Here is a 72,089-nt window from a genome sequence, read left to right as displayed (position 1 = left end):
TAATCTTCTCAGGACTCCTATCACTCAGTCATGAATATCATATTGCCTTTGTGCCGATATACAGCAATTACATTATACACGTGTTTCAAGACAAGGATAGTTATGGAATTACTATGAAGTTCAGGACACAAGACAATTTACCATCAAGTCTCAGGATTTTCAAGTCCAAATATATTACCTTGCTCAAATTATATTTATCTCCTCCGTTGATTATGATTATTTATGGGGACAGTACAAATGCTCTACTTCAAGTAGTAATAAAAATATAATCCTCATTGAAGCTTACACAAGATATGCAAGATACAAGCCCTTGAGCTATGAAGTACTCTTCTGGTTGCCAAATCTTCTTTTCCAAACACCACAAATGCAAGATGCATTCCCAGTGCAGTGATGCGTGCGTGCTTTTTCTTAAATATTATAAGTTATGGAGTAAACAGACAAAAGCACACAAAACCCCCAACCCAACCATACAATGTAATTTTATAAACTACTTGCAGACTTTATGATCCAGCATATGTCTCTGTATTTATAAAGCAATAGAAGTACTGCACAAAACACACTTTATAAAGCTTTTCTTCTACTGAAATTTTTATTTTAGTATACTTTGTATACAAAAATACTTTTGTATTTTTTGCCAAAACTATTTTTCATGCCACTGCTTCATACAAAAGCACTGGGGTTTGGCACTATGAAAATAGTTGTAGAAGGATCAGTAAGCAGTAATGCAAACACAGGATTTATGCACATTCAATGTTGCAATAACAGATTAGTCTGTTGGCCCACTCAGAGTTTTATAATGCCGAAGGGGATGATCACAGGGTATGATGATCTTCTCCAAAGATAGATACTGGATTCCTTCAATTTAAACATAAGTTCATTGAAAAATGTGAAAGATTATTAATATCAGTTGAATAATAAGTCTGCAAGGTCTTATCCACTGTGGAGTCAAGTGTTACATACTCAGCATACACGGTACAGTAAATTCAGCACTGACAGTAAATTCAGCACTGACTCATGTCTAATGTGCTAACACCCCGGAAGGATAGTGATGTTTAACTACACAGCAAATATAAACAACTTATGTTGATGCTCTTGTAACACAGTTATTTGGGGTTGTAGATGAACATTTAGAGACTTTTAAATGCAGTGCTTGAGCATGTATGAAAACCAGCAGTGGCAAGTGAAATCTAACTAAGAATAATACCAGAAAACTACTGGGTAAAATTTGCAAGAGGCAGCACAGAAAGCTCTCTGATAAACTACCTGTTTTTCCTGTTTGCATTATCACAAGGATGCTCCTCATCACTTTGGTTTTACAGAAGGATGAATGAGATGAGAATTTTGTTTTGATTAAAAACTACAAAAGGAGTTACTGAAATGCATTAGCGCTTCAAAGTTCAGAGGCAGAAGTAAATTTACAGTTGTGAGATGCATTAGGTCTTCTGTTAGCTTAACACAAATATATCAGTCAAAGCCTCCAAGGAAAAACAAAACTCTAAAACATTTAGAACTTAATTCCTCAACATCCCTTTAACATCATCAAAAATGACAAATTGGAGGGGTGAGGAACCAAGCACAAAAAAAGATTAATTTTGAAATGCGGATTTTCAAAATAGGAACTGAATGACAAAATGTTTTTGACCCAAAAGTGATGAAAAGAATGATGAGTGTCTGAATCTTTCATTCACTAATACACAGTAGCAAAATCATCAGTTTGGAAGCTACATAATGTCCATGTCCAAATGACTGCTACACCTGAGTCTTTTCACTTCCACAGTTGTGTTACCTTCCATGCTAACACATGGCCCCAAGATTCCCTAATGGTTTCAGCAATAAAGTTTCTCCCTCATGGTAAAAAATTGAGGGATCACTGAAATGGAGATTGGACAGAGTAGAAAAAAAACTGACCTAATTATCAAAGCATTTTAGGGTACTCTGTGAGTATTTCTACTGGGCTCATCTGTTCCTGGTAAACCACTAAATATTAAACTGTGGAGAAAATATGATTATGAAGTTCCTATTTACAGCCCAGCTAGTCAATTTAACTACTAAGTACTTTTTTTTTTTTTTAATGTTAACTCAAACCATTTAAAAACAAGGTGTTACAATGATATTCTAAGAATAGGAGGACATAAAATCAGGTCAGAGAGAAGACTTGCTGGCTCAACAGAAAAAGTGAAAGACATGGGTTATGAATTCACTTCTTTCAGCAATATTCTAAGAACATTTAGAAAGCAATAAAACAATTTTTCTTATTGGTCATAACTGGGAGAAGCAATCAAGGAGATAATATCTATAAGCAGATAAAAAAAGAAAATAGAAGAACACTATAGTCAAGCATGTAAACTAAGCACAACATATGCAAGAGCTAGAAGAAGACACTTTTTAGATATAGCAGAAATAGATAAGAGGAATAGGAAAATATGATGGAAACAAACCAAACAGTCAAGATTTCATGATTATGCTGAAACAGAAAGTGAAACCAGGGATGCGCTGGTTTGACCCTGTCTGGAGGCCAGGTACCCACCACAGCTGCTCTGTCACTCCCCTCTCAGCTGGATAGGTTACAGAAGACAGAAGAAAAGGGTTATGAGTTAATCAGAATCACAGAATGGAAGAGATCTTCAAGATCATCAAGTCCAACCCATGCCCAAACACCTCAAGTAAACCACAGCACTGAGTGCCACATCCAGTCTTTTCTTAAACACATCCAGGCATGGTGACTCCACCATCTCCCTGGGCACACCATTCCAGTACTTTATCACTCCTTCCATAAAAAACTTCTTCCTAATATCCAACTTCTATCTCCCTTGGTGCAGCTTGAGAATGTGTCCTCTGGTTCTGTCAGTGGTTGCCTGGAGAAAGAGACCAGCACCTTTCAGGGAGCTGCAGAGAGCAATAAGGACAGGGAGAGGTCACAAACTGATTACTGTCACAGACAAAACAGATGTGACTTGGGGAAATTACTTGAATTTATTACCAATCAAAATCTGAGTTGTATAATGAGAAGTAGAGCAAACCCAAAAAGCACTTTTTCCCAAACCCACCCTCCTTCCCAGGTTTAACTTCCCTCCTGATTCTCTACCTGTCATTGCCCTGCCAGTGGCAATGGGAGATGGGAAATAGGGATTACGGTCAGTTCACCACATGCTGTTTCTGATTCTGCTTCTTCCTTAGGAGAAGGAATCTTTCCCCTGCTCCAGTGTCAGGTTGCTCCCACAGGAGAGAGTCCCCCATGAAATTCTCCAGCCTGAGTCCTTCTCACAGAGTGCAGCTCTTCACAAACTGATCCAGTGTTCGATCCTTCCTGCTCCAGCACAGGCTTCCCATAGGGTCACAGCCTTCTTACAGCATCCACCTGCTCAGGTGTGAGGCTCCCCCACAGGCTGCAGATGGATCTCTGCAGCCCTATGGACCTCCACAGGCATCAGGGGCACAGGTACCTCACCAGGGTCTTTCCCATGGGCTGCAGGGGATCTCTGCTCCAGCACCTGGAGCACCACCCCCCTTGCCTTCCTTCCCTGACTTCCATGTCTGCAGAGTGGTTTGTATCACATATTCTCACTCTTCTCTGCCTGCAATTACTTCTGTGCTATTTTTTCCCCCTCTTCTTAAATATATTATTGTAGAATCATAGAATGGCCTGGTTGGGAAAGGATATTAAAGATCAGCCACTTCAAACAACTTTATCACAAACAGGGACATCTTCCACTAGACTGGGTTGTTCAGAGCCCCATCCAACCTGGCTTTAAACATTCCCAGGGATGGGGCTTCCACAGCTTCTCTGGACAACCTGTTCCAGCATCTCACGATCCTCAGAATAAAGAATTTTTCCTAACATTTCTAACCTAAACCTCCACTCTTTCAGTTTGAAGCCATTCCCTCTCATCTTCTCACTACATGCCTTTGTAAAAAGTTTCTTTCCATTTTTCTTGTAGGCTCCTTTCAGATACTGGAAGGACACAATTAGGTCACCCCAAAGCCTTCTCTTTTCCAGGTTGAACAATTCCAATTCTCCTAGCCTTTCCTCATAGGAGAGGTGCTCCATCCCTCTGAACAACTTGGTGGCCCTGCTCTAGATTTCCTCCGTTAGGTCATTGTCCTTTTTGTGCTGGGACCCCAGAGGTGGAAGAGTGGAGGAGAGACACAAGAGTGGAATAGAGGGACAGACTCACCTGCCTCAATCTGCTGGCCATGCTGCTTTTGATGGTGTGATTGCTGTCACAGAGATTTTATTACATCACTGACTGGCTCAGCCTTGGCCAGCAGTGGGCCCATCTTGGAATGGGCTGGCATCGGCTCTGTTGGACATGGGGGAAGCTTCTAGCACAGCCCTCCCAGTACCAAAACCTTCCCATGCAATCACAATACAAGGGAAGAATCCCATGGTACAAGCAGACACAATGCCACAGAGAGAGTGAACACTCCAGGACAGGAGTTAAGGATCAGACCACTGAAATTATTCAAGTACCTAAAGAAAGAAGTTGAGTTGCAGGCACGCAAGCAAAACAAAACCAAGAGCTATTGATGCCCACAGGCATCACTATCTTGCATCAAATGCAAGCCAAAGTGAGGTAGCTTATTCTCCCTCATCTTCCATGCGAGAAAGGTAATCTAGTTCATGCTTATCTAGAGATCCAAGCACACACAAAATGAGTTAATACAAACCACATTGCACTCCATTTATCTCCAGGCTTGCCTTGCAGCTACTTATTGCTTTGCCTACTAGTGGGGTGCAGTACTCAAAACCCCAACAGGGCTAACACCTAAGTATTGCCAAGCCTGAATTTCAGAGCTGCCTTCATTTGCATCCTTAAAATTCCACAAGACTTTGAAGTTCATACACTCAGAAGCACTTGAGTTTGACAACACTGAGCTTAGTTGTACCCACTTGTCACCACACAAGATCCAGGAACTGTATTCAGCATCTACATCCTCCTAAGTGAGGTGTCAGTCAGACAGACCCACTCAAAGTGTTCCTTATGAAGCACAGTGGTAGCTCCAACTTGGTTTCCAAATACAGCTTGAGAAAGCGAAGCCTTGTCATATATTTACTAGTCAGAGAAGTCCTACCTTATGGATCAGATCTGTCCTTAAAATCACACTGTCAAACTTCTGTGCTCCAGGAACACTCCACTCATATGAACCCTCTTTAAAAGCCAAAGCTGTCATTCTTTTAATGGTCAATTCTTTTTAGGTAAATGAACTCTCATTTAGCTCCAGTTTTTCAGGCCATTCCAGCATTCATTCAACCCCACTTGCCTTACCTCAAAAAACTCTTCAGTACACACAACAGCCTCTTCTCCCCACCTTAGCCCTGCATCCCAGCAAATTCTTCCTCACAAAGTCCTCTCCATATCTGTTTGGAGTCTTTTCATTCATTCACCTTTTATCTAAATGCTCTCCTAATCAATCAAGTAACTCCAAAAACCTGTCTGGACCAGCAGAGGAAAAACTGAAGTCTTGCCTCACCCACTCCTCATGACTCCTGATCTGCAAGACCTTAAAAGGAACTACATCCTATGTTCCCTAAGCTTCTTCTACTACCTGTCCTTGTTCAGCCTTTGACACTCTTCCCTGGCTGCACAGGACAGCAGCACAGCTGCCTTGAATACAACCTCCTCTGGTGGTTCACATCTACAAGCACAGCCCTGCCACAGCCCTCCTCACCCTGAGCACAGCATGAGTTCAGGGTGGCAGCTACAAACACTCCTGTCAAGGCACTCCAACTAGAGACAGCTACCCATGAGCAGGAGTTCAGCCACTATCCCCGATCAATCTGTGTAACCTTGGAGTCTCCAGGATGACTGCATCTGCTTCATAGCAAGGTATTTCAACTTCCCAAGAATTCTTCACCAATGGTTGCAGTATGGGGCTCCAGGGCTACACGCTGATTTACACCTCATGCTGAGAAACATAATTGCTTAGAACTCTGCAACAGCAATTTGCCATGTGCTGAATTCTAAACATCTAGCCATTTGACCTTCTGCAGTAGGTACTCATGCAATCAGCTTGGTTAAATTCTGTGTACAGCCATTTCCACATCTTTTCCCATGGATTCTCCTTTAAGAGTATTCATAACAACTTATTTCCTTCAAAGATTTCAAGACATGCTACCTACACAGCTTTAGAATGAATTTTCAAATATTCAGTTATGTTCTTGTCATTTTGTCTACACATTTCCTTTTCCTTCTGGAACATGCTGATGAGTGTTCAAACAGAAGTTTGTATTACATTCTTGCTGGTGCTCTTTGAAGGTTTTTTTCTGTTTCATTTCTTTACTGGAGCTGAGATTTGCATATCTTCCCTACAACTTCTCCTCTTTCATTTTAGGAAAGAGAAGTCTTCCACTCATAACTCAGCTTCTCATCCATAGAGTTTATTTTGCTTGATCCCACTCCCTCATGACAAAGGTCTTGAAGTTTGCTGACCCAAAGTGTCTAAGCAGACACTTCCCCTTCACTAATGTACTTTTTCTGAATGATGTTTCCTTTTCCAAAAATGCTTGGTATCTGTTTAGTTCTGACTATGTCTTTTGAGTTGTACATCTGATAAAATCTCCTGATGATGAAATAGGGGTAGAATTTCCCTCAATCAACAAATTGCTTTCAATACCAAGCATTATATTTTTTCTTCACTAATAAATTCCCTCCCTTCACTAACTGGCAATTAAATGTCAAATGAATCAAATAAACTGGATGCTCCTATTGCTCAGTTTAGTTGACAGCAGTCTCATATGACCTAGGCATTAACATTCTTTGCTTCCACAATCAATTTCTCCAAGTGCTGCTTCTGCCACAGGTTTTTTCTTTGTGTTTCTGCCACAAGACAGCCAGCCCAGTTAGACAGCTTTTCCATTTCCAGTATGTTTCTCCCTGTCTAATCCTTGTGTTTTACTCAGCCATGGCCACAGACTGAAAAAACTGTTCCCTTGAGAAGAATATTGTATTTGCAGGACAAGTATTGTGCCAAATCACCAAATCTGATGCTCAAACAGCCCTCTGAAAGTTCAGGAACACATTCTGCTTTGTTTCTGTGAAACAGACTTCATGAACCTTAATCTCACCCTTCATTCTCTTTCCCCATCATCACTCTCTGAAGCACTTTCACTGGGATTCTACTTGCCTCCAGCTTTGGCACAAATCCTCAGCTACAAGGGACTACTTGCACTGAGAGTGTTCTGCTAAGCACCCCAGTGAACTTCTCAAGCATAAACACTTAGGATCCTTTGGTCATACTTGGGTTGTCCATGGGGGAAAGTACAAGGGAAGAAGAAACATGTTTTGTTCTGTTTCTGTTCCCTGGACTGAAAAAGAGTACGAACCTGAACTTCTTGGGCAATTTTTAAATTAGATCCCTTAGCAAAAGTGGTCATGGCAATCAGTGTTCTCAAGGAAGCTGCTCCACTGGTTCACCTTTTAGGCAAGCAGCTGTAACTTTCCAATCTTCTTCATCCTCACTGCCTTACACTTCTGACCCAACTGATAAAACCTACAATTGATGTTGCTCCTGAACAAGATTCTAGGTAGAACACTACCCTACCACTAAAGTGAAAGTTTGCATCTCTCTCCTTTCCTACTGATGGAAAAAGTCAGTAATCTTATTAACTGCAACAGCTGTAAATAGTTGCTGTTCCAAAGAAGTCCCACGTGGCCTGGGATGGCCCTGTCTCCTTTAAACTTTTGAGCTCCAAGAACAATCATTCTCACCCAAAGTCAGTAAAGCCTTCTGTTCCTTAGCTCAGTACATTAAAATTAAATAGCTCCTCTAAATAAATATTTTTGTCCAGTGTTTCATGAGTCTTCTTTTCAAATCACAGTCCCCTACTCCCCCTCCCCGACTGACAATGGTCTCTTCGCCCACATTTTGAGATTTCCACGCTCTTCTTTTCTGATTGTGTCCTGAGTTATTCATCTTAATAGTTCCCCTGGACTCAGCCTGGAACCTCCCTTTAAGTCACTTGCTCAGTCATCTAATCATACCCTTAATCCTTCCTGGCAAATCCAACCCCAACCAGCTACTCGACCTGAGAGAAAGAAGGAAGCTCTGCCCTAGCAATTACATGGAACTGGTCCCATGCCCTTACAGAAATAAGGGCATGGAATTCCTAGATTGTATTTCCTGATAGTAACTGTTCCTCTGACCACCTATTTTTGCTGTTGATGACCACTAAGAACATGTTTTTGACCCTTCTATCTCTTCTTGAAGATTACGGCTTCCTAAATTATGTCCTTCAGCCTCTTAGGTGAATATATAGTTACAACGGACTTTGGGCTTTCATGGAAGGGGTCTGAAAAGTAGTCACAGGTGGAGAGAAACAAAGTAGCTTCTCAACAAATGAACAAGCAAAAGCATCAAGCTAATGCTGAAAATGTATTTGATAATATACTTGGGGAAAAAGTCACAGAACACTGCTATTATTCCCAAATGCAAGACTTAAAAAACCAAAACCACAAACAAATCAGATTTAGACAGCATGCTTAATGCTAAAAGAGATTATAACATCAACTCAAAACCATTTAGGCTCATCATATACTTGGTCTTTTGGGGCTTTTTTGGTCTCAGAAAAGGTCAGTTGCTTTTTAAATAGCACAAAGCAGGGGAATGAAAACGATCAAATCTTTAATGTGCAAAAATAAAGCAGCACAAGACTTGGTGGGATGTTCTGGCACAGTTCTACAGAAGTGTCATCACAGGAGTCCGAGGCAGCAGGAGAAAACACCTGCTGGCAAGACAATCTTGCTGAATACAGAGAACAGGGCTGAAGACACACAGGTGTTCAATAGAAAAATGGAAGTGGGAAATTGAGAGAATAAGTGTAGGAGTAGTAGTGGGAATAAAATTTCTTCACATTTTGTTGTGTAATTTTGCTGTGTAGTAGTGTTTCAGTATGATTTATTGTGTAATGCTATTGCATAGCATCATTTGTTGAGCAACTTTGCTGCGTGGTATAGTTTTTTATTTAATGATATTGAACATTAGGCAATGGTGTTGCATGCCATAATTTGTGTTTTCTGTTGAGCAACATTACTGTCATGGCTCTTAACACAAAGGTGAATTGCATGAATTCATAACAGTGCTGAATTCACAATTTTAACATATAGAATGGCTTGGGTTGGAAGGGACCTTAAAGATCATCTACTTCCAACCACTCTTCCATGGGCAGACACACCTTTCACTAGGATTTCAGAGCCTCATCCAACCTGGCCTTGAACAATTCCAGGGATGGGGCACTCACAAGTTCTCTGGGCAACCTGTTCCTGTGCCTCATCACCCTTGCAGGAGAGAATTATTTTCCTATTATCTAAACCTACTCTCTTTCAGTCTGAAGCCATTACTTTGTCCTATCCCTACATGCCCTTTTAAAAAGTCCTTCTCCTGCATCCCTTTTAGGTACTGGAAGGATGCTGTATGTTCACTCAGAGATGGCAAATGGAGACAGTTATTTTTGTCTGAACAAAGAAACATGCAGAAAAGCAGCAAACTGAGCAGGTATTTTTGCAGAACTTAGGGCATTAAAGATTATTTCACTGAACAGCCACACAGCATTGCCTCCTGAGTAACACTTTCTTATCCTGAGCCACCTTGTAGCTACAATGTGACACCTATCCCTACCTGACTGTAAAAACTATAGGAGAACCTTGTTCCACATACTACTGGGTATAAATAAGAACTGTAATGTGTTTTTCATGTGACTTAGGCTCTACTCAAAACTAGCCTTGCAGGAACCTGCTGTAATCCAAAATCGGAACAAGAAACTTTCCACGAGATAGGACTGATTACTTCATTACAATGGAATCCTGCTTTAACAGCAGTGCTACTGAACTTAAAGCAAAAATTAAAATTTTTACTTTAGTAAATCAATAAGACTTACACATATTTTAGAGGCAATAACAATGTCATCCTACTACACTGCTTAACATCCTCCAAAGAAGCAAAAGAAAAAAGTTTGCTCTAGGTATAGTATCATAGTCAGTTACTTATTGTTACATTCTTGACGTTTACTTGCTTGTTCTTTTTTTTCCCCTCTGACCATTTTTGCTTACAATAGACATGGTCTATTGACAGACTTAAATAACATTTTTGAATTTCAGGAAATATATCAGAATTTGAAGTATTTTTTCAAATAAATCAAGTAACCTATAAGGTTATCAACTTTGTAACCACATCTATTTTTATATCCATCTGAAAATGCTATTGATTGACCAGAATAGCATCTCTTTCATTCTTTACCTGGCAGTCTATGAACAATTGTATGTTGCAAGAGTCAGAGAGCAAACACTGGTAGATTACAATGCAGTGCTGCTGCAAGCATTTTTATTTGCTCTCATATTCTGGCAGTTTTTAAAAACAGAAGAGAAAAATATGCATGCAGGCTCAATTTTTAAAATACAGCAAAATACAGAAGGTATGGAAAGGCAAATTGTGAAAAAAGTGAGCTCTTTCCATCTATAAGATAAGATTAATTTGTTATGTGGCAGATGGCAGAAGGGAAGGGGGGTGGAAAAGCAAAGACTGCTGATGCAGTGAGCTTCCCGTCTGTAATGAAGGCCCCACATTCCCACCTATCATACTGCCACCAAACACATCCATACTTACATGCACACCAGTTTTGCTCTGGGTTTCAAAATAGCTAAACCTCATCGCTGCGTGGACAACGAAAAAGTGAAGAAAACATCCAGAGGAGTAAATGATCCTTCTGCCAGCTGCCCGTGGCTACTCACAATAGCAGCTGTGAAAGCGACTCCTTTCATTTGACACACGAGACAGAACCATTCACGCTGACCAATAACACTGCCAGAACTACCGGCCGCTGCAGCAAGGCACCACCTCATTTGCTGTCCCAGCACCGCAAGCTGCTTTTGCACATTTCTCCGTATTCCGAGACATTTACTCTTCCTTCAGCATCTGCCACATTGCAGTCGTGGAGTGCCAATACAGGAGTGGAGCACATTGAAAACGGAAAACAGCAGGACTGACCCAAACACACTTAATATAAAATGACAAGCTGCTGCAGCGGCGGTAACAACCATTTCCTCATTGCTTTTGCTGAACTCCACGCGATGCCGACGCGGGGCTCCCACCTGCCGCAGGAGCCAAAGCCCGCCTGAGCTCCGGCACCACTTACCGGAGGGCCTCGCTTACCTCCGACATCAGATCCCCGTATGACAAGCCCGAGGCACGCCGCGGCGGCAGAGAACCGGAGGAACACGGCCCTGGGAAGCGGATTTCGCTCCGTCCCCCCGCGGGCGCCCGGGGGACGCGCTCACCTTGCCGCGGGTCGATGCCCCGCGCACCCCGGGCCGCTACACGGGATTACGGCAGATAAACAAACACCGCACCGAGCGCACCCGGAGGGGCGAGGAGGGCAGGCGGGGGTGGGGTGGGGGGATCTGTCCCCGCCGCGGCCCCATCCCGGGAGCCGGAGCGCGCTCCGCGTCTCCCGGGAGATGGAGCCATTTTGAGCCGCTGCGCATCAGTGCCGGCGGGCGGGGTCGCGGCCGCCCTGGCGCGTTACCTCGGATGCTCCAGGTCCAGCGGTAGAACTCGAGGGTGTCGTTCACCACGCTGGACACCAGGCCCATGGCGCTGGGGGGCTCGGCGGCGGCGGCACCCATGGTGAGCAGCAGCAGCAGCGGCGGCGGAGCCGGCAGACCTGTCTCGGCGCGTGCGTCCGTGCCTCTGCGCCGGGGCTGCTGCTGCCCCTTCTACAGCCGGGGATGTGATTTAAATCTCTATCTCTCCGTATCTTCCCTCCAGACTCCGCCTCGCTCCCGTCACCGGCTCCCGTGCCCCGCGGGCAGGGCGGAGGGCGCGGAGACGGGGGGCGGCGCGGCGGCGGCCGCGGCTCCGCAGCTCGGTGCTCCCGGCCCGGCGCTCCCGGCTCGGTGCGCAGCGCCCGGCGCGGTGCGGGCGGGCGGGGGCGTCACGTGGCCGCCGTCCCGCTGCCCCCGGCGGCGCCCGCGGAGCGCGGCCCCACGGCCCGGCCCGGCCCGGCCGCGCAGGCGCCCGCGGCCCCCCCGGAGCAGGTGCGGGCGGCGGGGACCGCTCCTCCTCCCGCCGAGGGCATGCGGGGAGCGAGGAGGCGCGGGTAATCGCAGCCCGGCTTTTTATGTTCAAATAGGGGTTTTTAATTTTTATTTTACCAGAAAGGGGGGAAATGAGTGTTTCAGCCAACTCCTATTTCCTTTCTTTCTTTTCTCTTTGTATAAGTTTGGATTTTTCTTCTCTCTTCCCCTCTTGCTACCCCTTGACAGACACGCCGAGGGTCCGCCGTGAGCGATGCTGGTTTTACCTCCGTCTGTGCGTATCAAGGCTCTTCTGCTGCTTCCAGGAGCCTTCGCTAAGATCCCTTCTCCTCCCAGTACGGATAACACCAGCGACCGCAACGGGACCTCGCTTCCTCCCTGCCCCACCACCTGGTGGCACTTCCCTGACCAGCCTTCTCCAGGTGCCACCCAGCTGCCCTTCGCACACCCCCCCCTTATCTCCTGGACCAAGGCCCCTGTGGTCGCTTCATGGAGCAGAGAGATGCAGCTGCCTGGAGTGTTGCTGGGTGCTGCAGAAGCATCCATATTGCATCCTGTGTTTCAGTCCCAGCAAACCCTCTGTCTGGTGTAAAGGCATCACCTGCTCCTCACACCCTTTGCTTCTTATCTCCTTCTTGGCAGCTCGTCTGTGCCATGATCTTGCATAGTGCAGATGGATGCATGACACCCTCGGGAGCGAGGGGCAGGAGGGGACCTGCTCCACCCAAGCTGCAAGCTTTCCTCCTAGCAGGCAGCACATCAGATGGTGTCTGCCTCTCCCTCCTCCAGTGCAGCAGCACCTCTGTCACTTGTTGTCACCTGGTCTTGGTGAGCACAGCTCACACTCCTCCTCCTGGGTGAGTCACCCCGGCTTAGCTCCTGTACTGCTCTGGCTGCTGGGATCCCAGCCTATGGACAGGAGAGGCACACGGCCATCACTAGTTACTCCACTGGAAGCAGAGTCACTGCACCAAAACCAGGGAGTTGGCAGTAGGGATCACCTACACTGGGAAAAGGAAGAGGAGCTATGTCAACACCTGGAGGCCTCGATGGACAGGGAAGTCCAACTTATCCCAATGCTGGCTGAAAGCTGGAGTGAAGCAAGGATGGCACATGCGGATGGATGGACAGCTGCTACTTCTCTCACATGAAAACAGCCAATCAAAATTCTTCATGAATTACAGAGACTTGAATTATGCCTCATTTTGATGGTGCTGATAGTGGCAGAAGGTCTGGTGAGAGCTCTGAAATGGATCTGTCACTGGGTAGGGCAAGGTGAGCACCAACCTGCTTCTCAAGTTGCAGGCAGACAGTGTAGTGTTAGCTGTGCTTCCTGCGCCTCCAACAGGAGAAACCACTGGAGTGCATTCCTGGACATTTAGTATCTTGATATGTGGTTAGCATTGTCTAAAGCACAGCAGCTTCAGAACTTTTTGTAACATTGTCATTTGAATCAAAAGGAAATCAGGAGATTGGGCCATAATCCTCCAATTGGCCATTTGTGTTGGCCACATGCTTGAACAGAACGGCTACTGAGTGAATCAACGTGACAGAGGTTTGCACTTCCCTGCCCTGTTGAGCAAGATGTGGACTTAGGAGAGTGCCACCAGCACAAGGAGTGAAGATCCACAGTCTACCAAAGAACAAAAAAGGAACAAGACATATTAGGAATGTGAATACATATTTCTGTTAATAATTATTTATATTATAGCTTACATATATTTCTTTATTAGAATGCCTGTGGAAGTTTTTTTGCACAACTGACACCAATAATTATTGTTTATAAAATGTTTATATCATCCAATTTACTGTTTCATCTATTTCCAATTAGGTAACTTTTCTTGATGGCAATTTAATCCTTTTTATTAGCAATATGATTGTACATAGATAATTTCACAGAGCCATTAAGGCTTGAGAGGAGCCACAACTGAGTTGCAGAGTTTGGACAACAGGGAGAAGATGAACTATCTAACCAGAGTAACTTCCTCTGTGCTTTAAGATTGCCTTAAAAAACATGCTGAAATTTATGGCTAACTATTTTTATTAGTTTAACTTTCAGCCTGAAAATATGTGGACATGCTTTTAAGATTAGGTCTGTGTCTGGGCTGCCAAACACATCCCAGCTAGTTTTCTACATTTGTGCATCCAGCAGGGTATGCTACCTTAAGAATGCTGAGACCATGTCTTCTACTCAAAGAGAGCAGAAGGAGGAAGGCATCCAAAGGCATAGTATCAAAATATCCTCCAAAGAAATCTCCAGCATGGTCATCAGAAAATGCTGAGTTTTCAATATCATTAGTTGGTCAGTGTTGTAATTTTCTACTTGATAATCTACTCATTCCTAGAACCTGGACCTCTCAGATGGGCAAATTTCTGCTAGGAAAAGGCAGGTCTGTGGCAGCTGACTCCAGAGGAACACACACATGAATTGTCAGCTGTGCTCGGGCCATTTGCCCAGTGCTGCAGGGTGCTTGTGCTGGCAGCAGGCAACTGTGTGCTTTGGGAAGGGTGCAGAAGGTAACGGGAAGTCGTGGGATAGGTGGCTCTAGGAAGCTCTCCTCCCAGTTCCCATTCCAGATACAAGCTGTGTGTATTTCTTCCAGATATTTTTGTAAAAAAACCCCAATATCTCATTTCAGAGCTGTTTCAAGCCATTTTCTGCTTCTTTATGAAACAAACAAATAGCAATAGAAATGTTACAGCTCACGATGATCGGTGCCTTTAGTTGTGCTTGTAAAAATGTATTTATTCATTAATTTCAGTGAAGCAAATGCTACCATAATGACTGATGAATCAGCAGATGCTTCTGCACTAGTTGAAAGTATTCCCACTCAGGTTTTGCTTCAGGTTAGCAATGAAATTGCTGTGAGGGGAAAATGCAATGCAGGTATATTTGGTAATATTTATGAAGTGTAGTAGGAAGAAAGCAGTCAGAGCTTTGTATGTTGCCGCCAGTGATCCCTCCAGGCAGCTCAATAAAAGACAAAAACAGCAGAAAAGGAACTCTGCCTTCCTACAAAGAGAATCACCACAACCAGGAACTTACCTGGTGGGAAAGCATAAAATTGATTGAATCAACACATTTGACAGATCTAAATGTTACATGATGTGGTAAGGGACAGCCTATTCACTTATCAGTAAAGAAGGTGCATAAAGTATTGTATACATTGAAGCATGACCAAATTTAAATGATGAAAACACATTTAACTTTAGAAATGGGGTTTAATTACTTGAATTATTGAATTCTCATGTCTTTTCATTTGATTCCATCAGTGTCTTGGGAGGGAAAATGATTAAATAAATTAGCACATTAATTTGCAGTGAATGGGATTTTCTTGCACAGCTTATCCAATTGATATGCTCCTTGCATTAAAACTTTCAAGTTGATATGCCTTATAAAGACTGCTAGCTGAGCCAAAAAAGCTCATTTGATCTTTGAATCAACAAGTACAGGCTCAAGTGTACTCATATGCATACTATAAAAGCTTAAAAGAAGCTGCTTTCATACAACCATAATATTTTAAAATAATAGCATTAAAACCAACTATGTGTCTTTCAGCACTAATTAATTTGTTTATTGCGTAACATTCTGTTAATTCCATAATTTGAGGTGGGGTAACTCTGCACACAGGTATTCTACAGCACAGAGAGTCTTCCATGGGATCTGAAACAGATCTGGCTTTTTGTTTTCTAAACCATCTGCTAGATGCCATCTGTCCTTTCATACATTTAACTGCATCAAAAGAATTTTTTCCAACCCAAATATAGTGGAGTGATGCATCAGAGATGCTAATGCTCAGTGCAGGCTTTGGCCAAAACTTACCCTTGGTGTAAGTTCCCACAAGGTTCCACCTTGCTGTTTTCACCAGCACTGGATTGGATCTCTCATATGTGTCAACTTCATGTTTTGAACATCAGCCATTTTTACTGTGGCTCTAACAGCAATATGAGAATTAAAGTATGTTTAATATCCTGGTTTAAATAGTCAAGGGCCAGACTGAACACTTCCAGTGAAGTCAATGCAAGTTTTGTTTCCAAAGGGCTCTCTATACATACTGACATTTCCTCTTCATCTTTCTGCATAAAAAATTGGTGCCAAGAAGAAGATGAGGGAAGTGGTGGGCAGCTTTCTCCCAAGCCATATCAGGCTTGACTCTCAAGTAAAAATATCTGTGATTTGACTCAGGATCATTATATTTAGGGTTTTTTTCTAAACTGTAGAACAAACCCTGTTTACTGCAGTCTGGGCAGAGACTGGAAGTGTTGGCCTGCAGTGCTGGGCTGCATTGAGCTTAAACTGCTGCTCTTTGGTACTTGTTCAGAAGAGGAGCCACTAGTCCAGTGTTTTCCAGCACCATTCTGAGCGATTAATTTATAATTGATTCCTGTGTGGGAAATGTCACTAACCATGAAGCTAATGTGGATATTCAGCATAGGAGATGTGTTGTGTACCCAGCAGGTACACAAACATTCATAGCTTTACCTGCATTTCAGCTTCTTTTCAAAACTGAGTGTTCAACAGACATGAGGATGACAGAAACCTGTATATATACTGTCTCGCTCTGCCTTGACGATACTTTTCTTACATGGTTTCTCATACTTTTACACAGCTAAGATTTTTATCTGCGGTGATATCTGTCACAGCATCTATCATTTGTGAGGTGTGGCAAGCACGCTTTTGCAATGAGGGCTTCATATGTGTACATGCTGGAGAAGGACGATGCTAAACTATGGGCTGATGTTTTGAGGGCACTGTGTTAAAATGACAGCAACATGTATAGTCAGATCTGCAGCAAGTCACTAACTCCCAAATCCAGCCTTTTCCATAGGTGTGTGTCACCGCTACTGCACCCACTTCACTGGGTGTGTCAGCCTCCTGAAGGCGTGGAGCTGTTTGTAGGGATGATCTTGCACTTTTGCTTCTGCGCTAGTAATGGCCTGAAATGTAGGGCACAGTCCCCTGCAGAAGCTGCTCATAGCAATGCAGGCAGATGGAAGGGCGGTGGTTGTGCAAGCTGGCTGCCATCGTGCTGCCTCCAGCTGTAGCTGTGTGAGCATGGGTGGTAACCATGGTGCTATCCTTTATCTGTGTGCTGTGTGGAGGACAAAACTGTGGTAAAGGAGTTTATATATAAAGGCTGTGTCAGCCTCTGGGCCCCTGAACTGGTGTGACCTGGCTCCTGCTCCACCTTTCGCTCTGCCAGGGGGATACGCTGTGGATCTGCACGCACTGGATGGACAAGCATGAGTGCCAGTCCTCATTATAGGCGTGTTGTCTTATCCTCAGAAAATCATGTGAAAGTATTTGCCACAGGCTTACACATTTTATAAACAATAGGTCAGCCATATAGCCCTACTGAGGTAATCTGGGATGATTAATTTCATTTTAAGTACGGGGAAACCGAGCCTAGAGAAAAGTGATGCCAGTTCCAACCACTTGGAATGGAATAGAGCAGAAATTTTTGGCATGTCCCTTAAACTAGCTGTGTCTTGGTCATTCCCTGGTATAAACCCATGGTTCACGGGTCTTTTCAGTGCCATATGCAGGCATGAGCCTCAGGACACTACTTGGAAAGAACCTCAATATCCACCAGGTATTTGAAAGCAAGAAAGACACATATAAAACATAACACTTCCTACGCTTGTGTAGTGAAATTCTAAATTTCTTACTAAATGTATGAAAGCTTTTGCTCTGAGTTTTTGTGCAGTGACTACTGTAAATCTTTCAGTTGTCAGGATTTGCAGTAGAAAATTTTGTAGTAGTTGTGTGTATGTGTGTGTATGACACAATAGTGTTTCAAGAGAAAACGCAAGAGCAGAAAAAGAGAATAGAACATATGAATATTTAGTTGTTGAAATCAGAAACACTGTCATTACCTTGTAAAGGGCCTTGAAATCATCTACCACATCCTGCTCACACTCAGCCCAAGCTGCCATGCATCCATCTCTCCTGACTGGGGATATCCTGGCTGGGAAATCCCCAGGGAGGGCTGCTCTGCAGGCGGACTGTGTTTCCTGCTGGGATTTGCACTGCCCATTACAGGGTGTTGTGGCACTGGGCTTGGTGTTAGCCTCTGAGCCATCCATTCTTAGCGCAAGCAGCAATTAATGCTCAGGAAGATTTTACCAGGATTACAAAGCTCTGGCGGCAATGAAGTCACCTGTCCCCAAGGTAAGAGTCACAGCTCTACGTGGAAGATAAGTGGACTCCCAAAGGGAAAGCTGACACCTTAAACTTTCATGTTTTTTAAAAGACAATTATTGCATATGAGTAGATGCACTAAATAAGCACATTTTATCTACATGCACATTTTTTGAACTCTGCATCTACCCACAAATCTTTATTTTGCCTCAGGCCTTTTCTCAAAATATTAGGTCTTATCTATGTAATGGAGCAGGATGCTTAAAACCAAAACCTGGGAAGCCTGACATTGGAAGAGAATCTATCTGTTAGAGGCAATATTAAAGTATGTCCAAAGGACAAAGGCCAATCAGATACTGTAATATCTGCCAAAAAAATCACAAGTAATGAGAGGCTCGTGGACACAAAAGGATAGCTCTGTATCTGAATTATTTCAAGAGTTCATGAATCAATACTTGGAACAGATCTTGTGTAAATGAGCAGGACTCTGCTGAATTCAGTAGAGTCTTTATGGACTCTAGCTTTATGGACACCTATTTTATATTGTTTACAGCAGAAACATCAAGCAGAAACATCAAACTTGTCTTTTCATTGGGAAAGCAGTCAATGTGAGGAAGGCCAAGGATGCTGCATTATACAATAAAATATTTACATTAGTATATTCTGAGGATCAATTTATTGATACATGAAGAAAAAAACCCTTCTTTTTAAATAAGCTTGTTGAATAATAAAGTTTGGTTTTATTTCTGCCTAGCTGATTCTAATAACAAAAGAACCAGGATTATTTGGTCTAGACTTAGTAAGCCATAAGATTTGAAGAAGGAAAATAAAAGAGGCAAGAAGTGATATCTACTCTGAACTTAAAAGAAGGAGACCTCAGGGAGATTATTGTTGTGCAAGTTCCCAGGAGCTGCTCCTTTGAAAGAAAAAGGATCCCAGAAGAATGAGTCTCAAACCATGAGAAGCATCAGCTTCTGTCTGCAGGACATGATGCAGATGTGAGGCAGCCAGACTATCCAAATGGGGAACTCCTGACAGGGCTTAGAGGGGAAAAAGAGATCCTATGGGGCACAGAAGAAGGCATGGGCTGCTCAGGATAAATACAGAAGGAATTCCCAAGTCTGAAATGACTGAATTAAAAAACCGAAAGACTAGCCAGAGTAAAAAATGGTGAAGTACAAGAAGGAAACAGAAAGAGGAAGAATAAGGCCAAGTGAACAGGTAGTCTAGTAATGAAGGAGTCAGAAAGGTGGAGGATTTTTCATTCCAGTTTTTACGGGCAAAATTTGTTCTCAGGCTTTCCATGTGTTTGGTGGAATATAACCAGTGTGAGAGGAAGACTGAGTTAGGGATGACTCAAGCAACTTGAACACAGAGCCAGGTAGGAAGAGTGACTGATATCACTGCAAGGCTGTTCCCTACCTCTTCAAGAGGTTACAGTGATCAGAAGTTCCCAACGACTGCAGAAGCAAATGCCACAGTCATCTTCCAGGATGACAAGGAGGAAGAGCTGGGGAAATAGAAACCACCTGGCTTTACTTTCATATTTGCAGAGGTTAGGGAGCAAATCCTTGTGTAAGCCATGTACAGGCGCATTAGAAAGAAGAAAGTGATTGGGAAAAAGAAGTATGGATTTACCAATTGCAAACTGTGCTTGACCAACCTCATTACATTCTTCATTGTAATGACTGGATTTGAAGATAAGGGCAGAGAAGTGGTTGCCCTTAACTTTGACAAACTTTTGTCTCTGCTCTTGCAGAATTTTTGGAGCTAAACTAGACAGACAGGGTAGGTGGGTTTATCCATTAGTTTAATTCACTAGCTGGGTGAATTAAAGTGAGTAAAAAAAAAAGGCTGGAACAACAGGCTGAAAATGATGTGCTGTCTGTTTACAAGTGATATTCCTTGGGCATTCACTTTGGGAGCAGTATTGTTTAACATCTCCTTTCATGGCTTTGACAACAGAACAGCATGTATCTGCCACAAATTCACAGATGGTATCCAAATGTAGGGAGCAGTCATTGTGCTGGATGATATGTCTGCTGCTGGAGTCACCTTGATAAGCTGAAGAAATGGACTGACAAACATTTTCTGAAATCCAACAAATGCAGTCCTGCATCTTGGACAGAATTAAACCATGCAACAGTACCAGTATCCATACAGTAGATATGATATTTAATAGCATTCATTATACCAGCAGGCTCTAGGAAGGGTATCTGTAGGTACAGGGGTAGCTCCAGGGCTGTATTCAAATTCCACAGAGGCTATTTAGCTACAGAAGGGAAATGATACTTTCATTTTTTTTAAATTTAATTTTACACAGCACAATATTGGTAGCTAAAGAAAAATGCAGTGCAGGTTCTCTGATAAGAGAACCTATAAGAGTACCTATAAGAGAACCTATCTCCTGTATTGTGCTGACACAGGGCTAAGGGAGTGCGCCAGAAACTTCTGCCAAACTGCAGGCCCATAACCCAGTGCCAGCCCAGAGCTGCCCAGTGCTGTGGTGCTCAGAGCTGCTGGTTATTGTGTCAAGAAGCAGATGAAATATCCTTCTTGGTTGCTGTCAGCATCTCTGCTCTGTTTTCAGCCCAGAGTGGCTGCTAGCAAATAGCCTCCACGTAACTTTCTGCAGCAAAGGAAATGAAGTTATATCTTCTATCTCTGTGGCATACGAGAGTTTCCATTTCTCTCTTTTTTTCTGAATTAATCACTTACAAGTTGTTACTTATCATAACTTTTTCTTGCCAGAATTTCCAGTTGCAGCTCTTATTTTTAGTCAGCCCTACTGTATAGATCAAACTATTGTCAGTAATATCTTCTCTATGTTGGAATTCAATTAATATTTCTTCATTTAGCAAATTGATTTTTTATTGGACGGCAAACCAGATTAGTCTTATTTTAATGGTTAGTGTTAGGCACATTGCAGATGTTATATCATTCACCAAAGTTCTTGCAAGTTTTTAGTATATTTGTAGAAATGTGAATGCCAGATCTGTCAATGTTTTCTCAGAAATTATTGGGCTCCTTACAGCTGATGGTCCATTTGCAGTTACGCTTACTGTCACTTAGCTACTTGTTAATTCATAGAAATTAAATTAGCTAGATTTTGCACCTCTAACTCTTTAAACTCATGTAATTCAGATGCTTACAGAAGGTTTATCTAATAGGCTAGTACCATTACCTGTTTTGATCAGACTTCTGATCTTCAAATAGTAAGCCTATCTAGCAAAATCTGTATTTCATAATACCTGGTTGGTGGCCATTAATTGCTTACGTACTTTATTTTTGTTTTAATGAAAGCAAATTTCTGCCTCTTTATGGAGTCCTGAACCTGAGCCATGTTAATGAGTTACACATTTGTGATATCAACAAATTTAATATTTGAACATGTTCTCTCTAATGCACATTAAATTAATTAGTGTTTTAATATTAGAGAAAAATCAACTTAATATTTAAGGGAGTAATTTGGCCAAGAATTTTAATGTTTTAATACTCTTGGACTCTGAGTTTTCCATTTCTGTGCTTTTTAGGGTTTTTAATTTTACCAATATAATTAAAGATATGCATCCATTAAATTATAATATTACTTCAAGTGTTTCAAATGGGATTGCTTTACTTGGTGACTTGTGAAGTGGCTAGGTGGGATGAAAATTGTACTCTGTTCAATGTGTACTGCATTTAATGTGTCAGAATTGACAGAAAAGTTTTTGTATGACAAGTAAAAATGAAATCTATTCCTAGATGTATTTAGTTGTTTTTTTTTCTGATACGTGCAAAATGACACAGGTTTCAATGTTACATGACCTGAGCTATACTTTCAGTCTATGCTATCTCACAGTACATCATACAGGATTTATGATCAGGTAATGTTTATAATCCCAAACTTACTCAAATTCATTGATGATACAGATTAAGTCATACTGTAAAGGAATATTTGTGAATGTACAGGTGTAATGACAGCCACAGATATGTTACCCTATAGGAATGGCAATACTGTGATTAATAATAATAACAACAGCAGTTACAATACAGCCAGATTATCCAACATGGTCATCATGGGAGTTTTGGAAGACCATTTTACCAAGAAAATCAAACACTAAACCAAATATAGCACTTACAGCAACTTTTACTGCCACTTGGGCTCAAATTCCACATGAATGTACAGAGATTTTTCTTGCATGACAATGTCAAACATGTTAAAATATCTTGCACTATATCCTAAAATGTGAATATTCTGTATGTCTAACACATGTATAAATGGAATTTCACCTATGAGTGGAATACTGTTAATTGCAAATAGAAATAGTTTATCTGTAATGCCACAGTGACTGGAACTGGAACCTTTATGCTAGAAATCACACCTACAGCAGGAACAGAGCCCTTACCATAGAGGCCTTGCAAAATAAGCTTAGATAAAAATATACTGCGGGCAAGTTGGACACTGGCAGTTTTAAAACACTCTGACATGTTTGCATGAGAAATGCTCTGGCCAGAGAAGGGAAGGTGAGGGAAAATGGCATCTGGTCCATGTTAAGGCTAAAGACTGCCAAGACAATATTCCTATATAGGTATACTGACCTATAACAATGACTCACTGATCTTACTGATGTTCAAATGGGTACCTGAGGTGAGTCCACCTCTTTCACCTCTTCCTACACCTCCTTTCCTTCTCCCAAATGTGAGCTCAGCTCTGCTGTTAAATTTAAATGGATTCTTGCTGCATATTCAATTTCTGGGGCTAGGGCTTGCCATGCATTCAGTGAAGAGACCTGAGCTCATGCCTGCAGAATTTGGAGTTTCTGGAGTTTCCAGGTGATTCTGCAGTGTTGTGTCTGTATGCTTAGAAAGACAGTGCAATAAGAACCACATGTGCAATAATAAAGATGGGTATGCACTTGTATAATTTTTGTTATGTGGCTATCCAACTTGACTTTAAAGAATATGGTGGGTACAATATGGGTGATATTTTAGCCTTATCATTCTAATGAATAAGTAATAAATAGTAGCAGTTGCTTGATCAAAATGGTAAGTTTGTGCTTAGTCTCAATTTCCATTTTTGGAAATTTTCTGCAAATTTTCTATGAGCTGCTCCAGGTTCCATAGCCAGTGGGGAGAAATAGATACTTGTAGAGGAAGATGTTTTCTATCACCCTTAGATAAAAAAGTCATTGACTGAGGTTTTCCATCTGTATCAATAATGCAAAAAAGCCTAGAGCAGTGACTAGTAGGTGTTAGGTGACTAAAGAAAATGAATCCCACCCTTATATATAGTTTACTAGTCAGGTAAACTTCACTCATTCTGAGCCAGTGTGCATATTCCCTGTGTACATACAAGCAGAATGTGCTGTCGTAATATGAATGATAAGAATACTTTTCATGTATCTATCTCATTCACCCCAGGATATCCTCTGTTTATCAACGTTAATTAATGTGTCTTCATAACAATCTTATGAGGAAAGAATTGCCCCCAATTTAGAGATGAAGAAATGGAGCCATAGGATGTTTAAATAAGTTGTCCCCAGTTGCACAGAAAACCAGTGGCATAAATGTAAATACAAGAGGATGCCTCACATTCATAGCCCAAAGATAAGGTAATCATAAGGTGTGGTTCCCAAATCAATACAAACAGTGTAATACAGTCCTTGCTTCCGGCCTATTAAAAGTAAATAGGTTGAGGTGTGGTGAGCACAAGGTAATTCCTGATTAGTTCACATCCATACACTAAACTTGGTACAGATATAGCCAGACTGAGAACAGAGCCACAGGGCAAGGGTCAAATACCTGTTCCACATACTTGACATATTTGTGTGTCTGTATGATTCATTTATTTTGATTCCGAGTAATCAAATCTTTCAGCAAGGAAACAATTTGATAGCCCTGATGAGAGGGACTAGGGGTACTGGTGGATGGGAGTCTGGACGAGAGCTGGAAATGTGTACTTGCAGCCCAAAAAATCAACCATATCCTTGTGTGATGGTCAAGGGAGGTGATTCTGTCCCTCTGCTCTGCTCTGATGAGATCTCACCTGTGTCCAGCTCTGGGGTCCTTAGCACAGGGGCAGGTGCAGAGGAAGGCCATAGGAGTGATCAAAGGGGTGGAGCACCTTTCCTATGAAGGCAGGCTGAGAGTGTTTGGGTCCAACTCCCTGGACAAATTTTTAGAACAGCAGTGAAGAAGCCCAGCTGGTTTACGCTGAGAGCAAGACAGAGAGCGTTTCAGGAGTTTGCAAGTGCAGCTGATTTAATTTCAGGATCATGAACATTCCCTGCTGCAAATTTATTTTTGGGGACATAGGTATCTATTGATGCTAGGTTTTGTTCACGCCTTCAGTGGGCTTGATCTCCCTATGTATGAGCTTGCCTTCAATAAATACTTGCTGTGTATTTTTCCCCCAAAGCACTCCTCTCCCCTCCTGGCTTCACGCCCCTACTGCCATTCTTGTCCAGCACTTATTTGCATGTCTAAACCTGTCATCAGTGTGAGAAATGGCACAAGCCAAAGACTCTAACTGTACTGAGTTACAGTTCAACTCATCAGTGAGTATCACCAGAGCTGCAGGAGAAATCCTGTGCAGTTAACTTCCTGCTTTGCTACACAGAAAAAAACAAGCACATGTTGCTAAACTAGTTTCAAAATATTATCCATGTATTTCTCTCCATGTTTTTAATTTCCCCTGCTTTTGCCCTTTTCATTCTTCCATGTACTGGTCAACTTCCTAAGGAGTTGACATTTGCACAATGTTTCACTTTTCATTTCTGTGTGTTGCTCTCCATTTGCTACCCAGTTCATCACAGTTATGCCATCCAACACAATGTCAAGTCACTTTTCCTGCTGCTATCTGGGTCATGGTACAGTTTGGGTGAGCTGCTGGTGCGAGCAGCCAACAGCCAACTCCTTGAGCCACCATCATCTGCTATGACATAACTTCAAACAGAGACTCTCTCAACCTTTCCCTGTAGGACACAGGTGAAAGTAACTGAGAGGCTGCATGTTAATGGCAGAGAGGTGGGAGAAGAGACCGCGATGACCACGGACCTCAAGGTCAGCCTCTGGCAGTGAGTGAACTAGAAGATGCTCTGCTGAATGTTACAAGCACTGAACTAAGTAAAAACTGTGTATTAAAGAATCTGTGGCAGGAAAAAAGTCCACTGACCCTTTTGACTGTTGTCATGAGTGAGTTGTAATGGAACAGGAAGAGGCTCCTCCATTTTGCTACAGTATCCAGGTTTATGCACTGAGCTTATTAGTGGTTTACAGCTGCGAGTTGTATTTGTCTTTGTGTAAAGATGGGAAAAGAGCATTTCTTTTGCACCACTTCTTTTTTTTCCTGTACCAGTTAAACTACAGAGGAGGAAGGGAAGTGATCTAATCATGCAACAAGGGCCTCTTTTAATGTCTTTGCAATTTGCAGAAATATAAGAGATATTGGTATACTAAGGAAGAGTACCCATCTCTTCTGATATTTTTGTAGCTCTAACACAGCAGTAGACTAAGATTAATTAACTATCACTGAAAAATTATCCCAAATGGAAGGACTGTGGAACTTGGTACAATTACAGTCTTTGGCTTGTGCCATTTCTCAGCAAGCTCTTTCTGACTGAGAGGGATGTGGAAAGACTTGTGAAACATTTGCTTTTTTGGAACTCCTCTCATAGTTCAGCTTCTTTTCATGCTTGTCTAAATTTTCCCTGTAGCTGGCAAGGGACACCCCAGACCACTTCATACCCTGGGAATTGCAGTGGTCAGTGGGATGCTAATGAGTGCTTGTTTTCAATGGCAACTTCCATAACTAACATATGTTGCAGTCTGTGCTGGTTTAGGGCAAATTTGTTAAAGAATCAGCAAAGAGGGGCCCCTCCAGAAAGGAAAACCCACACGGCCCCTCCCCCCAACCGGTTCGGGAAAAAATTCCTTGGAGAGAGGTGGAAAGAACCTGTTTATTTGACATGCACAGCACCCCCCAGCACACAAAATGAACAATACCAGATGACACCACTCTGAGAAAGATGACAAAATCAGAAAGTCTCTTTCGGGGGTGGTTGCTCTGTTCTCAGTCCCTCTGGCGCTGGGCCAGCTGCTGCAGCCAAATGGTGTTCCCGGGTCCCAGTCCGGAGCAGGTTTGAGATGGTCACAGGAACCGGAGAGGAGAAACAGTCCGGGAAGGAATTTGGACTGTTTAGCTAAACTAGCTAATAAGCAGAAGCAAAAGCGAGAGCAGAAAAGCAAGCAAGCGAAGCAACAAGCTGCAAGCTAGAAGTGAAAAACAGCCCTATGTACTGCTCATTTCTGTGTCCCTGATAAGGGAAACCCAAACAAAACTTCCACTCTTCAGAGTCGGTCTTAAAGGCACAGAACAGATAAATGGGGATACAAGCATCATAACGTCACCCCAGGACATTCCACCCCTTATCCCCATATCATCAACATACTACAACACATCATGCATTATTCATACAAAATTTCCATCTGTTTCCCCAAAATTACAAGCAATACTCATCATGCCTTCATCACATCCCCACATTGGACCACTGAATCCAGGCCCTATATTACAGAGCTGCAGGATTCCCCCTTTTCACTTTAGTCACTTAAAGCTCCATCCATCACTTGCTCAGACCTTTGACATTTACACATTTCCTTCTATCTCATATCTGTATGGTTTAATGTACAGACAACGGCAGTAACATCCAATGAACAGTGATATTGCATATCATTCTTACCCCACAATCAGATCTCCCTGAGGTACACATCGTGTTGTTCCATCTCTTTGCATTATCCACCACGTGCATCCTGGTCCCTGAGCAAAGACAACCCCACGAATGGGTTTGTCTGTACTCGAGGCAGAATTGATCCACACAGTCTTCCCTAACAAACCTCTGATATGTACCACTGGGACTTTGTCTCCTTCTATTACATTCAGGGACTCAGACTGGGCAGGACCTGCTCGGTTGGTGGAACCTCGGGTGTTAACTAACCAGGTGGCTTTTGCCAGATGCTGCTCCCAATTCTTGAAAGATCCCCCACCCAAAGCTTTCAACTGGGTTTTTAGTAGTCCATTGTACCTCTCCACTTTTCCTGTAGCTGGTGCATGGTAGGGGATATGGTACACCCACTCAATGCCATGTTCCCTAGCCCAGGTGTTGATAAGGCTGTTCTTGAAATGAGTCCTGTTGTCTGATTCGATCCTCTCAGGGGTGCCATGTCTCCACAGAACTTGCTTTTCAAGGCCCAGGATGGTGTTCCGGGCTGTAGCATGAGACACAGGGTAGGTTTCCAACCATCCAGTGGTGGCTTCCAACATGGTCAGCACGTAGCGCTTGCCCTGGTGTGTCTGGGGCAGTGTGATGTAGTCAATCTGCCAGGCCTCCCCATACTTGTACTTGGACCAGCGCCCACCGTACCACAGGGGTTTCACTCGCTTGGCCTGCTTGATGGCAGCACACGTCTCACAGTCATGGATAACCTGAGAAATACTGTCCATGGTTAGATCCATCCCTCGGTCTCGTGCCCATTTATAGGTGGCATCTCTGCCCTGGTGGCCTGAGGCATCATGGGCCCATCTAGCTAGGAATAACTCTCCCTTATGTTCCCAATCTAGGTCTGTTTTGGACACCCCTATCTTTGCAGCTTGGTCTACCTGCTCATTGTTTTGGTGCTCCTCATTGGCCCTACTCTTGGGTACATGGGCATCTACATGGCGGACTTTCACAGGTAGCCTCCCTACCCTGGTAGCAATGTCTTTCCACTCATCAGCAGCCCAAATTGGTTTCCCTCTACGTTGCCAGTTAGCCTTTTTCCACCTCTCCAGCCATCCCCACAGAGCATTGGCTACCATCCATGAATCAGTGTAGAGGTAGAGCTTTGGCCACTTCTCTCTCTCAGCAATGTCTAGGGCCAGTTGAACAGCTTTGAGTTCAGCAAGTTGGCTTGATGTACCTTCTCCTTCGGTAGCTTGTGCAACCTGTCCTGTGGGGCTCCATACGGCTGCTTTCCACTTCCGGTTCATCCCTACGATGCGACAGGAACTGTCAGTGAAAAGAGCGTAGCGTGTTTCCTCTGGTGGCAGTTGGTTATAGGGAGGAGCCTCTTCAGCACGTGTCACTGGTTCTTGTTCCTCTTCATCTGTGACACCAAAATTCTCACCTTTGGGCCAATTTGTAATGACCTCCAAAATCCCAGGGCGATTCAGTTTACCTATACGGGTGCGCTGAGTGATGAGAGCAATCCACTTGCTCCATGTAGCACTGGTGGCATGGTGAGTGGAAGGAACCTTGCCTTTGAACATCCACCCCAGCACCGGTAGTCGGGGTGCCAGGAGGAGTTGTGCTTCAGTGCCTATTACCTCCGAGGCAGCCTGAACTCCTTCATAGGCAGCCAGGATTTCTTTCTCTGTTGGAGTATAGTTGGCTTCAGACCCTCTGTAGCTTCGACTCCAAAATCCCAGTGGTCGACCCCGAGTCTCCTCAGGCACCTTCTGCCAAAGGCTCCAGGACAAGCCATGGTTCCCGGCTGCAGAGTAGAGCATGTTCTTTACCTCTGGTCCTGTCCTGACTGGGCCAAGGGCTACTGCATGGTCAATCTCCTGCTTGATCTGGACAAAGGCTTGTTGCTGCTCAGGGCCCCACTGGAAATTGTTCTTCTTGCGGGTGACCAGGTAAAGAGGGCTCACGATCTGACTGTACTCAGGAATATGCATCCTCCAAAAACCTATTGCACCCAAGAAAGCTTGTGTCTCTTTCTTATTGGTGGGTGGAGACATTGCTGTGATCTTGTTGATGACATCTGTAGGAATCTGACGCTGTCCATCTTGCCACTTCACTCCCAGGAATTGAATCTCACGAGCTGGTCCCTTTACTTTGCTCTTTTTAATGGCGAAACCAGCTCCCAGGAGGATCTGGATGATTTCCTTCCCTTTCTCGAACACTTCCGCAGCTGTGTTCCCCCACACAATGATGTCATCAATATACTGCAGATGTTCTGGAGCCTCTCCCCTTTCTAGTGCAGTCTGGATCAGTCCATGGCAGATGGTGGGACTGTGCTTCCACCCCTGGGGCAGTCGGCTCCAGGTGTACTGCACTCCCCTCCATGTGAAGGCAAACTGAGGCCTGCATTCTGCTGCCAGAGGAATGGAGAAAAATGCATTGGCAATGTCTATAGTGGCATACCACTTTGCTGCCTTGGACTCAAGCTCATACTGGAGCTCTAATATGTCTGGCACGGCAGCACTCAGTGGTGGAGTCACTTCATTCAATGCACGGTAGTCCACAGTCAATCTCCATTCTCCTTCAGATTTTCGCACAGGCCAAATGGGACTGTTGAAGGGTGAGTGGGTCTTGCTGACCACCCCTTGGCTCTCCAGCTCCTGGATCATCTTATGGATGGGGATCACAGCATCTCGAGTGGTCCTATACTGCCGTCGATGCACTATGGAAGTGGCAATTGGCACTCGTTGCTCTTCTCCCGTCAGGTATCCTACTGCAGATGGATTCTCAGACAACCCAGGCAAGGTGTTCAATTGCTGGATGCCCTCTGTCTCTACAGCAGCTATTCCAAATGCCCATCTGAGTCCTTTTGGGTCTTTGAAGTACCCACTCCGAAGGTAGTCTATGCCCAAAATACATGGGGCCTCTGGGCCAGTCACAATAGGATGCTTCTTCCACTCATTTCCCGTTAGGATCACATCAGCTTCCACCAAAGTGAAATCCTGGGATACCCCTGTCACACCAGCAATAGAAACAGACTCTGTCCCCACATGTCTTGATGGGATTAATGTGCATTGCACACCAGTATCGACCAAAGCTTTGTACTCTTGTGGTTCCGATGTGCCAGGCCAACGAATCCACACAGACCAGAAAACACGATTTTCCCTGGCCTCTACCTGGCTAGAGGCAGGGCCCCTCTAAGCCTGGTTATCCTTCTTTCCCTGGGCGTATGTTCTGGATGTTCCTTCGAGGGGATCAGACATGTCATCATCATCATACCTGGCTGTTCGGCTACGGGCAACTGGAGCTGCTTTCCTCCTGGTGGCTTCCTTCAGTTCACGCACCCGTCGTGCCAGAACAGCAGTAGGTTTCCTATCCCACCTTCTCATGTTTTCCCCACAATCACGCAGGTAAAACCACAGCTCAGCTCGTGGGGGGTACCTTCTCTCACCATCTGGGAAACGTCTGCCTTGGAGACCAGAACCTCGGATCTGTACTGCTGAAATTTGGAGAAGGTCTTCTTTAATCTCCTCTCTAAGCTTCTTATGGTTCTCCTCTATCTTATCCTCTAAGTTCTGCAGACGTGTTTCTACCGCTGCAATTCTGGCATGTGTCGGGCCATGTACAGCATCTGCATATGCTCGCAGCTTCCTTGCCATGTCAAGCACAGTCTCATCCCTCTCATCCCTCTTCATGACGGCTAAGGCAGAAGCATATTCGTGTGGCCCAAGTCGTACGAGTTTTCGCCACATCACAGATGTGCATGGTACCAAGCCTGGGTTCCTAGTTGTTACATCATCTGAGAAGATAATCTCTGCCACTGCCATTTCTCTCAGGCGTTGTATCCCTTGCTCTATTGTCTTCCACTGAGTTTGCTGCATATAGAGATCATCCGCACACAGGTATCTTTCTGCTACGCTTCTTAGGACCCGTTCCCAGAGGCTGTGAGGGTTAGCCCCCCTCATCATTCCTTGGTCTATGACAGGATCCTGGGACAGGGATCCCAAATGCCTCGCTTCAGTGCCATCCAGAATTGTAGCCTCGCCTGCAGCATCCCAGAGACAGACAAGCCAACTAATTATGGATTCATCAGACCTTCGAGTGTAGTCCTTCCGTAGGCCACGAAGGTCCTTCAGGGAAAAGGACTCATCTGATCTTGCACCTGCTGCTTTGACTCCTGATTTTTTGTCAGGAGGCATTGAGGCTCCTTCTCCTTCATCATCATCATCAGCATCATCCCCTGGTCGATTGGTCTTGTCCGTGCATTTCCCACTTCTAGTGCTGGTAGCAACAGCCATGGGTTTAGATGCTGGCTTTGAGCCTGGAGTGTTAGCTGCAGCCTGAGTCACCGGGACAGTTGCTGATTTATCTCCCTGCCCCCCTGCCTCTGTCTGCTGCCCGACAGTATCTAGCAGTGTGCGATAAGCATATGCCAGGGCCCAGCTCACTGCAATGACCTTCCTCTCCTTAGGCTCATCCTGGTACTTCTCTTTCAGATATTTCCCCACCTCAGCTGGGTTCTGAATTTGTTCATGGGGAAAATCCCAGACTATAGGGTCAGAGAATTCCTTCAGGATTTGGCCCATATCCTCCCATTTCCCACACCACTTAGGATTTTCCACACCGGGGTTTACTCCTCAGTCAGGGGTCTCATCAGCCCGTCTAGAAATCTCAGCCCTCATTCTAGAGAAGCAGCAGGCTGTATAGAGGAAGGTTACCAGATTGAATACCAGGAAGATGGTTTCTTTAACATTGAGGGGAAACTGAACATCCTTCACTAGTGATGCAACTGATTCATAGGAGAAGGAGGAAAGCAGAGGCTGAAAAACCTCATTCCCTCCTGCTCCTCCTGCAACAAACTGGATGCATAACCATAGCCATGAACCATTCATACCTGGAGCAGACCCTAGCATGTTTATAAACTTCTTGCACATTATTGCCACCAATCCCAGCAGGATAGCTACTCTGGTCACTGCCCCTCTGATGTAAAAACTACATATTATGGGCAATACTAAAGCTATTTCTGGATAAGAAAATAAACCTAGGGACCCGAGAGGTATTAAAATCTCAAAAAACCCTAGGGACCAGAAATGCATGCAAACCTTCACCCCAATAGACATTATCAATTCAAAAAGCATGGCTATTAGCTGATTTAAATGAACACAGAGTAATAGCAACCAAAATGCAGTCAAAACAGGGTTTTTCCACTCTCTCTCGAGCCTCACGTTTGGGCACCAATATTTTGTCCTGGTTTAGGGCAAATTTGTTAAAGAATCTGCAAAGGAGGGCCCCTCCAGAAAGCAAAACCCACACGGCCCCTCCCCCCAACCGGTTCGCGAAAAAAAAAATCCTTGGAGAGAGGTGGAAAGAACCTGTTTATTTGACTGGCCCAGCACCCCCCCCCCCCCCCCGCACACAAAATGAACAATACCAGCTGACATCGCTCTGAGAAAGATGACAAAATCAAAGATGACAAAATCAGAAAGTCTCTTTCGGGGGTGGTTGCTCTGCTCTCAGTCCCTCCGGCGCTGGGCCAGCTGCTGCAGCCAAACCTTCGGTGTTCCTGGGTCCCAGTCCGGAGCTGGTTCGAGATGGTCACAGGAACAGGAGAGGAGAAACAGTCCAGGAAGGAATTTGGACTGTTTAGCTAAACTAGCTAATAAGCAGAAGCAAAAGCGAGAGCAGAAGCAAGAGCAGAAAAGCAAGCAAGCAAAGCAGCAAGCTGCAAGCTAGAAGTGAAAAACAGCCCTATGTACTGCTCATTTCTGTGTCCCTGATAAGGGAGACCCAAACAAAACTTCCACTCTTCAGAGTCGGTCTTAAAGGCACAGAACAGATAAATGGGGATACAAGCATCATAATGTCACCCCAGGACAGACCGCCCTCTGGTCTTGGCCCTTTAAAAGGAAAACAAGGCAAAGAGAAAGCAAATCAATCGTGTTCTTCAGCATGCAGCATAAGATAGCAACGTATGAAGTCAATCAAAAATTATCCTGCTGAAACACAAAGCGATTACAGTTTGCAAAATGAGTACACATGATTTGTTAAAGGCTCCTCCTCAGGTAAGGGAGGAAGGATAAAGATGACCTCCCCAAAAGGGAAGAAGACTTAGGCTCCAAAAGTATCCCCACTTGAACCCATCCCCCACCTAGCAGTTCAATTTCATCCAGAACTAGGATGTAACAGACCCCTCTGCGAGAGGCAGTGAGATCAGAAGAACGAAAAGGGTAGAATTTTAGTCGACACAAGGCCCATATAATCAGTTTTAAATAAAGCTTTAGTACCTGTGGAGAATGTTTATGTTGTAGTGTGGGGAACAACTGGTCGGTCTGAGAAGGCATACTTTTGCAAACCTTTAAAGTAACATGTGTACTATGTGTACTTAGAAGCTTTTGTACAATTCGCCCAATTCGCTAAACATTCTCAAATGAGAAAGGTTACTCTGGAGGCCAATGATATAAAGATGTTAGGTTTAATATTAACAGCCATTGAAATTAAGAAAGATATTAGTAAAGAGATATTAGAATAAGTAAAAAAGTGTTTTCGAGGGTATGGGCCTCTGCTGTACCAGGGAGGGTGAAAAATGCCCCCGCATAGTAATCAAGCTTAAGGAAAGAACACAACCAGTGAGACTTGAGCAGTACCCTCAAAAGGAAGATAGGGAAGGAATCAGCCCAATAATTTATAGTACTGGATTGAGGGCTCTCAATAAGATAACACAGAATTTATACCCTGTGGTAGCAAATCCATATACTTTACTAACTTGTTTAACACCTGAGCTAACCTGGTTCACTGTTTTAGACCTGAGAGATGCCTTCTTTTGCCTCCCTATCGACAAAGCCAGCCAGAAAATTTTTGCATTCAAATGAGAAAGTCCTAGAACATAGTTCACATGGTCCATGTGCCTGAAGGCTTCAAAGATTCCCCCACTCCAACTGGAGAACAACTTGGAAAGATCCAGAGTCCCGGGAAGCTCCACAAGAAGAAAGGAGGCTGTTGTAGTACGTGGATGATCTTCTAGTGGCCACTCGGACAAGGGAAGCATGTGTGGCCTGGACGGAAAGCCTTTTGAATTTCCTAGGACTCCAAGGATACAGAGTATCAAAGAAAAAGGCACAGGTAGTGAAACAGAAGGTAATCTACCCGGGGTAAGAAGTGAGTGCTGAGCAGCGAACTTTAAGGCAGGGAAGCCATATGCCATATGCCAAAACCCTACACAATAAAGGAACTCCGAACCTTCTTAGGCATGGCAGGGTAGTGCCGGCTGTAAGTTTATAATTATGGACTGCTTGTCAGACCACTCTATGCTCTTATTGCCAATGGAAACAGAGATCTCTGGTGGGCAAGGGAAGCCACACGGGCCTTTCACCAGCTAAAGAGTGCCCTCATGTCAGCTCCAACTTCGAGACTTCAAGATGTAAGTAAACCATTCTTTCTATTTTCCCATGCAAATAATTGCCCTGGGAATACTGGCTCAGGACTTGGGTCTGTACCAGAGGGCAGTTGCTTACTTCTCTAAGCAACTAGATGCAACAGCCAAAGGTTGGCCAGGTTGCCTCGAAGGTGTAGCAGCAGTTGTGCTGAATATTCAAGAAGCACCCAAGTCTACCCTAGGACAAAAATGACTGTGCTAGTGTCCCACACAGTGTCTGCAGTACTGGAAGTAAAGGGTGGCCACTGGTTCTCACCACAGAGGTTTCTGAAATACCAGGCCATCATGGTAGAGCAAGAAGATGTAGAGATAGTGGGGACTAATATTGTCAACCCAGCTTCTTTTCTCAGTAGAATTAAGGAGAAGCAGTACACCACGATCGCCTGGAGACCATTGAAGCTACCTACTCCAGGCGCCCAGACTTAAAGGACACTCCTCTGGACGATGCAGAGACCTGGTTCACTGACAGGAGCAGCTACATTGCCAATGGGAAGCGACATGCTGGGTATGCAGTGACCACCTGCAGAGAGGTAATCGAATCTGGACCCTTACCAACAGGTACCTCTGCGCAGAAGGCTGAGATAATTGCCCTGACCGGTGCCTTGGAAATGGCAAAAGGAAAGAGAATAAACATCTACACAGACTCGAGGTATGCATTCAGAGTCGTACATGCACATGGGGCCATCTGGAAAGAGAGGGGACTGCTGACCTCACAGGGAAAGAACATCAAACATGCACAAGAGATAATACAGCTGCTGGAAGCAGTTCAGCTACCTGAAAAAGCATATTAAGGCACACCAGAGAGTGAGCTTAAAATTGGAGGAAAGAAATGAGCTGACGGAGGGAGAGGCAAAGAAAGCAGTGAAAGGTGAGGTAATTATGGACAGATTTTCCTCGAAAGTAAGCCATAATACAATAATACTAATCAAAAGAGGCATATAACTACAAGGGGTGGGCTACCATTGAAAGAGAGCTAGTAATCCCTTCCCATTTTCGTGGTTACTAGTGAAGGAAGACCACTAGAAAACACACTAGGGCCTAACTACTTAAAAGCTTTTTATAGAGTGTGGCTCCTTTCCCAAAATGACCAAGGCTGCCAGTGATACAGAGTGCATTGAAATGAAGCGTTGACTTTGAAGTAGTAACTTCCACAGGCTTTCTAGAACATACATCTGATTGAAAGAATCGTTGTCAGGAATTTATATGCCACTATCACTCAGGTAAGCCAACAATGTGATCCTTGCCTCCAGACTCCAGACTAACCCCAAAAATACCCCCAGGCCGAAACTCGGTTAGACTGGGAGAGGCCATGGGCCTGTACAGCAGTGGCAAATTCACTTTTCAGAACTCCCAAGGAAAGGGGGGTATCAGTATTTAATGGTATTGATGGATATATTTTCAGGGTGGCCAGAAACATTCCCCACCAGAACTGTCAAAGCTCAAGAAGTGACCAGAGTATTATTATAATAAATAATAACACGCTTCAGAGTTCCAGCCACAATATCCTCAGATAGAGAATCATATTTCATTTCCAAAGCAATGCAACAGATCAGTAGCCACCTGGGCATAGATTAGGAACTTCACACTCCATACTGCCCCAATCAAGCAGCCAGGGAGAGAAAATCAATCATTTGATTAAGCAGCGGATTGTAAGACTGGGGCAAGAAGTTAATCTACCCTGGCCCCAACCTCTTCCACTAGCACTATTGCAAATTCAAACTAAACCTTGGGCTAAAGGAATGCTGAATCCTTTTGAAATGCCTTATAGAAGACCATATGGAATACAAAGGCAATGTCCACCCACATTAGGGTGATAACACTGGCCACCTACATGGTGGCTTTAGGCAAACAGCTCAGAGAAATTGAGAAACATGTGGCTGAAATTCGGAGCAGGGAGTTAGATAGCCTGGGGATGATGTATATGTTCAGTCTCTTACAGAGAAGACTTTGGAACCACAGTGGGAGGGACCACTGCAAGTACTTCTCACCACTTTCACTGCAATCAAAATCAAGGAGCAGAATTCCTGAATCCATCACTCTCGAGTGAAGAAAGCCCTAGAAGTCCCTTGGAAAGTGACACCAGAAGACAGTGAACTGAGACTAAAACTTACTCGGGCAAAATGAGTATATTGCGGTCGGGGGTAGTTCATACTTTAGTTTACAGAATTGTTTTGTATGAAATTATAACTGAAGTTTCAGAACTAAAGAGTACCTCTATCCAAAGCAATGCTGAATGGCCTTGGTCCCAGGCTTTTAATCAGTATACTGGATCCATGAGAGAACTTCCTGAGATAAAAGATTTAAACGTATCTGCTGTAGTAATCGGGTATATGAGAAGCAAGAATGGCAGGAATGAGAACTGTGGGCACTTCAAGGAATCAGAGGAGAGGAAATCAAAGTAGGGTGCCAGGTCATCAATAGGATGGCTTATGAGAGACCAGAGGTAATTAGTGTCTCAACCTCCCCTGGTGTATATGAACACCAGGAAGCTTGTGATAACCTAAGTGAATCAGACTGTTGGTGTAATTTCACCTTGATATAGTCTGCAGAAGTGACCTGCCTTTGAGTTCGAGTTGCTATCAGACTTTGATTTAAATTCAAAGTAGACACTGCACTTTTTACAACAGCAGGGCCTTATACAACCCATACTAGGACTCAAATAGTTCAGACTCAACCCAAACTTGAACCTGAAGTGTATGAAATAGGCCCCTACGTAGTAAAGAATGTGGGTGAACAACAACTATTATTCAATCCAGAATGGTCTCTCAAAAGTGTTGAGTTGCTAATGCAAATTACCATCTGTCCTGGGGTGATGTTATGATGCTTGTATCCCCATTCATCTGTTCTGTGCCTTTAAGACCGACTCTGAAGAGTGGAAGTTTTGTTTGGGTTTCCCTTATCAGGGACACAGAGACGAGCAGTACATAGGGCTGTTTTTCACTTCTTGCTTTCAGCTTGCTGCTTTGCTTGCTTGCTTTTCTGCTCTCGCTTCTGCTCTGCTTTGGCTTCTGCTTATTAGCAAGGTCTAGCTAAACAGTCCACATTCCTTCCTGGACTGTTTCTCCTCTCTTGTTCCTGTGACCATCTCGAACCTGCGCCGGACTGGGACCCGGGAACACCGCAGGTTTGCACCGTTTTGGCCTGCAGCAGCTGGCCCAGCGCCGGAGGGACTGAGAACAGAGCAACCACCCCCAAAAGAGACTTTCTGATTTTGTCATCTTTCTCAGAGCGGTGTCATCTGGTATTGTTCATTTTGTGTGCTGGGGGGGGGGGGGGTGCTGTGCCTGAAATAAACAGGTTCTTTCCACCTCTCTCAAAGGAATTTTTTCCCGAACCGGTTGGGGGGAGGGGCCGTGTGGGTTTTGCTTTCTGGAGGGGCCCTCCTTTGCAGATTCTTTAACAAATTTGCCCTAAACCAGGACCCCATCTCAAAAATCCAACCAGCCTGCTCCTCCTTCCTAAACACATCATTTGAAGGCTAGACAACGTAGATACAAAGACAAGTATATCTCAAGAGCAGAATAAGAAAGGATCTAAGTGAGATATTAGGGACAGGATTTGGTGTTTTAAATGGAATTGATTCAGAAATACTGATAAATAAACTGGCCACTGCAGCAGGTAGCCTAACAGAATTGAAGCAGCATTTACAGTCATGTCTATTGGCATTAGGAACTAGCCAGTGGCAGATTTCAAAAGCACTGCCAAAGTAAGAAAGTATGAAAAGGCCGGGGACCCAGACCACAAGTTAATAGTAGAAGCACTTAGTACAGTTCAAGATAATGTGTCTTTTAGCTTTCAGTTGTATACAAGCACAGTAATAGATGCAAGCAACTGCAGCTCTGATCATATGGGAAAGGGGTGAAGGTAATTTTCCAGCTGAAATTTGGAAAATTGTTTGGGATAATGCAATTGATTTTGAAAGGAAGTTTCAATCCTGGTGGACTATGGTGAATTTCACCTATGATCCTGCTTCTAATGTGGCCACTGCCTTTGTGCTTACCATACGTAATGCCACTGTTTATGTTATCCATCCCATCATTGCACTAAGATTAAACCATGAAAAACCAATACTCTGTCCTTCAGAACATAGAGTGTGGGCACGAAAGGTGAATGAAAAATAGCAGACAGTAAACTTAGAATCCTGCATTACTAGAGAACAGATGGGATTCATTTGTGAAAGCAATACTATTAATGCCCAGGATGTGTGTTTAGACACTGAACAGAGTATTTGCCACTTCGAAGTTCATCCAGTCACTACTGACCAGAAAACTGTGCTCGTATATACTGGAAAAGGGTGTGTATGCCTGAGAACGGCCTGTGCTGCTGTACAAATTGATAGCAATGATGGTATTTTGTCTAGTAGAAATCATTCTAATTTCTGTATTTGTAATTTGTTAAGATTATCGAGTGTGGTTTTTCGTACTTAGACCAAGTGACATCCCACCAGTTGATTGAAACCAATTATACAATGTATCACGGACTATCACCTACCCCTATTGGGATGGACCTTACATTGGTAAAACAGTTAATTAAGTACCAAGACCTACTGAGGATCTTGAAGGACATCCAAGAAAGTGGAAAGAAAACCTTAATTACTGTCCAACATGATAAAAAAGAAATAACCAGAGTTCTACAAAGAATAAAGCAAAATGTGGATCATCACTGGTGGGATGTGATCTTTGGGTGGTCATCAACTGCAAATGGAATCTTTAATAAGTTGTGTCATCTCATTGTAGTTTTGTTAATATTAGTTGGAATAAGTTTAAGATTATCCATTATATTGCTAATTTGGAATTGGAGAATATTACAACAAATAGCTGTATTAACCTCTTTATCAAACGTACATGACAAAGCATTAAGAGACACTTATTGTCCGAAGGGTTTGCATGAAGTAAAAGAATTTACTTATTTTCTAGGAAAGGGGGGAATGAGACAGAGTGAAAAATTCCCCAGAGTAAAAATCCATTTTGAATTAGGTGAAATGTCTAGAAAGGGTGAAAAGTCTGTAAGGCCGAAGCTGAAGGGAAAACTACAGGACAGAGATAATGAGGAGACAGGGGGAGACAAATACAGAAAAACAGAAACTACTGCAAGGGCAGGCCGGCCTGACCTCAGAATTCTTTCTGATAAAAAGGAACTAGCGGCAAACATCACACAAAACCCATAAAAATGAATACGTATGAACCTATTGTGAAACTGTATGCATATGTATTTGAGAGAGAGATAAAAAGAGACCTGAAGTTCTCAGAGGTACACATGCCTTTTTTGAGGAGAGCAATCTCTGCATGCGTCCAGCGCTGTAATAAACATACCGGCTTTACAACTTTCACAAAGTTGTGGGGTACTTTTTCTTTTCTCTGTAAAACACCTGTGGCCCCCCTCACCTTGGGGTTGTCCCACAGGTCTCAGTATCTCTGGGCCTCTTGGAAGGGCCCTGACTCTGGTTGCCTCTGGTGCTCATTCACCTGTGAGGCTGTCTGTGTGTCTCCTATGCTCTTAGAGCTACGGCCCCCTCACCTGTCTGGGGAGCACTAGTTTGGTTTGCAGGTCACACACACACTTCCACTGCCCCCCCCCCCCCCCGTCCCACCTGCCCAGGAAGTTTAGGCTGACTTTGCTTGTGACTCACTCTCACACACACAACAAGACAACGATAAGGTACTTTTTACTTTCACAACATGTATTACAAGTTTAGTGCTACTGTCCAGTCTCAGTGCTATTTGATATCTTTCTACCTAACTGTTTTGTCTAACCTCAGATGTTTTTGTGTATTTTACTATACTTTTTGGTACTTTGTTGAGACAGGACTTGTCTGCTTCTGTATCCACCAAAAAATTCAAATTTTTTATTTAGGGGTCCTACTTCAGTGTTTACCAAGGGCTTTTCTAGATGTTGCATCAGGTCCCCTAAAGTGTAAAGCCCACAACCCCCTTAATCGTCACCTCTAAGGATCCTCCCTAAATTATCTTGTTCCCTGGCTATTGCCTCATCGAGACTGAGCTTTCTACAAAACCTCCTGACATGTCCTGCCTCTCCACAGTAATAGCAATGTCGTTCTCTCAAAGGGACTTGAGGTCTCTCCATCCCTCTTGCACCTGACAATACTGGCCTATCCTTGTCTCCTCCTGGTGGTGGACCCGCCCACCCTGCACTTTCTCTAGCTACTGCAACCATGATCCTAGCCTTGGCCTTTGCTTTTTCTTCTTCCCTTCTTAAAAACACCTTCAATGCTTCTCTTTATAACTCACTGATGTCCTTCTCTTGCCAATCTTCAATCTTTTCCAGTTTCCTCTGTATATCAGGCCAAGATTTGGTAACAAATTGGACTTTTAGTAGCACTTGACCTTCTGTTGTGTCTGAGTCTGTTCTGGAGTATAATTGGAAGTTCTGCTTTAGGCGATTAAGCCAGGCAGCAGGAGCTTCATCCTTCTCTTGTGCACCCTCAAATGCCAATTGGGTATTAGTTCCTTTGGGAACTGACTCTTTAATCCCCTGTATTATCAAAGATCTATATTCCATCATGGCCTTCCTCCCCTCCTCCTGGTTAGGGTTCCACCTGGGATCCGTTAGTGGCAATTTTTGTTCACCTGATGGCACCTGGGGTCCCGGATGGTTATCTTTCTCCCAAATTCTTATGCTAGCTGCTCCAATCATCTGGACCTCTTCTGGGGAAAAGAATATATTCAGAATGGAATTCATCTCCCCCCAAGTGTACATATTTGGACCTAAGAATTGATCCACTTGGTTGGCTATGCCTACTGGGTCTTCAACTAAATGCCCCAACTCTTTCTTGAACCCTCTCACCTCAGAAGCAGTTAGAGGAGCATTCACAAAGCCAACATCTCCCACTACTCCTCCCATAGGAACTTCTCTGAGGGGAAAGAGTTTCTCTGCCTTGGAGGTCTTGGATCTGGTGCTACAGTACGGCCCATCTTCAGATGCCAAACTGCTTTGAGGGATATCTGGGTTACCCTGAACTTTCTGCCCATCAGCAGGTGTATTTGCTGATAGCTGTTTACCAGGCAAGGAGGTATTTGTGTCCCAACTACGAGGAGGTAAAGGGACAGCAATAGGAGGGGGAGAAGAGCCTGAGTGGATATTAGGTGGAGCTGGAGAAGGGGTGGACAATGCACCAGGTGTAGTAGGCACTTGTGATGATGCAGAAGGAACTGGAGGAGCCAAAGGGGGTGGTGAGGGAGTGGTTACTGGGAGAGATACTGGGTTTATCATAGGAGAAGCCAGAGAGGTAGAAGGAGGAATTTGAGCAGGCTGTAATGAGATGGCAGCCGGGGGAAGAACCGGACCTGCTATTTGAGGTGCTTGAGGAAGAGGATTATAAGGTGGAGGGGCAGAAGGAGGCAAATAATCCAGGGGATCCCATCTTTAACTAATTCCATCATCCCCTCCTTCATTCCCCTCTTTCTTCTTCTGTACCTTACAAATTCGCACCCCTCCATCCCCAATAGCGTTCTTTAACCAGCAAGATACATACAATAATTGCTCAGGATCGGTATCTCCTCAAGCTGTCAGATAATGACTCAGTTGTTGGCACATCCACTTGTCCCACACCAAGACCATCCTCCTTGCACCTCCAATTCCGGCCAGACTTCTACACAGTAGTGGATCATCATCACTTTATCTAATCCCTCCATGGCCTCTATAGAATCCCATTTCTCTAACAGTTCCCCTAAGGGGCTATTGGGAGGTATATTCCTCAGTCTCTTGCCTGTCTTTTTACTATTACACCCTCCCATTTGTCAGGTCTCAACAGAAAAATCCCAAAGGTGCCTCTACTGACAGGTAATTTCAAGAAAAATCTTGTTTGAGGAGCTTCAGCCTCCTCCACTGAACTTCAAATTTCTGCCTGATGCTCAGGACTTTATCCTGAAAAAATTGCCTGATCTCTTGATTGCCTGACTTTTTAACGTCAGATCTTATATCTATCAGGACTTGAAAATACGAAACCCTGGCGTAAGAAGCTGGTTCGTGCCTGACTCCCCTCTGTCAGGAAAAACAACTGCCTGATTTTTAGTTTGCCTAACCTTCCAAACTTTAGGCCTCACCATATCAGGACTTAAAAACAAACCGCAGCTTCCTTCACTGGGATTTGTGCCTGACCCCTTTGTCAGGACTTAAATTGCCTGCAGGGCTTGTGAGCTTCCCCGAATCCTTCTCAGGACTTACCATCTGCCTGACGTCCCTCTGTCAGGACTTTTGGGGGTGCGTGCCACTCATACAACTATTGCCTCCGCACGCCCGGAGGGGAGGGGCTCTCTTTCCCCCTTAGGCGACGACTCACTCATGCTAATTCCACACGCTTCCCTCTGTTCCCGGCCGGCTTCCTCGCGGAAGTCCCAAAACGCGGTATTTAGGGGTCCACTCTCACTGCTGGCCTTCGTCTCACTCACACACACACACACACACACACACTCGCTCGTCTCCCACTCCCGACACCGGATTTCTCACCAGTCCGGTGCTCCGGTGCTCCTCAGCGTTGCTGGTCCAAGCCGACCTCTCGGGTCCTGATAGCCAGCTGTCCTGAAGATCCAAGATGGCCAGTCCTGGTGTCCTCTTCCGGCGTGGCTATCCTGGAAGAGCGCCCCAGCTGAAATAAACAGGGCAGGAGACTTTTTCTCCTTTTAATGCCTTTATTAAAAGTGATCAGCTCAAGATTGGGCAGATCGACGGGTCTGTAGTCTCCGTTGTCTCTCCCAGGGCGACGAGGAGGAGGAGGATATGCGCAGTTTTGTCTGCTAGGGGCAGAGCTTGGGGTCCAGTCCTCGTGGGAGCCTTGGGCGTGACCCGGATGTTGATGACCGCTCCTTTCTTCTCTGGGTCCCGGCCTCGGGACGACCCCATGCTCAGGGTAAGGGACCACGAAGGTGTTCAGCATCTCTGCAGGCTCAGCACTCCGTTCCTCACATTTAGACATTACTCCAATTTCTCAACTATACTGGCTCGTTGTTTTGGGGTTCTTTTCAGTGTGTTTGGAATAGTAGCTTCTCATGGCATGCTGGTCCCAAAGTCAGTTTGCATGCACCCCCTCCCACGTCTCAGTCCCTTCTCTTCCCTGTCTGGGGAGGAGAGCCATTAACTCAGGCGCAGCCAGGGCTTTTACCGATACAAAAACAACTAATCATGACAACAACCTGTAATTACCATAATAAACAAGCAGCACCCCAGCAGCAACAGTGGTCTGATTAGTTTTTGTAACCTTTTTCTCACAAAAAAAATTGGCAGATTTTTGTTCATAACAAAAACTACAACAGAAGACCGAATAGAGAAAATATTACGGCGCCGAGAGCAAAGGATTTTTCCCGCCATGTGCTCACCCAGACAATGGAGGTTTTGCCTTTTAACCCTTTAGCCCCTCCCAAAGTTCTGTCCATCGATTCCTTCTTCACTGTCCAGTGGTGGAGTTTGCTTCCTTAAATCTTGATTGGAGGTCAGATGTTGCCATAGTAACAAGCCGACCCTCCCAAATGTCCCGAACCCAGGCCACTTCCTGATAACAATGCAAGGGAGGGGGGTAAAACATAAGTCTTTAAAACTTGCCTTAACATATATACATGATATTTGCCTTTTAATTGTGAGGGTCAACCATCGCATTACTCATCTATGACAATAACGTCCCAGTTCAGTGGCTGCTTTCACAAGCAAAGGCTCACCCACGGCAGAAGAAGCAGAGCAGGGCTGGGTTGTGGCTTGTGGCGGGTTGGCAGCAGTGAATTCTCCTCCCTCCTCCTCCCCCCCCCCCCTCCAGGGAGCAGCAATCAATCACCCGACTCCAAGAGAGCTAGAAGCTGCACCCAACCCCTTCCCTCAGCCCAAATATCACTATATCTCTGCCCTTTCTAGGACAATGCCCCCTTAGCTATGATAGTAAAGCCAGCTGCACTCCTCCCCCTTCTCTGTGGTTACTTCTTTTGTTTCTCTTAAGTACCGGCCGTTATTGTTTCTTAGCAACAAAATGGGAGAATATTCCCTAAGAGAAATAAAAAAAGGAAAAATCCTAAACCTCAACAACATACTAATTCCAAATCTTATCAATTGTACTGGAATGAGAAAAAAAACTTTACTCGATTTTGACCTTTGTCCTGCACAGACCACATGCTACCTCATTCAAAGGCAGACATGGCAGTGTCCGGTATTGGGTGAAAGCTGAATTGCATAGGCCTTGGCTTCTACCAGTAAAATTAAAGAAGGAATTTACAGTCTTTGAACATATAGATATTAACACTCCTTCGTTACTGGTAAGAACTGACAGAACTACTCATTCCTTTTCTGGCATAAAAATAATGAAGTATAATAACTGAAACAATGTCAGCATGTAACTTTTCCTAATATTTATTTGCTAGTTTAAGTACAGCTCTTCTTTTAAGTATTATATCAGTTTAACAACTCTTTAACTGCTGGTATTTTGAAGGCCAAGTTATCCTGTACTTGGAGTTGCTTGATCTTTACAAGACGTAAAATGCATTTTTCGGTCTAAACTGATACTACCAACTTGTAGACTCTCATTAAGGAAGAAAATTTGGTGAACTGGTCCTCTTAAATTATAAATAAAGAATAATATATGATGGAACAATGCAATGCTTAATATTTTAGTGAGGGACTGCAAACTTAAAAATGCAAAGTAAAAAAGTTACTGCAATGCATAATTGGTGTTATAAATAAAAAATCTTCCAATATTTTTGGGGGGGAAAAGAGTTGCAAAACCAGTTAAAGCAGTTGCTGCTAAAGTAAAGTTCTACCTGTGGGTGGAGGGGACATGGGGGGAGCATCAGAGATGATGCAAAACAGCCTTGAGACCAGCATGCCATGGGAAGGAACTCCACCAAACTTACCAAAAAGACCCCAAAAACAACGAGCCAACACAGAATTAAGAGTTCAGAGTGATATCTGGACGTGAGGAACAAAGTACCAAGCCTGCAGAGATGCTGAAAACCTTTGTTGCCCTAAGCAAGAAGACTTCAGCTGAGGCCAAGACCCTGGATGGCAAACCCGTAAGCTGTGAAACACGGGGTTACACCCACTGCTTTCCTGAGGACGGGACCGCCAGCTCTGCCCTTTAGTGGACAAAGCTGAACATTCCTCCTCTTCCAAGTCACCCTGGGAGAGACGACGGAGACTGCAGATCTGTGATCTGTCGAGCTTCCCAACCTTGAGCTGATCACTTTTAAAAAAGGCATTAAAAGGAGAAAAAGTCTCCTGTCCTGTTTATTTCAACTGGTAATTTCCATATGGATTGTTTTCATGGGGAGGAAACTATCGCAATTCTGTATAATCCTTTTCTGAAATATCATTTTGTTAAAATGACTTTAATATCACAACTGCCCACAGTGAGGATTTGATTTCAGTCTGGCCTAAAAATCCTTTTTTTTATCCCCTTCTCAAATTTTAATCTAGAGGGGAAAGAAAATCAGAAGACCATTGAAACAGATTTCTTGTGTGTATGGGTGAAAAATCAGCTTGCAAAGGGACCTTGTAAAAACTCCATGAAAATCGAAGGTCTCTCATTTGACTTTAGTGGGCTTTGGTTCAAGCCCTAAATCCTGGTGTTGTGTAAAACAAGTCTTTTTAACATAGATGAAACAGGATTATTCAGAAACTGAGGAAATAGCAGGAGTAAAGATTACAGTAGTTTAGCTTAGTTATTTTGTTTTGGAAATGCAGCATAATCGAAAGTGTGAAGATGTTCTAATCTGCTGTTAGTCAAATTAAAAGCTCTGCAGCATTATGTTGGGATGTGTAGGCTATGAAGCCTTTTGTTTTAACCTATACAGTATTTTCTTTTAGCATTGTTTTAATTGTAGCTGTAGTATGGAGGATCACAGAAAAAGCAATACGAATACACCAGTAGAATTAGGACAAACACTGTATCTGTATAATGTTATTTAAACTGCTTGAGACTTTTCCTATGAAAGCAGCTTTGTTTATCAAAATATGTAATAATAAGCACATTATGAAAATTATTATTTTCCTGTGTTGGTTTAAATACCCAATGAGATTAATGGAGCTTGTAATTTGATGGACAGTACTTTTCTTCCTCTTGCAGTCACCCCAAGCAGGCACAAAAGAAAAGACTCTATGTTGTTGGCTTTGTACCTCAGGCCCAATATCTTTAAGTGCAAAAATTGAAAGAAAGGGCTACACCCCAGGTATGTGATCCTATAATCAATTCTGTGTGATTTTCCTTCCTTTTTTAAGCTGGAGTCTGTACTACTGTTTTTACATAAATGAAACATTAAGGATATTTGTACCACATCAGTCTGCATTTAGCTATCTTCTCTGCATACCCTGTTAACTAAGAGAGCGCAACTTGTATCTCTAGATGGTTCAATGACCTCATCTGTTAGACTGGCATGTTTTGGGTGTTAGACTGGTTTTGGTTTTTTTTTTTTTTTTTTTGGAATGCGTTGTTTTCGTTTTCCTTTTAAAACAGCTCATGGGGATCTTGTTTCTATTAGCATCAGTGGATGTGGTTTTTTTCAAGTAGAGCAGTGATAGCAGCAGTGTTATAACAGCATAAAGAATGTGAAAGTTTGCTTAAACTGCCTTGTAAATGTAAAGAGAAATTGAAATTCTGGTGTGTTTTGTTGAGGTTTTCTTTTGTTTTGTTTTTTTTTCCTTTTTGTTTCAGGTGAATCAATTCAGATCTTTGCTGAGATTGAGAATTGCTCTTCCGGTATGGTAGTGCCAAAGGCAACCATTTACCAAACGCAGGCATTCTATGCCAAAGGGAAAATGAAGGAAGTCAGACAGCTTGTTGCCGACCTCCGTGAGGAATCCTTGTCATCTGGCAAAACAGAAACCTGGAATGGCAAACAGTTGAAAATTCCACCTGTTTCCCCTTCAATCCTTGACTGTAGTACAATCCATGTGGAGTATTCACTGATGGTATGTCGGGCAGTCTGTTTCACTCGCTAGAATGAGTTGCTTCCAACATGCCATACAAATTTCTAGCACAGCATTTTGTGATGATTAGTGTTATAAATTATCGTGAGCCAAAATTATCAAAGATTTATTAATTTGTCTGTGAAACCAAAATTCGGTCTTCGAAACCACCACAGCCAAAGAGACAGCGTCGAGCCCGGGATCGGCACCAGGTGAACATGGATCTGACCTCCCGAGTGTCAGAGTTCCCCCGGTTCACACTTGCAGCTTCATGCAGTGAAATTTTATACAGTTTATTCTGCCCGAGGCAAAGATGACCAAATTTCCTTTGTGTCTCTTCACATGCATTGTTGTTGCTTTCCATGTACAGAGGTGGACAAAAGCCTCATCCAGGTGTGCCATTGGTGTCAATTGGCTTCGGAGGAACCGTGTATTCAGATGTATCAGGGTGGCACAACTGACTGTCTTGATAGATGCAATCGATAATCGCGTTCGAGTGGCTCCCCAACAACTCGGGAAACCAGAAACCAACTGATCATCGCCCTGGAAGCTTCTATTCTTATGTTAAGGCATCGATTGTTATCTTTACGTGCATCTGGGAACTAGTTGAATCTAAATAAGACAGCTGCTCCTGGCCGGAGTAGTCAAAAGACAGGGTTTGGGTTTCACAATATTTTTATACCATACAATAATAGCATGAATTATCCCTACTATATATTACAATTAGTTATGAAAGAAATACATGTTCTGGTATTAGTGTCATTACAGGAGGTCTGGTAAGTAAATTTAGTTTAAATCATGCAAGTTCTCAAAGCAGTTGTCTGTCAACTAAGCGAGCATTTAATGAGTACACTGCATTTCCATGTGAGGGCTCATGTTAAGACTCTTCTTAACTTGAGCTCATGTCTGCATAGGGGCATGGACCCTAAAAGGGGCTGTGAAAAGTGCGTATTTTATGATTGGCTTTTTGCAAATATTTAAATGACTATTACATGTGTTATTTTAGAAAGTTATGCTGTATTAATTTTCTTAAGTAGTGTGTTAAATATAGTTTTAGGTTATAACATAATGTTAAAATAGAAACTATGCTATGACAGATACTTTTTTTTAAGAGAGGACTCACAGCAAGACAGCAGCTACAGGACACCTAAATCTTTCAGAGAAAAAGAATTTATTGCTCCCTTATCAGAAGAAACTAACTTCTTCCTGCCTTGCTCAGTGCTGAAGACTCCATTAGGATTAAGAGGAAGAAATTGACACTGACCAGACAGAATTCTTTGTTTGAATGGAATTTATGCATCATGTGGGAGGTGTACTATTGATATATGAAATAAACAGGGCCAGGAGACTTCTTCTCCTTTTTAATGCCTTTATTAAAAGTGATCAGCTCAGGATTGGGCAGCTCGGCAGGGCTGCAGTCTCCCGTCGTCTCCCAGGGCGACTCAGAGTAGGAGGATATGCACAGCTTTGTCCACTAGGGGCAGAGCTGGGGATCAAATCCTCGTGGCAGCCTTTAGGGCCTGCTGATCCCTTCCAGTTGTTGCCCCTCCCAACCCAGTCGGCCTGGTCTCACCGCTGGGGACGACTCCCATAGTCAGGGCGAGAGGCTCCGAAGGTGTTCCGCATCTCTGCAGGCTCAGCACTCAGCTCCTCACGTCCAGACATCACTCCAGTCTCTCAACTCTTATTTGGCTCGTTGTTTTTGGGGTTTTCTCCGTGAGTTTGAGTCGGGGGTCCCACAAAGAATGCTGGTCTTGGAGTCACTTTGCATAACCGCCCCCCCCCCCCACCTTCTCAGATGTCTTCACTATTCTGGGAAAGGTACAACTTAGCCTCGGGCAAGGCTCTGCTAATACAAAAGGAGCGATTAGCCTCAACGATGTGGAGACAAGTCCAGGAATGCTGGAGCTCTAGTGGTGGTGGGATGGAGCTTCCTCACGAAGAGGGTCCACTCCTCAGGTTTTCCTCTGATGGAGAATCTTTAAGGCAATGGTGAAGGAAAGGAGTCGGTTCTGATGGAGGGTTTTAATGCAGAGCTTTTATTCTGGCCCGCAGGCCACTGAATCCAGCAACAGCTCCAACAGAACTCCCCGAACCATGTGGTTACCTGCCCTTTTAACCCGGGGGAGAGGGGGAGGGAAGGGGTAGGAAGCCCAGTGTGGTCGTTTGACCGGAAATGAGATTTCTGGGATGCTGTGGTCACTACCACCAAACCACCAATGGATGCTCAGATTTTAAGATTGGCACTTGGTACGACCACTGAAAATTAGATCCACCTCTGAGAAAACACAGGGGTTAAAAACCAGAGCTGCCCACCTGGCAGGCGTCTTGGGTTCCTGTGGTGAAAGAGGTCAGAGCTCTCCCCTGCCCAGCTGTCTGCTGCTGGGTGGGGGAGGGGAAAGCCGTGTGGCCTGGGGGAGGTAGGCCTGATCCTGAGGGGCCCAAGGGTGGAGGAATGGAAGGAATGGAGGAGCATGAGAGGTATTCTACCCGCCGCCCCCCCTCGGGAGACGGAGAGAGAGAAGGCAGTCTGTGCTTGTTACCTTGAAATTCCATAAACATGTGCCTGCAGCAGGGCTGCACGGCTGCGGAGAAGGACTGGGGGGGGGGGGGGGGGAACTGCCGCAAGGTGTCCAGACGAGTGTAAGGGCTTTTAACCCTTTTGTGGATAATGAAAACTTAGCAGAGCATTAACCTTCCCCTGGGGAAGATATGAATTTAGAGGATGAAGAAGGAACTGAGTAAAGGAGAGGAAGGTCTGAGCAAGAGAGAGAGAAAGAAGAACCCCAGGGGGTGGAAAGGGTGATGGAGTAGCATGTTGCTGGACGCTTTTTGTATAGCTATGGACTGTTTCTGTGCCATGCAGAGACTGTATTCGAGGGGGAGCCCGGGACTCAGAACCAGGAAGAGTGCAGTGTGGATACCCCTCGGCCCCAGGGGGTGCTACAAATATGGGGGGGACAGATGTCCCGAAAGGAGAGACTGTGCCTTTTGGAGTGGGACGATGCATCCTTAAAAGACAACCCTCGAGACAGCTTGGTTCCAAGTTCGGTGGTGAGAGCACTGAACATGGAAAGGAAGAAGACACCATGGCTACAAAAAGGACTCCTCCCTTTTGGATGAACTGAGAATTGGGTATTTAAAAGGGTGGTGCCAGACTAAGAGTTCGCGATTTTGGAAGATGTATGGTATTGGGAATTTGGTGGGAGGAGGAGGAGAATGCTGTTGTAAGGTTTTCATTTTCCTTGTGTGTTTTTCTTTCACTTGTAGTCTAGTTAATAAACTTTTTCTTTTTTTTTAAACAAGAGCCTGCGGTTCTTATTCCTGGTTACATCACATCTCACAGTAGATACCAGGGAGAAGGTATTCTCATGGGGGCACTGGCATTGTGCCAGGCTCAAACCATGACACCCACCAACCAGGTACAGGAGAGGAGGTCTTAGGGGACAAAGGCCACCTGGATGGCCCAATCCAATGCCCCCCCCTCCCCCGGGGGTAGACGGCATCCTTCGAATCTGCCAATCACTCAAGGCCCTTCTGGAATTCCAGGATTGACAGACAGTTCTCTGCAGGGGTCAGGGTGAGGAAAGGAATGATGACTGACAAACCTGAGAGGGAATCTTCAGGGGAGGGACTTGGGTTTCTGAGATAAACCCTGAAATCACAACGCAACAGTGTATGAATATGCAGCAGGCTATTGTTTTTAAGGGTTAATCCTCTGTTAATGTGTGTCCTTTTTTGGGCTTATTTTGCCCAGAAAAAGGTACGCAGACGTCTGTAACTCTTTGTTTTTATTGTCTTATGTTGTCCTAATCCAAATTGTCCAAATTTTTATTATTCTAATTATATTACTATTTTTATAACCATTTTATTACTATTACACTTTTAAAACTTTGAAAACGAGTGATTGGAGTTTTTCACAGGGGCTATTAGAAACAAGCTCCTCATGAAAAATTTCATAGAAAGATAACTTAGACTAATACTTATGAAATGCTGATAAAACCCCACATTTTAATCATATACTTTTTCATTTTTCTTCAGGTATATGTTGATATTCCAGGAGCTGTGGATTTGTTCCTTAACTAACCACTGGTCATTGGTACCATTCCTCTACATCCATGTGGTAGCAGAACATCAAGCGTAAGCAGCCAGGGTAGCATGAGCATGAACTGGCTTGGTCTGACTCTGCCTGAAAGACTAGAAGGTAGCATGATAGTACAAATCCCAGTCTGCTGCTCTCTTGATTTTTGTCTGCTTTATTCATTGTAGTCTTGTTAACAGAGTCAAATTACATGCTTTTATAATAAAGCCCACAGGAGATCTATTGTGGATGTTTTCTTGCCATCTGCTTGTTCTGTGTAGAGCAAGAGATTTTTTTTTCCCCTCCCTGCCTTTCTGTCTCTAGGACAGGCAGTGAAATCTAGCTTCTTTGGAAAGTGGCAGAAAAAAAAGCACAGGATACCATTGTATCTGTGCATAACTTCATTGCTTCCACTTCCAGTATCCCAATTGCATCCTTGATTATAAGGCATTGCAACCCATAGTAGCAGTTTCTGGGCTTTCTCATCAGCCTTAGTAGCCAAGGCTTTGTGAAAAGATAATATTCTTTTCTATGGGAGATTTCTCATGGCCAAAGAAAGAATTATGTATTTCCTTCCTTCTCTTTTTGCACATCTAATATCTTGCTTTTTTTAAGTACAAATCCCAGACCTGGAGACTTCTGGAGTACAGAGGACTGAAGTGTTCTGTCATTTCTACTTGTACAGAGAATAAATTATCTTTTGTCTGATTTAAATTTTAATGGGATAATTCAGCCACAATAAACAGTGGTCAGTCTGTCTTTGAACATAAACTTAATATCAGAATAGAACAAAATAGTCTCCCTTTTTTTGTTTAACAATTTTAAAATTATTGTTTATCTGCTGGTGAATCTTTCAGTGGTTGAAGTTTAATATTTATCATGTTGTATATTTTGTCATGCATAAGAACTTGTTGTTTGAACTGTATGTACCTTCTCCCTCCAGCACCTCCTAACTATGCAGAAGTGGTCACAGGGGAAAACAGACAGTCTGGCCTTGCTCCTGTAGCTGCTTTTGATGATTTTCAGAGAGCAGTGCAAGGACCATTATTTGCATACATCCAGGAGTTTCGTTTTCTGCCTCCTCCCCTATATTCAGAAGTAGGTATATCTGTCAGACTATGATGATTTATATATTGTTTGTGGCTGATTTTTTTTTTGTCTGATGGAATAAGTTTACAAACCTGTTTCTCCTTCCTAAAATTGGAAGAAACCATTAAAATTATGAACATGGAATAAGCTGGTTTTGAGGAGGATTTTTGTTTGTTTGCAAGATGCAGATGAATTGCATCATGAGTTTTCCATGCCTGTTTTACAGCATGTGTTACCCTTTTTATAATTTTTTTCCTTTTTTTTTTAACGTGAACTCTGCAACCTTAAATGTAAAAGGTGCTCCATGAGGTGCCTTGGCTTCTCCATCATGCTATGTCCTGGAGCTGCCAACAGGGGGAGGTAATTCTTCTTGGCAGCACTCTTCCCTAGTCTAATACTTTCTGGAAATTTTCAAAGTGGTGTTTGCCATTTTAGAAACATAATTTTTAAAAATTTGTGTATTAAAAATAAGATTTCAACTCTTTCACCTCTGCCGCTTCCTAACATTTTATAGCAACCACTAATCTGTTTTGCCTGCATGTGTGTTTAAATTCTGTGAACGTAGGCCTTTCAGAAGTTTCACTTAGAAAAGTGATGTATTGGTATTAATTTATGACTTAAGTTTTCTGAAGTACACAGTTCTTCAACACTTTTGTCCTTCACAGAATTAAAAATGCAGCCACCGAATAACCATGAATGAGATGCAAATTTCAAAGCTTTTCATGTTGCTTATTTTTTGTCTTTTTCAAGAAAAATAAGTGATGTAGGACAAATGAAAAAAAAAGGCCATATTTGGTCTGAATTGATCCATTTTAGGAAAATAGCATTATGTAACATGACATCCATCCCCCCCACCCCCCGGCTTGAAATGCAAAACCAAAGGGCTACATGACGTTAACTGATTCAATGTCTAGAAGACGCAATGTACGTGTAAACTATTCTTACATCTATTTTTTGAGACCTAAGTTAGCAGGCTTGTACCCTTTAATTCTCCTGTTGAGAGGAAGAAGACGTAAAGTTTAGAGCACATGAACTTTTTCAAACATCCCATAGGATATTTGAGTATTAACTACTTTAATTTAAAAGTAGAATGATTTTTGTATTGACACATTTCTGCCATTTCAATAAAAACTTCTTTGCTTCTCTCAAGTAAATATTTCTTGAATTATGTTTCCAGTGGTATGTGTCAAGTAATCTTTTTTGTATGTGTCAAGTAATCTTTCTTGTATATATCAGATAATTCAAAAGACTTCTGTGTGAGTAAAGGAGAAAAAATTTTTTTATAGCAGTTATTCATGCTTATCCTTAAATTGCCATCAACCTGTAGTTTAAAGTCTTCCACTGGATCTAATATTTCTATTACTGTTTATCCAAAGTTTTGTGTAACTAGAAGTTTTTCAGCTATTTCAATAACACCTGGACTGGAAATGTCACATATTATAATTGTCTTAAACTTGTGAATTTTGATTTTTATTCCTAACAATTGATGCTGAAATGCACTGAGTTGTCAAGGCTTTTATTTTTGGGTTTTTTTGGGTTTTTTTTTTTTGTTCTGGGTTTATTTGGTCAATTGTTTGGTTGGGTTTTTTGTTGTTTATTTTTTCTTGTTTTTGTTGTTTTGGGGTTTTTTCTTTTTCTTTTGGTTAGATTGATCCAAACCCAGATCAGCCCACAGATGAGATACCGTCTTGCCCCTCTCGTTGAAGGTATCCATAAAAACTGACTTCACTTGGGTTTTGAATCACACCTTCTGTGTTGAAGATCAAGGTATCATAGTGGAGACTTGCTTTTAAAGGAAATGATATTGCTCTTGCAATGAATTGCTCTTGAATGAAATGAAAAGAACCTGTGATCATGCTTTTGACACCTACAGCACATCATAGGACTGCTCCACATGCTTGAAAACTTGCGTCCCCTTCCATTAAATAGTAGCACATAATCGGAGCAGCCTTATTAGCATGCAGTCAGGTGTTTCAAAACACTCAAACCATGTTGTAATGTTGTAAGAGAGGAATGGCTGCTTTCTATGATTCTATGAAAAGTTGCACATGCTTATTACTTATGTTATACAGTTAAGTGTCACTACAACTTATTCTCATTTGTGATGGACTGTTGTTACCAATCCCTCTCCAGTTGTTTGTGATCTGCACAACAAGGAACAAATGACAGCTTTACCAAAAAAAAAAAAAAAAAAAGACATGAAGGCTGACAAATTGACAAAATTGACAAATGCCCTGACTTTTAATTTGATGTAGCCTGGACTTTGCCTGCATATGCACATGCTCAGAATTGTCCTTGTAGGCTGATCATGTATCACCTCTTCAGCTTGGATCCTATTGTGGATTTATTTACAAGCATTACATGCCTTCAAAGTCAATCCTTGCTGTATGTTTTGCAGCCAAATGTAGTAGACAAGCAACAGATAGGTGGGAGAAGAGAGATCAGAAGGAAACTAATGAGACGTAATCAAGATTGTATACCTTCTTGATTTCTTAAAATAATTTGCTGCCTTTGTGCTTTTATTGCAAAGCAATGTTTTGTTACAGACTGCCTAAAGGTCACTAAATCTCAGGTGAATTAATCACTTGCCAAACTGTTAGAACACTATTTGTTTCATGTTGCACTGTTATTTATATTTGTGTTTTGGTTTTGTTCTTTGAGGGGGATTTTGAACAGGGACATGCGCAAAACTTAAAAAGTAAAAGCAGCATCAGCAGACACTAGCAAAGTGTGAAAAGAAAGTGTGAAAAGGGGATAATCAAATGCTGTCCAGGGTTCACGGGCAGCAATAATGTTAACTATTAGGGATGGGAAGGAGAAGGTTTGTTGGTTGGTTTGTGTTTGGTTTTATTTAAATAATATGTAGTTCCCTAATAATCAAAAATGATATATAAAATGAGTCTCCAGTAGAAAGCGTATTTCAGACTGCAAGAAAAAATTGAACTATGGCAACTAAGCAGCAGCTCAGTTTGCCCATTTGGTATTATCTTCAGGGTTTATGATACTCTGTCACAGAATCATAGAACACCAGATTGGAAGGGAGCTCAAGGATTATCTGGTCCAACCTTTCTTGGCAAAAGCATGGCCTAGACAAGATGCCCTAGTACACCTAAAAAGTGTCCAGTGTTGGGGAATCTGCCACTTCCCTGGGGAGATTATTCCAATGGCTAATTGTTCTCATTGGGAAAAATTGTTCTCTCATGTCCAATTGGAATCTCCTGAGGAGTAACTTGTACCTATTACCCCTTGTCTTTTCCATGTGACTCCTTGTAAAAAGGAAGTCTCCATCTTCTTTGTAGCCACCCTTTAAATACTGGAACATGGTGATAACGTCTCCCCTTAGCCTTCTTTTCTCAAGGTTGAATGAACTCAGTTCTCTCAGCCTTTCTTCACATGGCACCTTCCCAGTCCTTGAATCATCTTTGTGGCCCTTCTCTGGACCCTCTTCAGCCTGCCCACATCTTCTTTTGTATATCAGGGACCAAAAGTGAACACAGTATTCCAAATGTGGCCTGACAAGGCAGTGAGTAGAGTGGGAGAATGACTTCTTTATCTCTGCTGGTGGCACCCTTGTTGATGCAACCCAGCATCCTGTTGGCTCTATGCCACAGCAGCTCACGTTCACTCGTATTCAGCTTGTTGTCCACCAGGATCCCTAGGGCCCTTTCCACAGAACACCTTCCCATTGGGATAGATCCTAGCCTTTGCTGCATTCCTGGATGATGTTTTCCAGGTGCAAAATGTTTGTCTTTGTTGAACTTCATAAGGTTCTTGTTAGCCCACTCTTCCAGCCTATCCAGGTCTTCCTGCAGGGAGGATCTTTCTTCCAAAGTGTCCTCTTCCCCATTCGGCTTGGTATCATCAGCACACTTCATTGGGGTACACTTAATTCCATCATCCAGATTACTTATGAAGATATTAAACAGCATTGGGGCCCAATATCGATCCCTGGGTGACCCCACTTGTGACAGATTTCCAGTTTGAAAAGGAGCTATTTACCACCACCTTCTAGGTGTGGCCTGTCAGCCAGTTCCCCACGCACTGCACAGACCACTTGTCTAGACCATAACACATTAGTCTCTGTAGGAGGAGGCTGTGCGAAACAGCATTGAAAGCCTTGGAGAAATCCATGCAGACAGTGTCCACTGCTTGCCCCACATAACCAAGCCAGTTACTTAGTCATAGAAGGTGATCAGGTTTGTTAAGCATAATTTGCCCTTGGTGAGTCTGTGCTGTCTTTTCCCAATCCCATGTTTCATTTGACTTCTGATAGCCCCAAGGAAGATTTGTTCAATAACTTTCCCAGAGACTGAATAAGACTGATGGACATATAATCTCTGTGATCCTCTTTTAATCCTTTCTTGTAGATGGGGGTGATATTAGCCTTCCAATCTCCTGGGCAGTCCCCCGATCTCTGTGAGTTCTCAAAGGTTATGGAGACCAAGCAGCCTTGCAATGATGTCAGCCAACTCTCTTAACACTCTTGGGTGGACAGTGTTAGGGTCCATCGATTTGTTGGGGTCAAGCTCCTGTAACAGTCCACATGCCAACTTTTTCTTCATTGACAGTAGGTCTGCATTTGTATCAACCTGGATTTTTGTTCCCAAGGCTTGGGGCCCAGCAGTGCTGGGTGAAGAAGACAGGGGAGAAGAAAGTGTTGAGAACCTCTAGCCTCTTCAGCATTGTTGGTGACTAATTCATCACTCCTGTTTAACATCAGGTCCATATTTTCCTTCTGTTTCTTACTGTTTCCATACACAAAGAACCCTTTCTTCAGATTTTTGACATCTCTGGACAATTTCAATTTGTTCTGAACTTCTACTTTTCTAACTGCTTCTCTGCATGCCCTGGCAGTGCCTTTGTAGTATTCAATAGCTATTTGTCTGCTTTTCCGTCTCTGGTATGTGTCTCTTGGTTTTGAGCAGACTCGGAGGCTTGCAGTTAAGCCAGGGGATCTCTTGCTCTGCCTACTTGGCGATGAATTACTTTTGTGCTTCCAGGAAAACATTCTTGGAAAAACTCCCAACCCTCACTAGCACCTTTATCCTCTGTGGAAGCTTCCCATAGAATCCCTCCCAACTGAGCTCTGAGCAAGCTGAAGTTTGCTCTTCTAAAATCTAAAACCTTTGTCTTAATACTAACCTTTAGCATGCTCAGCTGGCTCTCCAATTCCACAATATTGTGATCACTGCAGCCAAGGTTATCACTAACAGACATTACAAAGCAGATTTTCTTGGTTTGTGAGAAGCAAGTCCAGCAGTGCCTCATTTCTGTTTAGCACATCCAACATTTGTATGAGGAAGCAGTCCTCTATGTATTCCAGGAACTTGATGGCTGATATATGAGCTGCTGTATTGTTCTTCCAACAAATGTCTGGGCAACTGAAGTCATCCATGAGAACCAGGTTCTGTTGACCTGAAGCTTGTTTAAGTGACCCAAATATTGCTCCATTTGCCTTATTATCTTGGTTTGGAGGTTGATAGACTAAAATTATTATAAAACTGAGCCAGAGTATCAATGTTACCAACCATACTCAAATTAGTTTGCTGAGAATTGCTCTGATTGCTCCTGGGCTAGTCCTGAGAGCTTTAAAACAAACAATTTATAACAAATTTTCCATTTTAGGGCCAGTTCTCTTCAACATCTTCATAAATGACTTGGATGCAGGACTCGATGGTAAACTTAAGTTTGCTGACGATAATAAAATGGGAAGAGCTGTTGACTTCCTCAAAGGCAGAGAGGCCCTGCAGAGAGACCTTGACAAATGAGAGGGCTGGGCAATCACCAACCGTATGAAGTTCAACAAAGGCAAGTGCCAGATTCTGCACCTGGGATGGGGCAATCCTGGATGTATGGACAGACTGGGGAACAAGAGGCTGGAGAGCAGCTCTGCAGAAAGGGAACTGAGGGTCCTGGTCAATGCCAAGTTAAATATGAGTCAGCAGTGCCCTGGCAGCCAGGAGGGCCAACCATGTCCTGGGGTGCATCAGGCACAGCATCGCCAACCAGTTAAGGGAGGTACTTGTCCCACTCTGCTCTGCACTGGTGTGATCTTGCCTTGAGTCCTGGGGGCAGTTTTGGGTGCCACAATATAAGAAGGATATAGATCTATTAGAGAGCATCCAAAGGAGGGCTACAAAGATAGTGAAAGGTCTAGAGGGGAAGCTGTATGAAGAGTGGCTGAGGTCACTTGGTTTGTTCAGCCTGGAGAAGAGGAGACTGAAGGGAGACCTCATTGCAGTCTACAGCTTCCTCATGAGGGCAAGTGGAAGGGCAGGCACTGATACTGATCTCTTCTCTCTGGTGACCAGTAACAGGACCCGAGGGAATGGCCTGAAGTTGTATCAGGGGAGGTTTAGGTTGGATATTAGGAAAAGGTTCTTCACCCAGAGGGTGGTTGGGCACTGGAATGGGCTTCCCAGAGAAGTGATCACAGCACCAAGCCTGACAGATCTCAAGAAGTGTTTGGATGATGCTCTTAGGCACAGGGTGGGATTCTTGGGACTGTCCTGTGCAGGGCCAGGAGTTGGACTTCGATGATCCTTGTGGGTCCTTCCAACTCAAGATATTTTATGATTCTATGAAGCAAACAAAAAATCCAATGGCTTTAATCATACATTCATCTAGAATGCGAAAACATATAGAAAAAGCACTGACTCCTTGAACATATTCTGAAGAAGAAATGAATGATGGAGCTATTAGATCTGATCAGTGTTTTTATGCTAGAGATTTGTAAATGTAAGTTTTCTTTTCAGAAATCATGTAAAAAAAAATAAAACCAACCAACCACCAACAACAAAAAACCCCACCCAAAACCAAAGACCAACAACAAAAACTATTGTCTGAGGCATGTCTGATGTTGACTATTTTAAAACTAATTCATCATGTGAATCCTTGTGCAATGAAACAGCTCAGAAGGGAGGAGAGGGGAGGGAAAGCTGATGTTTCTGTATTGTGCTCATTCTTACAAAGTTATGCCTTATTTTTAAGACTTCATAAATATAATAAAATACGCTTTTCCATAAGTGGCCTTTAAGAGAACATGAAAGATATTTTATGTTCCAAAAATGATGACAGGGTGATTAAATGAGAGTCATGTCTTAAGTGATTCAGTTCAAATATTTGGACTTTGATAAGCAAGAATTGGAAACTGGGTGATGTCTTATGCTGCCATTTTTCTGACTGTCCTTTCCTTCAATCCTTTCCAACCAGACAAAACTTTACAAGTTAAAATTGTTGGCATAAAAGGGCATTTGATGATTTAACTTTTTTTCTTTTTTGTTAACAGACTAGGGAACAATTGTTGATATATGTAGCATTGAAGCACTTATCCCAGTATATTGGAAAAACTATATATGAAGCAAAATTGACCAATGTTGTCATAATTTATGTTGCATCACAGGCTGTGATCAGAGTGAAAAATTCTTAAACCTTATCAAATAAAGATTTCCCACTTAAACTTGTTTATTAGTTGTTCAGAGGTATTATAGGTTGTCCTGGTTTAGGGCAAATTTGTTAAAGAATCTGCAAAGGAGGGCCCCTCCAGAAAGCAAACGCACACGGCCCCTCCCCCCCCCAACTGGTTAGGGAAGAATTCCTCGGAGAGAGGTGGAAAGAACCTGTTTATTTACCAGACACAGCACCCCCCAGCACACAAAATAAACAATACCAGATGACACCGCTCTGAGAAAGATGACAAAATCAGAAAGTCTCTTTCGGGGGTGGTTGCTCTGTTCTCAGTCCCTCCGGCGCTGGGGCAGCTGCTGCAGCCAAACGGTGCAAACCCTCAGTGTTCCCAGGTCCCAGTCCAGAGCAGGTTCGAGATGGTCACAGAAACAGGAGAGGAGAAACAGTCCAAGAAGGAATTTGGACTGTTTAGCTAAACTAGCTAATAAGCAGAAGCAAAAGCGAGAGCAGAAGCGAGAGCAGAAAAGAGAGCAAGCAAAGCAGCAAGCTGAAAGCAAGAAGCCAAAACAGCCCTATGTACTGCTCGTCTCTGTGTCCCTGATAAGAGAAACCCAAACAAAACTTTCACTCTTCAGAGCCGGTCTTAAAGGCACAGAACAGATAAATGGGGATACAAGCATCATAACGTCACCCCAGGACATAGGTTCATAGTTGTAGCCCAATATTTGATATAGAATCTTGATCTGAATTAGGAAAAAGTAAAATCCAAGCATTAGAGAAACAAAGTGCAATATTAAATGTTTCCTTTATAGATTCTATTCTATGGCTGGGTTTTGGCTGGGGTTTTCTGTTTGGTTTTTTTTGGTTGTGTTGCTTTTTTAAATTAACTTTTGGTGCTGAATATGTCCTTATGGACTTTGTTTTAAGAGAACTATGTGGAAAACAATTAAATTTTTTCTGTTGTTCTTCCTTGTGAAAAAGAAACTTTAAAATTTTGTTTAAATGCTTTAAAATGCTTTAATTGTAATCTGTAAGATTGTTTGTGACTTAAACATTGAATATGTGTCTTTGTGTAAGATAACAGCCATAGGGATCAAATTGCTATCGGAAATGCATATGCTATGTATCAACTACATAGGGAAAAACTGTTTCTGGAGCTACACCACTGATTAGTACAAGAGCTGAGTTTCAGCACCTTCTGTTCCTTCGCCTTGTTTATACCAATGGTTTCTTAGAGCTAGGTTTCAGTTGGGAAGCTATAATACAATCTCCTAAACTTAGAAAATACTAATAACTTACAGGATATTAATGGTTTTTTCAGGGCACTGCTTAAAAATTACTGTAACTCGTGACCTCTGATCAAGTTATTTAGTGATTTCCAGTACATATGGTGGGGGCAGGGACTGCACATTTTTGTAGGGGTGGGAGGAAACTGGGGAAGGGGAATTACTTTAAAAGCCAGATAACTCAGTGATTTGCAGTTGGGATCTGAAGGTTGGTTTGTTGAACTGGGGTCAATAAGGTGTGTCTTGCTGTTTACTTAGAAGTCTAATGTTACCAGATGTTGAAAATCATTATCTGTGATTTTTGTTTTGGTCAGTAGAGCTTTGCAAGATATTAATACAGCTCCTCAACATTCCAGAAATGAAGCACTGCCATAGCATCTTGTTTCTGTATACTGCACACAGCTGAACCTCTGAAAGAATGGACTATCATCATTGCTTAGTATCAAAGTGTCTTTTGACCTAAGGCAAGGTTCACTAGGCTAGCAGCCAGGACTCAGGAGTCCAGTAAATGCTGTTCCTGACTGTTGATGTTGAAGGTACCGAAGACTGCTAAATTATCATGGTATTGTTACAGGAGGTTTTATGGTATATGCTACTAACATAGACAACCCAAACATTGGATCTAACTCCTTGTAGAATGCAAACAGTAGGCTTCCTAAATGCGTGAATTATTGTATCAAATATAGCATTTTTATTTAATTTTGAATTTGCAAATGCCAAGTAGGGAGAATCCAGAAAGATCTTTTAGGGGTTTTTTTCCCATTAAAACCACTGTGAATCATGTGTGCTTGAGTTTTGTTTGAAACCAATAGGAAATGTAAAAAATAAAGGTGTCTCTCATTATGATTATAGACTCAGAGCTCCTTTATAGCTGAGTGACAATGATTAGAATATTTTTTCTAATAAGAGCACGACCCTTTTTAATAACTAAAGTTTCTAATGCTATGTGGCAATGTCAGATTTTAAATTATCATCAGTGTCATTGAAGGGACAGACACTTTGAGCGTTTTTGTGCAACATTTTCTTGAAATTACATTTTTAGACCACAATCACTGCTCATTATTTTTTTCTACCTTTAGGTTTATTGCTAGTGATGCCTTAAAGACCTAGAAATAAAACAACACACTTTCCAGACAGTATTAACATAGGAGGTAATATAAAGGCTGATCTTTATTGGAGGGCTTCAGGGGCAGATATGGAAAAATGCCCAACCCACATGGGGTGAATACAGTTTTATAAGCTTGGCAGATTAGCATAATTGGCAAGAATCCCCAATTAGAAGCACAAGTGATGAAGTAATTCCCCCCTTTTGGTTCCACCTCTTCTGTAGCTCCCCTTTAGATAGGAACTAAACTTTGTTTATGAAAATGTGTCTTGAAGAGCTGGTTTCAACCTTGGCTCCCAGGAAGAACCAAGATAGGATAGGGGCCATGGACCCCCCTGGGATTTGGAGCCTCTGGAATGTGTTTTGTCTTTCTGCCCATCAGGGTAAGGAAAAGTACTGGAGTGAGCTAGAAACTATATAACTGTTCAACAATAGCCTACAGAGCTATGAATATATATATATATATATATATATATATATAAAGAAATTATAAAAGCAAAAATCATTCTGGCAACACTAGCATTAATAAAAAAATGGAAATTAACCAGTTTTATTCTTTGAGATATGGGGAGTTCATTAAAAAAAACCCAAATGTTTTGTATTTCTGAATATTAAAATACCTGTGCATGTATACACATCTGTGCTATACCAGGATATAAAATTAATGACTCTTTTATATCAGCTATCCATAAAAAATATAAAAGGATGATCAATCATGAAACTCCAATATCTGAGAGATAGTAGGCAACATTGCAAAACTGATCAATTTTTTTTCCAGTTATCTAGTTAAAATAACACTTATTGATCCCTTTTTATATTTAAGCATTTCATGTTTTTGGGAAATCAGCCAGTAATTTACCATAAACTACATCTACCTTAGTTTTTTGCAGGACAGCAGCACTCACAAAAGTTCAGCTACAGAATCAAAGAACATTCTTCAGAACAGATAGAGTAAGCTTGTCTTTTGTCCAGTAATGAACTTTCTACAGGGACACTTCTTTGCTAATGTGAATGCTGCTGCTTTGAACCGAATCCTGTGAATCAAATTATATGGCTATATGCAACTGCAGAGTCAAGTGTCCAATATGATTTTTCAGTAGGCTTCTGTTACAAGATGACAGCTGTTCCTAGGAATATTGTTTTGACTGGAGAGTCCAGTCTGACTCAGTCTAGTCACAGACTTTCCACATTCCATGAATTTTGAGCAGAATCTTCTTCAGAGACTCTCAGAACTTTAGGAGATGCCAAGGACTTACACTTGCATCACAGTTAAAAAGGATTTTTTTTTCCTAGTGAAAGCAATGTACAAGACATGTCATCAGGTGTGTTTCAACCACCCTCTGAATGATATTCTTGAAATAGGAAAAAAGTAATCTATTTGTGCTCTAAGTAATCATTCACTCCCTGTCAGCTGCAGCTTGCTCTTTTTAGAGCTACGTCTCCAGATCTCCTGACCTAGTGGTAGCTTCTGAATAGAGGCTAGATGATGCTGTGGCTTACAAGTTGAATAGTGTACCTTTAATCCAGTTCATAACATGAAATATTTGGAATTTAGAAGGACATTGTATTTTTAGTTTGTTTCAAGCCCTTTGCTATAAATGCTTGCCACATTTGGATGAAAGACAATAACTTAAAACAGGGAAGGTGAGAGCATGCAATTTTTAAGGGGGTAGAAATATACAATCAGAAAAAACCAAACGAACCCCAAACTCATATCCAGGAACTGATATTGAAGTGCAAAACCAGGTATTAAGCATTAAGTGTGCCTCTTTGGCAGTAGAGTCTGATCCCTTATACAAGAAAAACAAAAATCTAAGATGGTGAATCACCACACTTGACAGCAGTGAGACCTGCCATGAAATCTCTCTACCAGTTCCCACTAAGGACAACAGAGGGAATTGTGAAGTGAAAGATGATTCCCTTCTTGTTCCTGTGCATCAGGCTATTCTAAAGTATGCCTTTGACATGCCTGCTCTTCAACAAATGTTGGGAATGGGAGAAGTCAGAACCTGTTAGCTGTTAATTGATTTAATAAATGTTCTGTCTAAAATGATTTTATGAGTGAGATGTCATTCAATCTTTCTCAAAAGAGATATGGCACTTGTTTTCATCTGAATAAAATGAGAAAACATAAGAGGAGGGAAAAATCACTACAAAATCTAGTATTAGTTTTTTTTTACCTGAAAGGTCATGCCATTATCTAAATATAAACAATCCCTTAGTGTCATCAAATTGCCTAGAATCCAAAGTAAGCTTCCCACTAGACCTGGTCATATTAATGTTCATGGTGAATTTGTCATGCTTGTCCATCAGTCAGCAAACAGAATATAATTTATTTTTCCATGTTTCATTCAGCTCTGAAGATATAAACCATTTACTGGTGTGGTGGGTTTGGTGTTGGCTAATCACTAATATACTTACTTTTTGTTGTTAGATAGGATTAGGAGAAAGGAAAAGTAGGCTTAAAACTTTTAAAGGGTTGTCCTGGGTTGACTATATGATGCCTTTATCCCCAATCATCTCATTCTGTTTATGTTGAATAATAAATTTTGCACCTTTAAGAGTGTTCCAGAGAGTGAAGGGGGGAGAGAAGAAGCGCAGTTTTTTTCAGACACTGTACTCGCTCCTCCACATTCCTGCTCCTGAACTGTGTTGTCTGCGGATGCACAGACAGCAGGACAGAGCTCTTTTTTGCTTTTTAGTTAGTGTTAGCTAGCTGAGACAAAGAAGTTCCCTGGACTTTTGGTTTTTTTTCCTTTTCTTTGGACCTCTTGAAACCTGCTCTGGACTGAACCCCCAGGGGAGCACCGGCAGCTGCACCTGTGGCCCACTGGACCAGGCCTGGCCTACGATATTTTCAGCACCTGAGGGACTGACCAGAGACTGAGTGAGCTGAGCCGCAACCCGGGGAGGGACTTTCTCAGTTTGTCATCTCTTTTGGAGTGGCAAGGGATTTTATTATTTGATATTGTTTCGGTTTTATTGCTTAATAAACAGGTTTTTTCCACCTTTCTCCAAGGAGGTATTTTTTCTCCCGGACCAGTTGAGGGGAGGGGCCGATTTGGATCTGTTTTCCTACCCGAGCTCCTGTGGGGAATTCTCCTCCAAATTTGCTCTAAACCTGGACAGAAGAAGATTTTATTAAACCTTTTAAAGAAGATTTTATTAAAAGTAACTAGAAGGAAAAAAGTAGTAAGAATCAAAACAAACCTTCTAGAACACTTCTCTTCCCCCTACAACTTTTTCTTTTTCACTGACAATGTAAAGAAACTATACTTAAGATTTCTAGTCTGTTTACTACTTCTAAAATAGTCTTTTTTTAGTTTATTGAGGGAGAGAAGTCTTTTTTGTTAAGGTTATGGAGACTTCTCCACAAGAGGAAAAATAGTTTTTTTGTGGTTCTCAATTTTGTTACAAGTAGCAGCCGCCCAGGGAACTCTGCTATTGTGAAATCATTCCCATTTCCACAAGCCTTCTTATAGCTTGTTGATGAGCTATGTTGACTTATGGGGTATTGTTTTCAAGATGAGTTGTTTAAAGGTAAAAGTTTTCATTATCTATTTCTAAAATCATCTTTATCTCTGGGAACAGAGATTGTTTTTTTCTTCTTCCGGAAGCACAGGACTACTCCTCTCTCTCTCTCTCTGTTTAAACTTCTCATGGGATTACAGCTATTTTAACATCTGCTTATTTTACAATGGAGGCTTTTGCTCGATAATAATTTGAACACTTATCTCTCTGTAGCTTTATGTGCTATTAGGAAAAAGAGTCTTTTCTCTATAGCTTACAAGAGGATTTCAGCTCTAAAAACAAGGCATCTCCTCACCCCTCTCATCTGGGACAACTTTTTTTTCGATTACTTTGATGTCTTCATGTTGTTCTTTTGCATATTTGTCAGCGATGGAGAGAGATGGGGAGACTGACTCAGTGATCAGAATCCAATCTTATTGTGGGATACAAACGCTTATATACTATTTGAGGGAGATTAGTAATGTGTACTACAATGATTGGGTTAAAATCACATACACAAACTTATGCAAATAACAACATCTCTTGCTTGCAGAGTTTAATAGGATTTTCTTTTTCTGGTAAACCTGTCTGATTAAATCTTTTTGCTATCTAGATCTAATTTTCAAAGTTCAGTTTGCTTTTGCCAAGGCATCCTGTTATCAAATCTCTTATGTTAACCAGGTCCAAAGCCCATCATCTGTCTTGTGTCTCTCAATGTTCCAACACATATTTGCATCTTGTTTTTTTCTCTCACTCAAGGGAGGATTGAAGTATTGAAAGGGTTTACATTACGCTTGAGCTCTACTTGACTTGCTGGTAACTTGTTGCAGGGAGCTGCGGTTTGCTTGTGTCAAGATTGCCCTCATGGTTGGTTTTTGGTTTTTTGTATGGGTTGTAGAGGTCTCAGGTCTCAGCCACACTGGGAGAAGGGGATTTGATGATGAGATCTTTACAGCTGTGGCCAGACCTGCTCTTGAGTGCAATTGCACGGCACATACAGGACAACCAGGGAATGAGGCCCAGCCAGCATAGGTTTAGGAAAGCCAAATCCTGCTTGGCTAACCTGATCTCCTATGACCAGGTGACATGCCTAGTGGATGAGGGAAAGGCTGTGGATATTATCTATCTGGACTTTAGTAAAGCCTTTGACACTGTCTCCTGCAGCATCCTCCTTGAGAAACTGTCTGCTCATGGCTTGGATGTGTGTACTCTGCTGGCTGGATGGCTGGGCCCAAAGAATTGTGGTGAATGGAGTTGTAGCCAGTCACACATGGTGTTCCCCAGGGCTCAGTATTGGGGCCAATTCTATTTAATATCTTTATCATGGATCTGGATGAGGGGATTGAGTGCACCCTCAGTAAGTTTTCAGATGACACCTAGCTGGGCGGGAGTGTTAATCTGCTTGAAGGTAGGAAGGTTCTGCAAAAGGGATCTGGACAGACTGGGTCGATGGGCCAAGGACAATTGTATGAAATCCAACAAGACCAAGTGCTGGGTCCTGCAATTGGGTCATAACAACCCCATGCATCATCTTCCTGGCCCTCCCCTTGTATGGAAAATCACGCTATGCAAAGCCAGTGTCCATAAAGGAGGAAGAGGAGTTCTGCAACTTTGTTTGAATAAAGGGAGAGAGTCCACTGGGCCACATGCCCACAGGGTTTTCTCTCTCGAGGTTTCGGAGGGCGCAGCCTCCTTTTATCCTAAACTCCCGGCCGCATGTTGCCCTCTTCCTTTCCCTGTTGGCTGAGGTACTATGAAGGTACAGACTTCCGGAACCACCTACCACATATCCTCCCCTTGAATCTGTCATTTTACCCCAGAAGTTCAGAACTTTAGGCTTGTGCAGACCCACTTGACTGTTTCAGGAGTCCAGCTGTCTGGGCTCTGTAACAAACCTGGCTGCTTGAAGTTAGTAGAGACATTAATTCCCATTTCAATGACATTAAGACCCATACCCTCACCCATTTCATTGTAATGACATCTTCTCTATCAGTGGCATCTTAGTTTCTGTCACCAGCTTCAAAAGGTGCTTCTTCATTTCTCCATTCATGATTTCTACCTGATCTGAATTGTCGCAGACATCTTTTCATGAAAATTCTTTCCTTTGGATTTTTTCCTCCTGAGAAGCTGAGAGGCTGCAGGAACAAATTGTAAACAATGGTTATCTGCTGCTGTGGAATGCAACAGGTGGATCTTTGATTGGCCCATCTTGGATGTTTATAATTAATGGCCAATCACAGCCCAGCTGGCTCGGACAGAGTCCGAGGCAGCTGCTTTTGTTATCATTCTTTCTTTTCTATTCTTAGCCTAGCCTTCTGATGAAACTTTTTCTTCTATTCTTTTAGTATAGTTTTAATGTAATATATATCATAAAATAATAAGTCAAGCCTTCTGAAATATGGAGTCAACATTCTTGTCTCTTCCCTCATCTAAGAATCCCTGTGAAAACCGTCACACTGAATTCTCAGGGTGCCAGGGCGTTTGGAGTTCCCAGTGAATTCTCAAAGCAGCCATAATCCCTTCGTCAGGAAAATTAACGCACAAACACCAGAGGTTATGTCCAAAAAGGAGACAGAGGAGTACTGTAACTTTATTTGAAGAAAGGGAGAGGCCATGGGGCATTTCCCCTGGGGTGTCTCACATTGTTAGAGGACGCAGCCTTCTTTTTGTCTTAATTTCCCAGCCACGTTTCCCTCTCTCTTTCCCCATTAGCTAAGGTACTTGAGAGGTACAGACTTCTTGAAATGCCTAATGCCTAAGATCCCCTTGTAATGTATATCCCCCCTCTTTTTCTTTTCCTTGTGTCAATCAGTGGACTTCCTATGGAATTTATGATTCTTGCCATTGTTTTCTTTTATCTCTCTGTATCTAACTTTATTTATCAGCAGACCCACAGTTTGTTTGTAAAGACAAATCCCTCATTCCTTTCAATCCATCATTTTTTCTTTTCTCAATAATTGTCTTTACAAACTTTAATAATCATTGACCTAATTTCCCGTTCCTGGGTCTTTTTGATTTTGCAATTATTTGCAGTGACATAATTTTCTGTCCTTTTGTAGCCATTTCTGGATCTGTAGGCATGGCTACTACCTGCATCCCCTTGATCACATGTTGAACAAGTTGCACTAAGCAAGGGATCATGCGTGGTAAAAAGATGAGAGTTGCTGCAGCACATAAGAGGAAAAACAGCATCCGTTTAACCAATAGTCCACCAGGTAAACATAAAAACATGCACCATTCCCAGTCTTTCTACATTTGGACTGATACATGAGCTAACTTTCTTATTCCCTGTCGCAGTTGGGACAGACATGACACAACACGACACTCCGAGGTTCATGCGGCAATACCAATACTTTATTGTTCACCACTTGCTTTTATATGGTTGACTCCGATTGGCTAGAATCTTGGTGCCACCCAGTTCACTGACCAATAGCTATCTGCATACATGCTTGTCAGGGATTGGCTGGAATCCGTTCTCTGCAGCCAAGTCCCTCCGCCTCTCAGTGCCCTCTCTCCCAAAGATGTTTCCTTTCTATCACAGGTATAGGTTGATTGAGTTAAGGCCAGGGTTACTTGTGCCTGTGAGGCTTTCGGGTCAGCTGTTAGCCATCACAGTTCCCTTTGTTATTTGTTTCCTTACTTTTCCATTGTCATCTATTTGCAAACACCAGTTTGAGCAATTTAATTTTCTACACACTCCCCCTTCTTCTGCTAATAAATAAACCCAAAGATGAAGTCCACTGGCAAACACTTTTTCCCACATATACACCTCCTATTCTATTTAGACAATATATGCCTCTTTCAGAATGAAGTCACTATCGGCAATGAAGAGAGAGAGACAGGGACTGAGTGTGATGGTCAAAGAATCAGATTTGATTGTGGGATACAAATGCTTATACACTATTTTAGGGAGGCTAGTAATGTTCTACTACAATGATTGGGCTAAAAGTCACATAAACTTATGCATTTTAAGCATTTCTTACTTGCAGAAGTCTTGATGTAATTTTCTTTTTCCGGTAAGTCAGTCTGATTGAATCTTCTTGCAATCTTGATTTAATCCTCAAAGTTCTGTTTGCTCTTGCCAAGGCATCCTGTTATCAAATCTCTTATGCTAATCCGGTTCAAAGTCCCTCATCTGTCTTGTGTATCCCAATATCTCCTCCTTCTCTTTTCAACCAAAACCACTCCTTTAATGGCCTTAATAATTAATCTCTGCACACATTGAAAAAAGCAAAGTATCATGATTAATACAATTATTATCAAAATCATCACATACATACCCATCCTAAAAAGAATCTTTTAGCTAAAAACTCCAGCCACTAAAAGGCTCAGGCTTGATCTTTATAAACTAAAAACATTACTGATGGCAGCCGCAGGGGAGGGGGGGGGGGGGCATTTTTGGATTTAGAAAGCCTGCCAGAAGTATAATTGTACCAAAAGGTTTGATTCTTATACACGAGGTGATAGGGAGAAAAATTTTAAAGTTTTAGACTGTTTTCTTCTTCTGTACTTAAATATAACACAAAAATCCATTTTCACAGAACCCAGGGGGTCTAATTCTTGGGATTCCACTGAGACAGAGTGAAAAATCCCTCAGAGTAAAAATCCATTTTGAGTTAGGTGAAATGTCTAGGAAGGGTGAAAAGTCTGTAAGGCCAAAGCTGAAGGGAAAACTGCAGGGCAGAGATAGTGAGGAGACAGAGGGAGACAGAGAAAAAAAACCAGAAACGATTGCAAGGGCAGGCCGCCCTGACCCAGGAATTCTTTCTGATAAAGAGGAACTGGCAATAAATGTCACACGGAATGAATATGTATGAACCTATTGTGAAACTGTATGCATATTTATTTGGAAGGGGAGATAAAAGGAGATCTGAAGTTCTCAGAGGCACGCATGCCCTTTTGGGGAGAGAAATCTCTGCATGTGTCCAGCGCTGCAATAAACAAACGTACCAGCTTTACAACTTTTACAAAGTTGTGGAGTTCTCTTCTTTTCTTCGCAAAACACCACCAAGGGTGTTTTAGGAAAGCAAAGGGTCAAATTTGATTTTATTTGATTTAAAAAATTTTAGCGTAAATAGTGTAAAGTTCTGGAGGGGCTATATTCCCCCCTACTTTTTTGTTTTTAATAACATGTGTGTTTCTCATTATGAACATGAAGGCATCATAAAAGAATAACAATATGTAAGAAAACAATAAACTTATACTAAGTAAAAATAAATCAGATAATACATACAATTAGTCAGACATGAAAAATAGAATGGTGATTTAAAACAATGCATTATCAATTTCTTAAGTATTGTACTATTGCTTAGAGTCTGCAGTAATTGGCAAACTTCATTTTTAAAGTGAAGGCTTAGAAAATCATTCCTGGGAAAGATTTCCAAGTTCACTTTAAAAGGAAGTTTAGCTATTATAGGTCCAAATTAGGCAAGTCAAAATTACTCGAGTATAGTTTTGGTGTAGGAAACACTTGGGTTTATTTGGTATATTTCTCTACTAGTTAAGGCTAGGACTTGGCCAGTGTCTAGGCTTTTAACTGGAAGAGTCTCTTTAATATATTTTAGAAACCTCTTAGTAATAGTAGTTAGAAAAGTAATATATGTCTTACAAATAGCTATACAACCATATGTGAAGGTTTTCAAATCAGCTGGCTTTGTCCTTTATCGTTAAACAGTCAATGGTACCATAGACAAATAGCAAATGAATAAAGTAATGCCTGTTATAAAAAGTCAGTGAATTCATATTATAAGATTAACAACATAATCAGGATTACTAATATATCAGTAGAAACTGTCTTAAGAAATTGAAGTTATATTTTCCTAGACATTTATGCACATATGACATTAAAGCAAAAAGTAAAAAAGAAAGCATTAAATCACTTTTAACTGATAATAGTCATAATATGGAATTGTTACTCATTCTTCAGTGCTACCTATGGAAGATAAACCAGCAGAGATTGTTCTTATTTTTATAACAAAATAGCTGTATTGTGCAATTTAAATAAGCAAATTTTAACAAAACTTAAAATCAATTTCACCAAAACTTAACTGTGAGAAATGGCTACTCACTTTTCATAAATTTAGAAAGGTTTATTAAACCTTATCAAAAATGCAACAGAAGACTGAATAGAGAAAATGTTACGACGCCGGGAGCAAAGGATTTTCCCCACCATGTGCACACCCAGACAATGGAGGTTTCGCTTTTAACCCTTTAGCCCCTCCCAAAATTCTGTCCATCGACTCGTTCACTGTCCAGTGGTGGAGTTTACTTCCTCAAATCCTGATTGGAGGTCAGATGTGGCCATAGTGACAAGCCGGCCCTCCAAAATATCCCAACCCCAGCTGTCCCTTGCTAACAACGCAGGGGGTAAAACATAACTATAAATCTATAAAACTTTTCTTAACCTATA

At 42.6% G+C, this 72,089-nt stretch overlaps 1 pseudogene; it reads left to right on the top strand.

Moving 5' to 3' along the window:
• Positions 1-25,197: 25,197 nt before the first annotated feature.
• Positions 25,198-54,076, top strand: LOC128941397 (arrestin domain-containing protein 3-like; annotated as a pseudogene).
• The last annotated feature ends 18,013 nt before the right edge of the window (positions 54,077-72,089 follow it).

The sequence above is a fragment of the Melozone crissalis genome, unplaced genomic scaffold, assembly GCF_028551555.1.
Source record: "Melozone crissalis strain CALT ecotype California unplaced genomic scaffold, PUWL_Pcris_2 ptg000035l_1, whole genome shotgun sequence".
NCBI lineage: Eukaryota > Metazoa > Chordata > Aves > Passeriformes > Passerellidae > Melozone > Melozone crissalis.
Note: the sequence above shows the minus strand (reverse complement) of the source record. Positions and strands in the feature narration are given on the sequence as shown.